This window comes from Styela clava, chromosome 10, assembly GCF_964204865.1.
Source record: "Styela clava chromosome 10, kaStyClav1.hap1.2, whole genome shotgun sequence".
Classification (NCBI taxonomy): domain Eukaryota; kingdom Metazoa; phylum Chordata; class Ascidiacea; order Stolidobranchia; family Styelidae; genus Styela; species Styela clava.
This window is the reverse complement of record NC_135259.1, coordinates 4998848-5070936: the sequence shown is the minus strand read 5'-3', so window position 1 is coordinate 5070936 and position 72089 is coordinate 4998848. Positions and strand designations below refer to the sequence as shown.

The window sequence follows — 72089 nt, the reverse complement described above, 5'->3', positions numbered from 1 at the left end:
CAAGATATGACGGCAAATGATAAAGATCAATGGTAAGTCAGAAATAATATACAATTACGAGAATATTAGAGATGGATGGGTTGAGTCTGTCTCTATTGTGCTGTACAGAATCTAGAAGAATGATATTGAGTCGTTTCAGGTTTGGCCATTTGAAGATGTTACAGTGTTTGTTTTTGAACTTTCTTGTTTTGTTTTTGTTGTTGCTTGTGTTTATTTTAGAATCTTTATCTTTGAGTTTCAGTCTTTTAAGCTCTCGACAAATATCGTCACGCTAATAACCGAATTGCGTAAGTCATTTTTAGCAGTTTTGAGAAAAACGTAAAAAACTTCCTAATGATTTTGTTATGCAATTGAAGGTCAATAATTTGCCATGGTTCAATTTTTTGATCGTAGCCGGATTTAGGTTAGTTTGTATGACGAAGTTGAGTGACGTCATAATGACGCACTGTGACTTAGGCAGAAATGTGTCTATGACTTGGGGACATACGCAATTTTGCAACTTCACTATATGCACCAGTCCTGAAAACTTAACATTCTAAAAACGAATGTAATTCTCAGTATCTACAATGTCTAATCCCCAAAATAGCTAATCAGTTTCAATTGCATTATTTTTTATGTTTAAAAATATATATTTCATTAATATAACACGTTCTGCAAACCCACCGAAATAAGACTAAGATTAAATATAAAGATAAAACAGCAATGTACCCAATATAAAAGCCAACCAAGGTAAATTGGACTCGGACGTTGAATATCACAAGTGAACGTCTTCCTATACTGTAGTAAAAATTCAAATTAATACGCGCTAAGCTAGAATCCGAGATGCAAAAACTCGAAAATACTTCGCCGAGGTTACTTTGCCTTTGTGACGTCACAATAGTCCTGCGGTAACAATGATAATTTATTATGACGAAACAGTTACACAAATGTGCATGTCATACTAAATCTTCATTTTTACGGGTTTCGGATTTCCTGAAATAAAATCTGAGTTAACAGACAGGTGCGCAGCATTACATAAATACCTATTTTATAAAAAACTCAAAATCGCCAAAAATGACTTACGCAATTCGATTATTAGCGTGACGATATATAACCAAAGATTACATTAAAAAGGGCAGCGACAACTAAATGATATCAACATCTACCAAGCTCTCGACAATGATATACCCAATTAAAAGACTGGAACTCAAAGATAAAGATTCTGAAACAAACACAAACAAAACAAACAAAAAGGTTTAAAACAAACACTGGAACATATACAAATGGTCAAACCTGGAACGACTCAATATCATTCTTCAATCTAGACCAGCGTTTCCCAGACTGTGTTCCGCGGAAAAAAAATGAAAAAAAATTGGGTTGCCATGGCGATTCGCCCCAACTGACCGCTCAATATCGCGTCACCATCGGTTAAAGCGGACCAACTAGGGTATGTAGCAATGTTGTACGATGACTTTTTATCATTTGAATTAGTAAGTAAAATATAATAGTTGTTAAGTCACTCAATACACATACCGCTAAAACATCACAGTCCAAATTTTGTCTCTAATAGTTATGTTTGATTATGAGGCGGCCAGATAGTGCCGTGTTTGATTTCATTTCCACGAGATATGCAAAATAGATAATTTCGAAAAAAAATTCAAGCAAGTGTCAGACTGGGTGCACCAAACTTTGGAATCTTATTTGGCTTTGCGTTGATTGTGATTTGACTCCGTGATTATCATCCGGGGGATATAACTTGACATTTGAATGTGTATGGAAAAAAGCGTTTACCAATTTGGTTAGTATTTAAACGACTCTACAAGTTACGTGCTTTTAGAGCAAGGTGGTTGAATACCAGGTTATTACTACACTTTTTGTACAAAACGTATCGTAACTATTTTAGACAACAACGTAATCATAATACCGGATCATTGAACACTGTAAACTCGTTTGTTTGAAATATCAGACACAACACAAATTGTTGTTTAAAATATTGAATAATCCTGCCCGTGGCCCGAAGCAACAATGGTTGTGACAAGACAAGATAACAGTATCTCTGACAAATACTTGGTTGTATGATGAAAATAAGTATACGAGGAATTATACATACACAACGAAAAGTCACAGACTGTCCAATGCGACAGATAAATGTCACTAACCACAAGTATGCATTCATGCAGTTATACAGTGTAATCAATTTTTGTACATTCATTAAAGAATGACATCCGTATGCAGCAGTATGTGCTTTTGGAAATGACTGCTTGATACATGATCTGCTAAATTTTTCGTTTTGTTTTTGACGAATTACAGCCCTACACGACATTTATAATCGAGGAAAATGACCTGTTGGTAGGTTTGTTTGTTTTTTCTTGAAAAATAGTGATTAAAAATTAATGTATTGTCAGATAGGTATTTGCATCAATAACTTTTAATTGATTTTTGTTTTGTATTGAAAAAACCTTGCATCGCCACGAGACACGGCAAAATGGTGCGTTTTCGAGTTGCACATGCTACCAGAATAAAATGTTCGAAATCTTAAGAAAATAATTTTTCTTTCTCATCGCATCGCTTCATCGCCAGGTTGATACTTACACCCAAGTTATATAAAAATTCAAACAGCTATGTTTATTAGAGATACTAGAGAAATATTATGCAAACACAGCAAGAAAACTGAAGAAACATACGCGTATATCTCGCGGGCCTGTTAAGAATACGCACTATTTAAGAAACTTAACAAATTCAGTCTACTTAGGCCGCTATTATTTAAACAAGGTTTCAAATTGTCAGCTTGATTTTATATATATATATTAAAATAGCATGAACATTCAATACGAATAACATATTCTCTTTCCACGAAATAGTAAGTTTATTTATGAGCTTTCGTTAGATCATAGTCTAACTTCTTCAGATGAAACAATATATGGCGGCAAATGATAAAGATCAATAGTAAGTTAGAAATAATATTGTCTCTATTGTGCTGTCTAGAAGAATGATATTGGGTCGTTCCAGGTTTGGCCATTTGTAGATGTTCCAGTGTTTGTTTTTGAACTTTCTTGTTTGTTTTGTTGGTGCTTGTGTTTGTTTTAGAATCTTTATCCTTGAGTTCCAGTCTTTTAAGCTCTCGACAAAGATATAACCAAAGATTACATTAAAAAGGGCTGCGACAACAAAATGATATCAACATCTACTAAGCTCTCGACAATGATATATATATATAAACAATTGAAAGACTGGAATTCAAAGATAAAGATTCTGAAACAAACACAAACAACAACAAAACACAACAACAAAACGAACACTGGAAAATCTACGAATGGTCAAACCTGAAACGACTCAATATCATTCTTCTAGACCAGCGTTTGCCAAACCGTGTTCCGCCGAAAATAAATGAAAAATACGTCAAAATGGGTCGCCATGGCGATTTGTCCCAACTGACCGTTCAATATCTCGTCACCGTCGGACTAAAGCGGACCAACTAAGGTATGCTAGTGGCATTTCTTTTAACCGTCGGATTGGCTCGTTGACTGTTAAGTTCATTATTAAGTTTGCAGCAATCCTTTCGGTTTTGCTATAGGGCATAGGCAAACAAGTAGGTCTAAGAATAAAGGCAAATGGTCAACTCTTCTTCCGCCAGCTCTGCCTGTTTTTACTTTGAAATGCCGAAAAAAATACTCATTTTCGCTAAACTTGATTCAGCGGATAAGTAAACTGCAGCTCGCGAAGTTGCAGCAAGTACTTCTATTCCCATTAGACTCAACATTAGAGGCAAACACTACGTAATGGAAAGTAAACGACATAGAAAGATAAAATGAATTTGTTGATTCATATACACAGCATTCAAATTAAGAAACAATAAAACATTTATAATAAATCAAATATGTAAAATATTCAATCACATTTTAGGTATGTTTAACAAAATTCTGTTAGTTTTCGAACCCATTCAGAACCGCTACATTACACCGTTCTTTTTTTTATCAATTTTACCCCTTCATTTCTTGATGTTCCGCGAGGCGAGATAAAAAGTGTAAGTGTTCCGTGGCCGAAAAAGTTTAGGAAACGCTGTTCTAGACAGCACAATAGAGACAGACTCAACTCATCCATCTCTTATATTCTCGTAATTTTTAGTATATTATTTCTAACTGACTATTGATCGTTATCATTTGCAGCCGTAGCTTGTTTTATCTGAAGAAGTTAGACTATGATCTAACGAAAGCTTATAAATATATATACTTACTACTTCGATCAAAGAAATTATGTTATTATTATTGGACACGTGAGTGAACTTATGGATCGTTTTGATATTATGTTGTTGTTCTTGTGCTTGTTGATATTCTTCTCCTTCGTCATGATAAAATCGCTTTTCTCTTCGAGTACTGGACCAATTGCTTTGCTTCAGTGGTTAAAGATTGGTTTTTAAACCAGAAGGCTATTACTTTTATTTATTCCTAAATTTTCTATGAATCCTATGAGATCTAATATTTCATCCAAAATTGCGCTGTATCACTTTTTTATTATGAGAACACGGTTTCTAATCCGCCAAGCGTGACGGCTGACCGTGAAAAATCTTGCGACTAAAGACTCGGAAGTTTTTTGAGGGTACGGTACTGGTAACGTCAAAGGTACGGACTGCTTCGCTCTGGTCCACGTGTCCATATATTTGAGCGTTGCTCTGACTTATTTATCTTCATAATACTAACCCGTTCAAGCATCCTTGTGGCAGTTGACACATACGGATCCGCAATAAAAAGTGTTTCAATACACAATACCCTGGCCTAGTACAACATTTAATACGATATGGTTTCAATGATTTGTTTTTTTTTATGTCAATCACGTGTCAACAAAATGAAAAACCATGCGTTTATAAACTATATTTAATATTAAAACTTTAATTTATTTTAGATTTTTCATTTCAAGGCGTAATAGATTTTTAACAACAGGTATCAAATTGATTTATGATTCTACAAATATGTTGTCTACCTTGACAGATTGCATACCCGTACTACTTCGTGTCCATATATTTGAACATCGCTCTCTTGTTTCTATTGACATATAGGATTGACAATTTTGCGCGACGGATGTAAGTCTGTGTCTAACGCTAAAAAGGTCATTTGGAACACATTCTAGACCAGAGCAGTGATTTCCAAACTTTTTTATAGTAGGCTAATGGCATCGTCGGTTGTGAATTATCGAAGTATCTAATCAGAGTCAACATACCGTCTAAAAAAAATTAATGGCGAAAATTGAAATTAGAATCCACATATTTATCTCGGGGAGACGAAAGCCTATAATACGGTTCAATTATATGGCGAACCACGACTTCTCGTCCGGTCACTAGTCCATGACCATGTCAGGTATGGAATTAGTTAGATAATTATTTTTTTCAGATGCATGGACTTCAGGAGGAAGCCGTAGCCGACCAGCGGTAACGTGAACCACCTTTCGTCGGCGAGGAGTCCAGCAATCTTCTTTCACATAATCATCACCAACAAGATTCGATCCTGCGAATCCACGAAAGGTATACAGTGGCGACCATTCTTAACGCTTGGGCACAATGCGTTAGATCGTCGAGAAACAAGTCTTTAATGATGTAAGACACATTACCAAATAGGATTCACATATTTATCCCGGGGAAGATGGAAGCCGATAAGACCAGTGGTCGTCAACCACCGGGCCGCGGCCCATCGCCTGTACGCGGAAAGGTTACCGCCGGTCCGCAGAGAGGTCACACAAAAACAGACAAGGCTGTAATAAAACCTCTACAATCTAACTACAAACCATACGAGACTAAAAACAGCACCCAGCAGCAAACACAACACTTTTGAGCATCATGTCTGACTTCACAAACAATTGCAACGTCAGTATGTCGCAATAATGGTGGATCAATTGTTTTCTCTACACCCGTATGAGAATGTCTCCCATCGGTCGAATAAGATCCTTCCAACAAAATGATTCTCGCTAAAAACGTGACTACTTCACTACTGGCTCGTAGCTAACCGGTCATACCTAGTCAGTTCTTATTCTATACTTCAGAATCAGGATAATCATAAAGTTCTTCGGGTGAAAAAAAAATAGTTTTGGAAAAACAAACATCAAGCAATGCCCAGATGCCCAGTCTAAGGTCGGAAGGTTTACATTGTTACCTTTCCCGAGATCTTATTATTGTGATGCTTGGTTTTCAATATTGACAACTACAAAAACGAAATATCGAAGTAGGCGAGATGCAAAAAACACGTTACGTGTGTTAACTGTTAATGTCTGCTACATCTCCAGCGTAGGAACAGTTAATGGCCAGCAAACACATACAGATATCGCATTAAATAGCATGGCCGTCGTTTTTAGTATATAGTCAACATATATTTCCGAATGCGTATAATTTATTGCATTAGCTTAGTTCGTTTGTATAAAGGTAGTCCGTCAAAAATTTGGTCAGGCATTACCGGTTCGTCACTTAAAAAAGGTTGCCGACCACTGGATAAGACGGCCTAATCATATGGCGAACCACGGCCCCTCGTCCGGTTACCAGTCCAAGTTGGGACTCCATGAGCAATTTCGCTTCAGCGAAAACTGTTCATTAAAACAGAAAATTTAACTTTATTTTTGCCACTCACTTTGATTTTCGTGTGCAAGATCTAGCTTATTTTGTTTTCGCTTATCGGTTCCGGTGTGGTGTCTGCGTATCCGAAATATACAGTTGAATATGTAAAAAATCATTCATCTACCGCAGTACTGGGGGTTGGACGACATTGTTTAGTAATAGTTCTACAGAATTGCTGTGTCAAGTCAGAGTTCTCAGCGATCGACACGTGTGCCTGTCTCTGTTTGTCTGTACATGTATTAGACTGTATTACAGCATTGATTCAGTAATTATTATTTGAAATTTAGAACCTTATCTTTTGGTCCAGTTATGGCGCAACAACTTGTCAGCATATTGGCAAATCAACGTTCTATTTTACAAACTCCAGGATTGTTGACTGTCACCTCCAAAAGATTTTGGCGCTATGATAAAAAGGGCAATTTAAAAAAGCGTAGAATTGCTCCAGACTGGAGAAAGGTACCGGTATCTTTCTTTTCAACCAGAATGCTAACTACAGCATTATAGTATTTTCTAATTATTAGAAGTACCGGTACCGGTATTAAGTTAAAAGTAACTTACAACAATAAATATGAACTTCTCAAAGTTTAGAAGTTTTAGCATTATACCAGTTATACAATTCTCCTTCTCCAAAAATGAATGAAAATAATTTGTTCAATCAAATGTGAAAAAAAAAAATTTGTCGTAGCATTCGAGAGTTCTTAGCAAAAAACACGATGCATGATGTGATTGATTTGAAATATTACGGTATCGATTTGAATTATTGCCATCACTCCAAATGCCCTCTTTTTCGCGACGAATTGAGTGTTTGTTTCATTGAACCAAATGTCTGGACATCTTGGAATCTGACAACCGTGCCCTACTGAATTACGTAAAACAGTATAATTAATGTCTTCAATAGTCTTGCTACAGCACCTTTGTGTTATATGCAAGCTGGCATAGAAGAAGGATAAGTAGTTGATTCGCAGAAAGTCATTCAATAGCATCATCATTTTTGATGGGTCATTTTTGTATTTTAACACTTTTTACGACAGAGCGACATAGTTTTCAAAATTAACTGAATTATTAAGCACATGGTCTCATTCATATTTTAGAACATTTTATCATTACCTCACTAAACTGTGATTAAAAAGAATACAACAGTAATATTGTTGTAGTTATTATCAGCATTTCTTACAATCTTGTTTGTGATTGCTATTACAGTATTAAGCAAACAGGGGACTACTATCCTTGATTTTCTAATTTTTTACACTTTTATTGTATTAGATTGATCACAATCCTGCAAAAATACCATGGGGATGGATACCCGACAGTTGGAAAAAAGAAAATAAAGTAGATTATGAACGGGAGAAACAACTTGTTAAATTTATTCCAGGGTAAGTAAATATTTTCAAAGAATTTACACAAAATTCCTGCTGTTATGTTATTAATGCACCTATACAATGGCCTCACCATCACCGGTATAGGCGTATAGCCAAATCTTTAATTAGACTTGGATGGTATGCCGATAAATGAAAAATCTAAAATCTAATTTGGCTCAAGATCTGAACTGCACAAGAATGCTATTTTCTGATTCTGTTTTTTTGTGATCATGTGCATGAAAAAAGATGGATATTGGTGCACTGACAAAAATTGTGGTTGTTTGAAAATATGTCCACACATACATGAATTATTGAGTTTGATAATGCATCAATATTTTTAAAGGTATAAACCACAGCTTCGAGTTTATGAAGAACCAAATTATCATGAAGAACCTATTTATCAGCTAACGTCAAGTACAAAATTATTGGAAGGTTTGAAGCAATCGCTCTACCTAACAAAATGTGTCTTGTTTGAAGATCTACCTGAACGAATCCAACAGATTTCTGAAAATGTCTCCATCTCGAATCAAGATGATAAGATCATTCAGGTGCATAAAAGTTTCGGGTTTCGTACCTCACATGCTTCTAGTGGGCGGTAACATACCAATTTTTGCACATGTCAATCCTAACCCTCACCTGATTACGTCATTCAAAAATTACATCGCTACGACGTCACAATCACATCATAGAGCTTGGCAAGGTGTACCTACGATTGCTCGAAATGGCATCTGCGTTGACGATAAAGAGCTCACTAATGGCAGAGATCTCTCTCATATCGGGATCGCTGCGACCAGGAAACAAAGAAATAGCTTGTGTTAAATGACAGTTTGTATAGTTTTAAGGGTCTTGTTATATCACTGTGACGTCATTTTTTGATGACGCATTCAGGTGGGGTTTAGGATTGACAAAATTGTTGTAGTTCGCCCACTAGAAGTACTTGAGGTACGAAACTACACTAGACCCAAAATTTTAATGTGGCATCAAGATTTGTTTCTTTGTTCAGAATGTATTATTATGAATCCATTTGTTCATAAACTTAATAAGATTTTATTTGAATAATGCGTTATATATGTATTTAATGTATCTGATACTATCTAACTTTAAGCAAGTTTTTTTCAACTAATGTTCAGCGGCTCCCTGCCCGTACAGTCCAGGAGTTTCCACAAGATTCCATTTAAATCTTGAAGTTTATATTGATACCTTGTTTAAATATAATCAAATAGGCCTACCTTGTTTAAATATAATCAAATAGGGCTATCTATTAAGTTTACCACTATTATTAAACTTACTAACTATAAGGATCATTCTGTTTTACCATTATTAATTTAATTTTATATAATCATAGTTTATATAATTTAGACAACAAAAGACAGCTATCGTAAGTTATTAGGCAGGGGTTTCTCGGGTGCTTCCGTAGCCCCGTAATATGCGAACCAAGATTGTTGACACCGGAATGTAGTGTGTGTACCAGGTTAAGGTTAGGCCATAATTTTATTCCAATTTTTCTATTTTAGTTCTATTACAACAAGTTCGGTGACTAGCTAAGTTACTTCTGTAGTATTTGTACCTGAAATTTTGGCCCAACCTTAATCTGGTACACATACTACATTCCGATGTTCGCCATCTTGGTTCGCATACTACAGAAGTACCGTTTCTCGTGCCTTTGGAATATTTTATTGGGGTTCTACTATACTAATAAGGGGTGAAATCCACTGCTTTATGCAATGAATTTTTCAGTAGTGAAACTATAAAATATTCAAAAATACCTATTATTTTGCTGAAAGACCCTGTCCATCTTCAGCAAGAATGCTCAATTTGACGTCAAATTAAAAATTATACGTAGGTAATTCAGTATTATTTAAACACTCAACTATTCATACTCAAAGGCATTTTCCAATAGAAAGATCTGGAAATTTTGGGAATTTTTACTAATTTGAAACATTTCATTTTCTACATATTTAGATATTGCGTCAATGCTTGTTGTTTGATATTGATCCGAAGTATTTGGATAAAACAGGAACAGTTTTCTATGCTAAGCAAGATTATCAGTCTGTTCATCCAAGTCTTGAAAGGTAAAATTCTTGCTATACTGAAAGTTTTTAGCCGTGCGTTTTTAGTCGTTATCAGAACTCAAGTACAATACATCTTATATGATAAAATCACTTTCATCATTTTATATGGCAGTTTCATTTTTTTCTAGATATTGTCCGAATATTTCAGAGAATTTGATTCGATTGTGTCAGTCACAATGTAATAAATATCCTGGCTTATCACGAAGAATACAAGCAAAAAATTTGGAAACGTCAGTTGTGTTTCGGAGAAGTAAGTACACGTTAGTCTATGATGTTTAACCAGTTATTTGTTGGGAATATACTACTGCTTGGAATCTTAATTTTGTCATTTTTGCCAAGTAGATCGTCTGTCTGGTTATATGGCCATTTTTTGGTTCTTATAAATAATTGTCATAATTCACCATCATAGCCAACACAGCTAATAATCCCCCAATTTTTTTGCATTTGAAGAAAAAAAAATGTCTATACTTCCGTCAACCAATCTATATCAAATGACAGTCATATGAAATATTTAATAAGGAGTGCTCATTATTACATCAATAAATTTTCAGATTTTGTAAAGTTGGGTTTTTGAATTGAACTGAAAAAAAAATAGTTAACGACAGCAAATTCTGTATTATTCTATGATTACTCTTCGTTGAGTGGAAGTTGCTTCACAGTCGTCCCATTAACTTTCCAAAATAGAGGAAAAATACAATCATAACAAATTTACCATCTATGAAACTTCTGTATTTTTTAGTTTGTGATATTAGTAGGGATTCGGCCAGTCATCTTGGAAGAAACTGGTTGATTATGGTAAAAGGTTCAAATGCTATGCAATTGTTGGCTCCGGTGAGTATTTTTGTAAAAAAATGAGTGAGTGTGATAGTGATATCTGGTTTCATTACATTTGAACCCACGACAATTGCACCTGCATGGTATTGCACCTATGGAAATTTATTTTTTTTATGGATATTTGAACCCATACTAACTAACCCTAACCCATAGATTTTAGCATCCTTTTTTCAAATGTCCGGTCACCGTGATATGCATAAGCTCTTGGTTTAGTAAAGGACCTCTTCTGCTGTAGGGCTGTTCTTAATAAGTGCAGGCACAGATAAATAAATAAAAGCACATATTGAATAAGATGTCTCAGGGAATTACCAGTAGTTGGCAAAATTACTATTTTCTAGCAAAACTTGTTTGTTACAAAACCGTGTCAAAACCCAAATTTGCCTCATACGAAGTTTTGACGAATTTTTGATGTATAGTTTTACATGTCATCGATTGAATTATATGATTATACGAAATAACATGATTGTATATAATTATATGGCTTGAGGAATATAGTTATGCTATTTCCTTGTGTAGTTTTATCATTATTTCAGGATCCATTGGAAAACTTTGCAAATGAAACTCAAGTAAAGGAAACTGAAAAAATGGATTTGCCTGATATTTTTCCGGTGTTCCCAATCGTGGATTTAGAAAAATCTCAAGTTTATGAACCGGTCAATTCAACAGGTATTACGAATTAAGAAAAATTAATGTAAACTTCATTCCAATCCGATCATATTTTTACAAGCGGTCATGACTTGTCAGTGGAATATCCAATTGAACATAAATTACGCTGAAGTTGCTAACTGTTATCCCAACTTTTGGCTTCTCATTAAGAGTTGAGTGTCTGAGTGAGTTTTTAGTCATTATTTTGCTTTGAGAGCATTAAATTCCTTGGAGGTTATAAGACTAGGAGTGATTCTCCACTGACTATGCCCTCCCTGGTAATTGTATTAACTATTCCTCTTTTGATTGTAAATATTATAAAGAGAACGAAAGTAATGTAAATACATCTTAAGAATAATGATTGCTCATCACTTTTTGTAAGTAAACTTTGGGTGAATTTCCCCAAAATTGTTTTGTTCTGTGTATATTGATAAAAGACCAGAATATTCAATTTGTGAAATCTAAACTAAAAACTAAAATCTTTGTTTCCGGACAGTGTTAACTTGAATTATTAGTTTATAGTGTTGTGTCAACTATCTCATATCTTTGTCTTATATAGAAATTTAACTGTATATTAATGTTCTAACAGTTACATAATCCTTACACTTGTAGTTGACGGCTCAAGATTTGCTTTGAGCAAGCTAGTATAGCATTGTACTGCTGCTCACCAGTAGTGTTTACTCGCTAATATTAACTTAATACCTGATCTTCGTACCTAGGTCTATTGCCAGACTTCAGTCATTCACACATCCACACAATTGTGATGCAGAACACCAAGGGGTGTGCGCCTGAAGACTTGTATGGTCAAATGACATCACAATTATTCTCTGCGTTGTTTTCCAGAGCCATTGAATTGTATGGGGTAGGTATAATGTAATATTTAAATGCACTGAGTAAAAGGTATGATATAGGTTGATGTCATTCCTGTGATGAATGATTTTTATTATATACTTTACATTGCCTTCCTTCAGTGACTCCCCCACCCCCCAATATATAGAAGTGAACACTCACCCTAATTTTGAGGTGTGACACCACACCACACTTTAATTTCTAACTTACCTAAAAATTGTATTTGAATATCCAGAAAGCGGTGTATATAGTATACCAATGCAGTTGAATACATACAGTAACACACTTTTATACCTTACAAATTAACCATCCCATCAATTAGAAACCTCGGCATCATACAGCTTTCCTTCTATATATGTGTTATGATGTAATGTCTAAAGAAGGAGTTTAGCAATAAGATATTCATATTTATCCCTGGGGAGAGAAAAGCCGATAAGACAGCTTAATCATAGGGCGCACTATGGTGCCAGTTACCACATGTCTGGTATGGGTTTAGTTGGTCAGTTATTTATTTCAGATGCATGAACTGATTGTAGTGATGGTGATCTTTTATATTGGGATATATTACAGATCTAATTTCATGATAAAGGTCTTAGTTGGTCAACAATTAATCATAGTGAGTGATGTGATGACCATTGACCAGCAAGTTCCTAGCGGTAGACACAGTAATGTCAGTTCCAGCCATTTCTCAACACAATTACATTTTGCTAGGCTAGCCGTCTTCTGGATTTGCATTTCAATATAGATACCTTACTTTCAAGGATGAACCGATGAATCTACCCAAACCAATATCAGGACAATGTATTGCATTAGATGGAAAATATTTTCAATTTATGTGCATGCAATTGAATACGACAAAGCTTAATTCAGATACAGGAATAAAAAACATGGTATGTTATAAGTTAGCGTTTATTCTGATAGGCCATGGTGCTTTGTCCTTTACCAGTTGTTGGGTTCGGAAAAGCTAGACATGTAATTGTTCTAGCTAGACTTCTATAATTAATGGAAACATAAATAAATGACAAGTTGTTATTTGAATCGCTCTGTTGTGTACAGATGTCCAGGTACTATAATGCCCCCTTATCTGTGAACCCGATAAAGCAGGGGTTCTCAACCCTTCTCTGAGATTTTAAATCTGATCATGTACTGGAATCGAAGAGTCGAACTATTTGTTAGGTAGGGAAAAGTGTGAATTCATTGCTTGCAAAATTTACCCTCATGGCCTCATCAATGTATCTCAGATTTTCACCAAGCAGTTGAGAACCTGGTACTAGAGGCAAACATGTTCTCAGCCCATGAGCCTTTCTCTTAGAACTGAACTATTTACTTTTGGCTCAGGTTTGGATTGACAACAGACTAAAAGAAGTGGAAATTGAAACCTATGGTGAAACATTGGAACCATATCGTTTCTCTTCCATTCCGATGTATCAAGAATGTTCACCAAGAACATGGCGTACACCAGATTTTTATACTGGATATGATCCATCTGTTTTTCAAACATTTTTATCACTCTGGTTAAATGGCGCAATGAAAACTTGAAATAAGTTTGGCTGGGCATGAGCCATGACCTAAATGGTATGATTTCACGTTAAAAGATTGATAACGGCAAGAATTCTTAGTAGGACTTCTACAACATTTCATTCTTGGAAGTGTCCAGGAATTGTATGAAAGAGGATTGTGCTATGTGACTGGCATGTAATATGTACTACCACTGGAAGATTGCATCTTCTTATTACAGTCTTTGTAAAGATTTTCAATAAAAAGATCTAAAAGTACTATTCCATGCGGAGTAATCGAGAATGCTGAAAAAAGTTCAAAAAAATAGTTTTGTGTGTGCTTTTGTGAAATCGTTTTGAGCGAATTTATTCGTTATGAGATGTGGTGTTGTGTGTCCATGTAATTGTTATAAGGAAATTTAATACAATGGCCGGGAAAAGTCACTCTGTTGTCCCAGAGACCAGCGAGATACCGTTGTAGTCATTATTATATAGCGATCGTATATCGGTGGGACCAACACGTTAGTACTGGTGAAAGTGCATTAAATTTCCAGCCTTGGGAAAATCGTCGGGCAGGACCATGTTTTTTCAAATTCGTTCATGATCTGGGGATTCACAGCAGACTCCCAATCTTGATTGCAAAAATGGTACCTTTCCCTTTTGCGATCTATGGCCTCGCGTGCGGTTAACAGGTTAGGCTCGAGCTTAGTTTTTAATAGTTAACTCACGGTATTCTGACATGAATGAAAACAAAAAGTAAATGGACAAAAATGCATAAGAGATACCTGGAAGACGAGCATTAGTACAAATACTCGCCTACCTGCCAACAAGCACAATGCACAAAAGAGTGAACGCGATTTACATTGGGCAATACTTTGATACAAGTGGAAATCGGAAAACACTTGCGAACACGGTGAAATAAATGTTTCCCGTCTTACCGCAATAAATATATCCCGAGGTCGAGGAATAAACGCCGATTGGCTTCCTAGCACCGATATACAAAACTACTAGTGAAACAATCATTCAACGTTTCTGTGTGAGTAAGCGTTCATAATTGAAATCACTGTAAAACACACAATTGTCAACAAATGTCTAAAATCCCATGAACAGATGAGTATAGTTTACTCGGCTATTTGTGAACAATGATTACCCATTGTGTGAAAAGAAAGTGTATATATATATACTGAATAACAAATACCAATTTCTCAATGACCGACGTAGTTCTCGATTGAGTTTGTGTGAAGTTATTTGTGTAGACACGAGGATTGTTGTAAGGTCGACGCCCTGGGTGATTTCTTATTGCCCGTAGACGGCGGTAAAAACAGTGGCTCAGTTGTTGCCGTCTCCTTGTAGTTGAGATCACTTTTGGGTGTTGATTCTTCAGGGGTTCAAAGTTTTGTGTCATTTGAGTGGTCTGATTGGTAGCCGTCAACGTTCCTCGCGTGTAATTACGTTTATGACGTATGTGGGAATGCCCTACTTCGAAATATGTATTAATTGTGCTCCTAGGACAGGGGTGTCAAACTCACGGGCCGCATGCGGCCCCAGAGAACTTCCAATGCGGCCCTCGAACGCTTAACAATAATTGTAATATTTTTGTAAGTTTTTTTTATATATATAAAAGTAATACATTTTTTAAATTGATTATTCACGCAGAAAACGACAACTTAGGTTACTGAAAGTAGTTTTGGAAAATCAAATTTTTGTTTCGTTTCGAAAGTGACCCAATAATGGATACACCTCAAGCTAGCGAAAGAGTACTTGAAAAAAATTTCAGGGATTAAATGAAACGCAACGTACATGAAGAAGGCAGTATTTTTGAAGAAAAATGGGAGTTGCAATATTTCTGCATTTCTCAAAATTCTGAAACGCATTGTTTAATTTGTTATATTTCCATCAGTACAATGAAAGAATACAATATAAGTAGACATTATCAGAATGAGCTCAGCAGTCAATATGACAAATTTAAAGATCAACTTCGAACAAAAAAATTTTATGTGTTTGTATATTATTATTATACAACTACCTAGTTACTAAAAATCAATATCAACAATCATAACTCAAGCGGTCCTATGTCACGTAATGGTAAAAAATGTCGGGAACTGTATGGTCCAAAAAGTCAGATATTTGTTTGTTTACAGATCTATACATGAAATGATAAACGTGATATTTTTGCATTACTGGAATTAATCAAACATTCTCAACGATCCAGATTTAACCGTTGATCATGTGACCTCGTTAATCAGAGTTGGTACTGTGGAATCATTTCAGCCTGATATTAGTAGCAGAGTTGGATCAATTGTAATTTTTATTTGATGTAATTAATTACAGTTTTTCATGTAATTGTAATGTAATTGAGGCAATTTCATTCTGTATAATGTAAATGTAATTTGCTGAAATTTTGGCTCAATTACACTTTCAATTAGAACAGGGGTCACTAAACTACAGCGTCCTTTCATCTGGCCCGCAATAACACGAAGAAGGGCGAAATATTTTCCCAAGGGGCGTTTTCCAAGAATCGCCTTCCTTTTTTATTTTGTAACATTAGCCTATCAGCAAGATGCAAAAAAGTGACGTAACAATATGCCTTTTCGCATCCGTTGAGACATTCAGACAGATTTTCAGTCGTGGTTGAAAACAATACCTCATTTTGCGATTTTTAGTGCTATTCGTTAGTTTGCATTTTGACAAAAACCCAATATTGTATTGGAAGAAGAAATATGAAAAATTTTCCGACTTGCTTCTTTAGCCAAGGATTATTTGGAACTAACAGAAAAGTTGCTTTTCTCTTCGATGACTGGACAAAATGCTCTGAAATTTTCAGTGGTTGAAGATGGAATTTTTTCTAGAAGGCTATTACTTTCTTTATTTCTTAATTTCGTATGAAATCTGATATTTCGTCCAAGATTTCGCTGTATTATTTTATCCATGGGAACACTATAGCTGTCTGGTTTGATTCTTGCTACGCGAAACTCGAATTTTCCTGAGGGTAGCGGCAGCGTCAAGGGTAAGTGACTGCTTGGCTCTGTGAAATGTGTCCATATATTTGAGCATTGCCTTGTTGTAATTTTAAATGTAATTGTAATTTGATATTTTTTGCACAGAGTAATTGTAATGTAATTGAAAAATTTAAGGGAGTAATTGTAATTGAATTGATGTAATTGGTCCAACTCTGATTAGTAGGCAGGTGGCACAAAAGAGATGCCAAACGTCAGGACATATGTAATAATGAAAAACATTGAGTTTATTCTGTGGTATTTTTGTTAATTTTAGGTCTATGTATTTAGTCATTTTTAGTGTATGTAATATTCATTCCTTATCAAAACTTTGTTCAAAAATGTTTTGAATAGTTGTACATAAAAAAGTTATGATTACAGTGAATTGCAATATATAATAGTGAAATGCAAAGATTAATATGTAAATGGCATTTGAAAATTAAGAAAATAACAAAACTTCATTCGGCTGTTTAATTGCATCACAATATATGTCACAAACTAAATCTATCTAAAATATGCTTCAAGTATACATTATCAAAATACATCAAAAACTGTTTGCGGCCTTTTGCACAATTTCCAAAATGCAATGCGGCCCTCGAGAACCCACGAGTTTGGCACCGCCATCCTAGGATATATTGGTATGTAACGCCTAATAAATTTTTTGTCCGTCAGCGTTTTTTGCCCGTCAGCGTGACTAAACATGTATTGATAGAACTGTCTCATAATAATGACAACCCAAGTCTTATCCCATTTGTTTGAATGTGTGCCAGTTTGGGTTTGGATTCGAACGTGATCTCCAATTTGCAAGGAATGTAGTTGTCGAAAGGGTTCGTTCCAGCTTTCCGCAGCCTTCATGTGGCAATTCCTTAGAACTTCCTCTGTGGCTGCTGTTCAGTCCGGATTTGGCCCGCGAGCCGCAGTTTGCCCAGATCAGCTCTAAACTCTAGAATAGATTCTAGCTAGAAAGGTGGATATGGCATCGCGGTATCGTTTGCATGGTCTTACATTGATGGCGTGGCATTGGTGTCTTGTGCAAAAAAAATATTCATCAGGGTTTTCAAGTTGATTCCTATCCCATCACTCAAATCGAGCAACTCAACAGCTTGGAAAAATGCATTTTCGAAGCTCCCCGACTATACAAATGTGTCGTCACTTCGTTCTGTTGGGAGGGAAAGTCTGAGACCATTTCGTCGAAGCGTCTGCTGTAGACATCACCAGATGAAACAAGTGCAGTTTTGAGTATTTTGTGCCGTCTGAAGCTGCCGCAAAACCATGGCGGGATTTTCAAAATATTTTGCCGTCACATTTTTAGGGCCCTCAAGAATATATATGCCTTTGCTATTGGCTGCAGTCATTTGCATGGGTAGCAGATGGGAAGCCTTTACGTCCAGATGGAGAAACCACATAAACAGCCTTGACATACCGCGTCCACTATTGATCATAGGTAAATTGTTCGCTTTGGAGTCATATTTAGCAAAATCCGATGGTTTAGATCTCCATAAATATATTGAAAAATGGCTGTATATCAGCCCTGCGATTCACCCATCTTTGGTACATATCGGCGATGGTCCAAAAAAGTCTCGTTGGACGAATGATTATCAACTAAAGACAATGAATTGAATGAATCAGGTTTTCCATGTACAGTCTATCCATCGCTATATAATGACAATACATCCCATTTAATTAAACAATTATTTTTTGCCTGTAATAAATAGTTCAGAGCGTTCCCCTTCACCCAATCATTGAAACATCTACTCGCGGTTTTATTTTTTGTTTTTCAGGTTACTTCATAGTGATTAAATGAAGTAAAACACATAAGAAAAAAATCAAAAAAAGACTCCGATATCCTGTGAAATAACAACCTCATTCCTATATCCTTGTCTGAAATCAATACCCAAGAATGAAAAACCTCACTTACACCCTTTGTAACCAATTTATTTCCACATCCTACTTTACTTAATTATAGTAATTTTAGTGTTACCGGTAACTTTAATTACTTACTACAATCTGGACTATAATTTGGCAATAATAGGCTCTAATTTGGGGAATGAAATGGTCTCGCCCACCTCTTCATGCACCCAATTCTGGCAACTTTGGTTGGGCAACTTGGCATTTGACTCCAACTATAATCAGCTTGGCAATATGTTTTCAATAGAATCTTCCTTTTATATCTTAATTAACGATTAGAAGATCGATCAATTTGGCAATGGCAATCATTACAAAAATATCAATATGGTGTGGCAGAAAATTTTTTTTTCTTTTCTAGTATTTATTTTTTTTTTTGTTTACTGTATAGTATACCCTAAATTTATCGCGTTTTATTCTTACTTAAATAAATTCTCAGTGGTTGTGTGTGTGTGTGTGTGGCTGGTGGGTGCATGTGAGCGTGTGTGAAATAACTTAATAATTTTAGGTGAGTAAACACGTACCACTTCCTCTTGGCAAAACCTTCCATCTTATATTTTGTACGTTATAAACCTTATCTAAGGTTTTGTTTGCTCCCCTGATTTCATAATCAGTTTTTATTTATTTGTTTTTATCTGTCAAATGTATTGTTATGCTGATTATGGAGTCGAAATAAACTTATACTTTCAGATGCCTTGTTTTTTACCACGACAAAATGGTGTTGTAACACCGAGCAGTAGTCTTATGAGAGGACAGAGTTGTTTCCCGATTTTCAGCAGAGAACTTCTTCAACGTCCCGTATCTCCACAGCACGCACAGGCGGCGTTTTATCGGGGGTTAGGTCGCTGAAGCAGACCTTCAACCTGTGCCTCATTTTTTTACCTACCACCCCAATATAGTTGATATAACTAGAATACGCTTTACAACTAGATATTTTACCGCATTGACATCTCACTATTTAAACTGTAGCTTCACCGTGGTACGATACCAGGGCCCAACAAGGAGCGCCTTAAACCCACACTGTCCGCTTCCCATAATCACAAGAAGTTCAGATGGCTGATTTCATTGTCGCAAAGCAATCGATAAAATACCAAATCATACAAATGGTGGCACGATGGAACATACTAACAGACAGAACACAATTAAAGTGATAGATAAAAGGAACAAGATAGTAAAACATTTCACCACTAACAGAGATCCGACTGTCCATGTCAAAACAAGGACTAAAATGATTAAGAGCAAGTTCCATCAAACATTTAGATGTCACCTCAGTTGAACTGAAAGAAAAGTAAATTAGCGATAATGGTACGAAAAAGCGACTAGCCAACTGTTTTTTTTATATTTTTTAGCATTTGGTGAGCACCATTTGGCTAATTAATTTAGCGAAATGAGCTCAAGCTGCTGCAAGCAAGCTTGACAGCATGTAGCAATGTTTTTAATATTGCTTGACTTCCTGGCGTTGAACTCCGCTCTGCATGTGATGTTTTGACAAATGATCTGTATATTCCTGATACGGAGTCTTTCCCAGAGGTTGATCTTTCCAAAGATCAGGGGTAAGATAGCTGTAGGTTTTTGAAATTGCGTTGAACGTGGCTTTCGCTGAAATAGAAACACACAAAGTTTATTCGACAGCTACATTTTTTTCAAATATAATTTCAAAATTTTGTTATGAAGTCCGTTCTCAATATATCTTGACCAGGTTATTCATATTTTAATTGGTGTTTATTCAAGTTTTTACCTCATTCAATACACTTTCTATATGTACATCAAGTTCTTTCACCTAACTTGATATGGCACTCCATGAACGTATGCTAATAATGTAAGTTGTATCACCAGGGCATAAAATTTTACTTCAACTAACCATGCAATATGTAAAAGTAAAGATAAAGCGACGTGCATTACAGAATAACATACCAAAATTTCCAAGTGTGGCAGTCTGTCCACGGGCAGATGTGTAACAGTCCTCTAGCCCTGCCATCTGCAGCAGTTTCTTTGGAACAGGTGCAGAGACAATGCCAGTACCACGAGGTGCAGGAATGAGTCTCACATGGACACTACCGCACTTACCATGAACCTGAAAAATTGTGCGATTTACAATTTTGAGTATGGGCGACAATTTACAAAAGTTAAAAACTAGAAACGTTGGTTACAATCTCATGTTTGCCTTTGTAGAGATAGATATACAGTCCCAATCTCTGATGATTTCTTTTGAGAACTATTGGACTGACATATAGACAGTAGGTTTAACATTTAAAGTAGCTACACAAGATGTGCACTGCCAAAGAGTACAATGTTTACTCAGACAAAAAAGTCAAGTACAGCTCGTATCATTAGGTGGAAAAAGTTGCTATCAACTACAGTGGATTTTCTCATTACAGGCAAATGCTTCAGATCAGCTTTTCTCATCAAATATTTTCAAGAGTAGCAAATATTTTTCTGAACATCATTAGCATTTGTCGCAGATTTCACTTGGCTTTAAGATTGACAAATATTTAGCAGAAGTATATTAAATTATCATCGCTGATATGTATAAATGATCTGACACAAAGATTTACATTTATATTGCAAGATTCAGCTTTTTATTATACAGACAATAATACTGCTGAAACCAAACAAATCATTACCACGAAATAGAAATTACAATACCTTGCATGGTACTGTATGGGGTTTTCCAATTTTGTTTCCCCAATAACCCCGCCTGATCGGGATGATAGACAATTTAGCTAAGATGATAGCACCACGAATCGCTGTAGCGACTTCTTTGGAACATTTCACTCCTAGACCGACATGACCTTGGAAGTCACCAACTGCCACAAATGCCTAAAAAATAGGTTGGAAATTAAATTTCAAATAAGTTTAGTAGACCTGATCAATAATAATACAAAATTATTATTTACAGAGCATACTTATGTAAGAATTTATTAAAACTCGAAGAAATCTCAGTTCTATTGTACCGAAACGTAGTTTAATCATATTACTGTTATTATTAAGCAAAAACAAAAGACTGCCATGAAAAAATAGGCTACTGTGTCAACTGTCAAGAGTCTTCTCGCTATCTGTATGCGACTAAAGTCAATATTTCTAAGTAAAACTAAGCAAGGTTATGCTTACTCATTTAAAAAATTAAAAATGATAATATACGAGTGAAGTTACAGGCGAAAACAAAAATACCAAAAACTATGCAAGACTATTAACTTATATTGACGAATTGATCGTTAGTAAATACATATTGATGAAAAACAAATAGCTCATGTCAATACAATTCCTGAATCTTGGAATCAAGAAATCAGGCATGAGAGAATGGATACACATTAATGAAAAGAAAAGTCTGGGCATAATATTTTTTTCATGCAGTAGTCACACTGACAGTTAATGCATAAGTGCTCACAGCCAAGTGAAAGCATTTTGGAAGGACAAGTTCCGAAAGCTACTGTGAATTGATGTCATCGAAGCTGTTAGGTCATTTTGAGCGCAACTTTGCAACTTTATAATATTTAGTCACTGTGTAAAGTCTAGGTATTTTCGAACAAAATATTTATTGGTTAGTATACCAAGACAAAAGGTCCAAAAAATCCTCAAAAAAGATAGCACTCTTTAAAAATAAAATCATGCGTTTCAATGTGATCAGAAAGAGAAGTATTTTCAAATTGAAAATAGATAATGTGACAATTGACTTTTGTTAGCTGTTTTAAATTACGCTGTTTTTTATGTGACTCCTTACAACTTTATGGTTTGAAATTTGTCTCCGACACTAAAAAAGGGTCAAGAACCAGTGTTAAATCTGATTGAAGCACCAAATATTTATTATTACCTTGAATCTTGTTCTCTGTCCAGCCCTGGTTTGTTTCTGAACAGGCATGATTTTTAGAACTTCATCCTTCAATGCGCTACCAAGGAAATAATCAATGATCTCAAACTCCTTGATTGGGAGTGAGAAAAGATAGATTTCCTCAAGAGATTTGATCTTTCCATCTTTGACCAAACGACCCAGCTTTGTGACCGGGGTCCAGGTCTTTTCGTCATCTTTCCCACGACCCCTGCCGCGTCCTCTACCTCTTCCGCGGCCTCGTCCTCTGCCGCCACGTCCACGGCCTCCAAAACCTCCACGGAATCCTCCTCCACTGGCTGGTGCTGCGTCCGCCATGCTAAAAATTGAAATACATAGTTTACCTGATACCAGCCACAAATAACATGAACCAAAAAAACATACGGTACCGGTACGTCCCAAAGTTACCTCAAAACTATCGTTCGCCATTGCTGGCCGAAAGTAAATCATTTTGTTGTACTAATTGCAACATTTATCCGAGGTTTTAAACAAATAAACGAAATATTTCACTCCAATCCTACAAAACACATTTTTTTTATGAGATCGGGCCAAAATAAGTCGAAAATATCAAGATTATAGCAGATTAAATTCAGAAGCAACCAAGACTTACTTGTGTGGTATCAAAAAGACTTTGGTCAAATTTTTGTTATGCCTCGTGCGGCCACGTGACGTAGTCAGCCATGCGTGGAATTATGTCTCCAAAAGTATCCCAGCGTGCATTTCAATTATAAATATCAGTTTATTTCGACTCCATAATCACCATAACAGGCGATAAAATAATTGATAAAAACAAATAAATGAAAACTAAATATGACGTCAAAAGAGCAAACAGAATATATAAGATGGGAGGTTAGAATCGAATATTGCCAAATTATACTCCATGGTAATAAATTGGTTATAAGGGTTTTATTATAGGTTTTTCCCCAATTATAGACAGCAAATTCAGACGAGGATATTGGAATAAAGTTTATTATTCCACAGGATCACTTTGGGATTACGTGGATGATTCATCAAAGTCTTTGTAAATGTTTTCTGTGTAGACTTTATTTGATCATTGCGAAGCAGCCTGAAAAATGAAAAATAAATCTCCGAGTACATGTTCAAATGAGTGCATATAAGGTAACATTGTGAACTATTGTTTTGGGACAAAGAAATTGTCCAATGAAATTAAGGAGGTATTGTTCATTAAATATCAGTCATTATGTAAAAAGGGTCGGAGGCTCCAGGAGGAATTACTGTTTGAGACGCAGAAGTAATTATTGCACCATGCAAAAACACTCAACTTTGATCATAGCACACTATATACACTTTGGTCACCAAGTCAACTTCACACCTTACCTTAACATAAAATGCATGTTTACATAAAAGATAGAAAACCACATCAAATTAAAATCACCATCAGCAAACTAAAATGTAAAGGGTAGAATCCAATATAGCTCGACTGCTGGCTTAGTTAATTAGTAATTCTGCAGGAACTAAATTATATTGTCTACAACCCTCATCATGAAATACCACCACTCAAACACAAGAAAATTCATGCATGCGTAATAGGAATGATCTCACATCACGGGAGAGGTTAGGAGCATGCACATGCAAGTGTCAGAATGTGAACAGCTATTCGAAGAAATTCCATCTAACCAAGTATGTCGATTACCACGCCATAAATCATACATAGCATTACATATCCCGCTACGAATATTTTGTAGGGGAAAGTGGGGAAGGTTGGGACACTTTTTTCTTTTGCGTATTTTAGCCGTTTATCTTGCACATTCACTTAACTGTGCGGGACTAATGGAGAGGAGGGTAAATGTAGTTTTTATTCAGCGACTAAGAAATTTCCTTGCGATGCAGTGGATGCACATCTTACTGCCAAAATGCTTTGAAAAACGTTTGTTAAGTGTCCCACTGTACCCCACTTGTGGGGCACATTCGGACAGACCATGGGTAGGGTTACCATATTTTTGTGGCTTCAAATCGGGACGCCCCGAAAGACAACGACCCCTTAGCTGTGATTTTATAACTTCACATTTTCCGATTTTACTACATAGGCCCACATTCCTACATTTAAAGCTGTCTCGGCTGTCTTTATTGACCATATTGTTATCGAAATTTCATGCGCATATTCTCTGTCAAAATATCGGGTTCAGTTCGAAAAATAGGAAGGACTTGACGTTAACGATACCGGTACAAATAATTCGAATTTAGACTAATTAGTATTGGTTTTACATGCGATACGTCTGCCATCAATGGGAATCAGTGGGAAACGAACGCATTCGCCTTCAGTAAGTAGGCTAGCGCTGCGCTACAAAGAAACAACAGTAACGAGAACATGTTTGTGTATTATGCTGGAAAAGCGGGACTTTGGGCTGACTTATCGGGACGGCGGGACAAAACGCTGAAAAGCGGGACTGTCCCGCCTAAAGCGGGATGTATGGTAAGCCTAACCATGGAGCACAATGGGTCATTCTGTCAAAATGCAACGATGTATTCCTTTAAAAATAAGCAATCAATCATCCTAATCGTCTAATAAAGAACAGGAAGACTTCAAATTTGAAGATTTAGGATTTTTAAAATCAATGTTCAACCGAAATATTTCAGCTATTGTATCAAAATATTTAGCAAACAAATTAAATTATTTTTTTTCTCAAATCTAAATCTGGAAATATTTTTGATTCTCGAATATATTCCATATTGGGCCATGGGTCGAAAGATACCATAATATTACACAACATATGACCCATCTGTAGGTCTCTAAGGACTTATTGTATCAAACACTGTCGAATTGTGCCATGTAGGGCATCCCATCTGAACCCCGGTCCATTGTTCCCCATAATAAACAAATACTTTCAGACCATCCCACGGGGAAATTCGGAAGGCATATCCACTCGCCAACGTTATGAATATTCTACAGTAGGCTGAAACTAAGAAATATCATACCATGGCCTGTCACGTTGGAAATGCTAAAGTAGAAAAAAGAAAAAACTAGAATAGTGAAATTTTGGTTTCAACCCCCCAAATCCAATTTCACGTCAAAGCTTGCGTCGCTCTACCCGGCCGTTGTCCGTTTGCGGGGACGTTGTAACTCACCGAAGGGCGGATTGAAACATCGAACTGAGGACCGGATATGGTATCGGTGTGAGAGTTGATTTTCCACTGTGCCCCATTCCCAACGTGCCCCACCTTCCCCTACCAGACTTTGATTAAAAACAAAACTAATTAAAATTTGAAAGCGGTTAAAAATAGCACAACAACACGCCTAATCACAGTACCCAGTAGTTGCAGGGACAATAACATTATTATTATAGCTGGTAGCTGCCCAACATTCTCATTAAAATAACAATGTGCAAGCGAGGAGGAAGAGGAGTGTCCCAACTTTTCGTCATTGCGCACCAAAAAGAAGCTCATTTTACTCGAGGTTTGATATTTGATTGCTTTAAACTATCAACACATCGTAATCAATTTCATAGAAAAATGATGTATATATGTGCCAATATCCATATATCTAGTTTAGAAACAGTAATTTTTAATATTTGGGACCTAGAAGCGACTTAACTTGTTTTTGAAAAGGTTTTTTGTACTTCAACGTCTCCAAATTCAAGATAAGTCAATTCTGAAGTTTGGGTCCAGGGAATGGAGTAAAACACTGGGAATGCTGGCTCACATATTCGCTCATGCAGGGTAGAAACAAATCGGGAGTTACTTCTTCGGCTGGGGGTTACTTCCTCTATTTGACAAGTATTTGAAGTAATGGTCAACATTTTCACATCTTCTTTTCCCGAAAGCAATTCTTAAAAAATTATTACAAATACTATGCAATTTCGAGACGAGTTTTTTGTTTTCATGGAGCCAGACTAAGCAACAGTGTCGGATGTGGCTGAGTAATGATGATTAAAACATTGCTAGTAAAGTTGATTAATTGACATACTCAAAAACCTTGGCAGCTACTGCCAAATTCATTTTTGTTCTAGCAATAACATGTGCAATTTGTTATTTCCAAAAGTGATTTTCATCAAGGATAACTCCTAAGTATTTTATTTCACTCACTATTTCAATATCTTTGCCGTTGAGCATCAGTAAAGGTTTTCAAATATGTGACCGAAAAACATGTCTGAGAGAAACAGAATAAAAATCTTTTTATTTTATATGCAATATTTTAATCCTTGCTTTTCTTCATCCTATAATGAATTAGATATCTATAGTCGGCCTGAGTTTACTTATGCAATCATTATATCCGAATCATATTATATATATAAAATTCTTCATATCACGACGGTAACCTGATTAACTCTCCAAAACCCCATTCAATATTTTTAATATATATGTATAGTATTAAACGCGTAGACTCCTTTAAATTTATATATAAATTTTCAGTCAGGGTGAAGTGGTGAACACAGGGGTTAAACCTGAGATCATCAACCTGTAACTCAAATATTATTTGTTTGTTGAATTTATGCTTGTTTATCTTTTCGTAATCTAATAAAAGTCTTCAATACTTTCATATAGTCACCCAATGAACTGTGAACCCTATATATGCATAACATAAGTTGACTGTATTGTCGTACTAGTATCGCCCCCTCCAATCTTTACCAGAAAACATCAGGTCTGTTTATTGTATTTTTCACTCCGTTTATTTGTTTTTGGAGGACAAATCAATAAATCTATCTATCATACATAACCCCAGAATCTATCTTTTCCCACCGTACTATTCTAAATAGGTAAGTATAACAGTATTTTGAATCCATAATCAGTATAACACATGATTACTTTTTCAGAATATTACATCCATTTGTTTTTATTGTTCGGAAAGTAATTAAACTAAATCAGTAAGAAACGTGCCACATGTTTTACTGAACTTAATTATTGTTAGAACTAGCTCCAACTTTTCCGTGCTATGAAAATTGTAAGGTTTCAGTCTAAAGTCGTCTTAAAATTTATCCGGCAAACAATATATGTCTGTTTTCTGTAATATTTGTGTAGGTTGCGTTTATGGATCAATCCGGAGTTGTTTCTGAAGTTTGAAACTTTGCTTATTTTCAAGCGTGTACATACATACATACTGCATCAATACTCATACACAGTAGGCCTACTACATGCGCACTATCTCTAATTGTAATTTTATGTCTTACTTCACCACGACAAAACCAAAATACGATGTAATTTTATCGCATTATTGGATCGTTTTTATTAGGTTGTTGTTCTTGTTGGTATTTTTCCACTGGTTGTTAGTTGTTACCGTATGGGAAAATTTCTTTTCTCATTAACTACTGGATCAATTGCTTTAAAATTCTCAGTGCAATATATTTTATCGCTAGAAGGCTATAACTTTATTAATTTCAAAATTTTCTGTGGGCTCTATGTGATTCGTTTTTTACTACAAAATTTTGTGTGATGAAATCTTTAAAATGAATACAAATTGTTTGTAGCGGTTCCTCAACCTCTCGCGTGCTACTCTCTTGCTCCGCGAAAGTCGGAAGCTTTTTGGATGTAGCTGTACTTTAGAAGGTAGGGTAGACTTCTTCTTCGCATTGCCCTTCTTGTTTCATACGATCATACATTTATCACGATGACAAATCCACCTTCTGTAATAGTGAAAAGTCAATACCTCAATCTTTGTCATTTTACAGAAAAATACAAGTTAAAATTATGAGATGTAACACATCATTATATAGACAGCAGATAGCGAAGTCACTGATCCACAGGTCCATATTTTTTTATTACCCCATAAGTCACGAATTATGGAAAAAGCATATGTTATATCTTTATAACAAGTAATGAACACAGACTCATTACAAAACTGCACGCGATTTATTTGGACGTCTGTTCCTCAACTCAGTTCAGAACAAAAGACCTCTAAAGTCTAAACAGAGAGAAAACAACTTACGACCAGGGTTGTCAGACCCCAGCGATCACAAAAAGCCGAATCAGGACATAAAAAAAGCCAGAAAAAGCCACATAAACCATATCAGGCATAATGAAAATTGAGTTATAGGCCTACAACTATTTTTTGGAAACAGAACGTAAACTGACAAATAACACGCAAAACTATAAAAACGAGGCGATGTTTCCAACCCTGCTTGAACATCTGTCTGAGCAGCTGCAGAAACTGCACTTATTTCTTATTGGGTATGGTTAAGAGTTAAAGTAACAAACAAGGAAATCGATGCTCCAGGAAATCCTAATGTTAAGTAGCTAAGTAGGCTACAGGTAATAGGCTATTGTTCAGTTGTTACACACTAAATATTGTATTTCATATGATTTTATTAATAGACACTAGAATAGACTTGAAAAAGCCAAAAAAACGCCAAAAAGCCAAACGGAAATTCTGACGCCAAACGCGTTTGAAAAAAGCCAAAAATGGCAAACCGGCTTCAATTTCAAAATCAATAGCTTTTGCTATCTTGCTTTCTATAGAAAGCATTGACAAACTGTTTAGTCTTTCTTGTGAGACCGCACACCTCAAGTATGTTTTAATTAGTTTCAGCTTTGAAAAGCTTTTTTCTCCTGATGTAACAGTTATTGGCATCGTTAAATAAATCCTCAACGCAATGAAAACATTAGGAAATGTTGTAAATCTATTGTTTTCTACCAGGTGTTCAAACTTGACATAAGCCTTAATTACTGGCCTTTTCAAGGTGCGATGGCCCAATTTGATAAAATCGGCCCTATACTATAGTTACTAGTATACCAGTATGCAGATACTGGCAGCAATGCTGTTACAACGCTTATGAAAAAACAATTGAACTGTTAATATCTCTCAAGATGTCTTCTTAGAGCCGTTCCCTTTTAGAGGTGCACGAGCCAAAGTGGACGCAAAAGGTTTTATTTCATATATAGAGAACTACTACTTTGCCATATATTCTTTTCCCGCATATATTGGCGTTTGAAAAACAACGAATACGTTTTTTCGCGCGTTTGTTTCATAAACTCGAGTACCAATGTTTATCTCATGTGTAAATTTAACCCTGGTTAAGAAATGTTGGACTAGAAGAGGCATTGAAATCATATGATAGAACAAGCTTCCGACTCCGAACACCGGACTATCAGTACACATTTGTGTGGTCTAGAATCAAAATCAAAATGTCTATAAGACAGCCCCTAAGCGAGTCCCTCACCACACAGACGTTCAATTGGCGGAGTGGACTGTATAACCATACCTCTGTTTATTTAGAAATACTTTCATAGCATTACTACAACACGACGAATTAATACACTACTGATTACATTGCTTAGTAAACTAGAAAAAGAACGAACGCCATTTCAATAATTGAACACCACCATCATGTAAATTGGAAAATAAAGAAAAATTCTGAAAACACGTGTAATATATTCCCATGGCTATTACCAACACATTGATCGAATATTACCTTTCTGCTCAATTGATGAATATAAATTAATATTTTGTTGCCAGTAAACTTGTAAATATATTTGAGCATTGTGCAGTCGGGGATGAAGAGTATTGGGATTCGATATATTGAGCTCGCCATCGCTGAAAGAGTTGAAGAAGAAGCAAATGACACCCACCAACTTCGTATGGACATAGAAGATTAATTCACAATCTACTTGGGCCTGTCTGTTTTACTGCAGTACGCACTGTGCTAGTCAACAATATTTTTGAGGTGACGGGTGACAGACACTACTACGAATGCATCGATCTTGAGTCATCAGAAAAAGTTGTTGCTTCGATTGCAACTGCGAAAATACACTACTTTATGTTTTTATGAACTGTTATCAACATACCGACCTCAATAATTCGATGGACTCAGCAGTAATATTGGTACTTTCCTAGTATGTCTTAAATTTAAACAATGCAGCTTAAAATGTAATAAAATAGACTGACACTCCTGAACTTTCTATATATATATAAGCCATGATTTCTCAATCGAAAGTTGATACTTTTCTAGCTGGAATTTACTCGAATATTATCCAAGTTTCTGTGACCCACATGCCCAGTCATTCATGCTCAAAAATATGAACATGAGGATGAGGATCTAATGACTAACCACAGTGCCGGTAGTCTTTGCGACTGACTTGCAGTGGAATCTGTTATCTAACCATGGAAAAGATTTAGAAGCCTTTCTGGCAGCTCCAACCATGTTTAAGTAATGGAAATTTGAAATCGATCTGTCCAATAGTAGCGGAAAGAAGCGATGTTTCCCAAAAATAACAATCCTTAATTTCAAAACCATCCAAAGATCCTATTTCGTGAGCCAACACCTGAATGTGTACGACATCCGATTTGTTCCATATCACTATTTCATGACCTTTGGCCACTGATTTTCTGATATGCACTTGGCAATTCATGTTATTACAATGATAGGAAACGTGATATATGAAATGCAAAATTTTATTTCAATATTTTTTTAAATTAGGGCAACCTCAAATCAGCAAATAATTATTATTCCAAAATATCAAAATTGAAAAAATATTTAGAAAACAATGGATAATAATAAGTAAACTGAACGTCGAAGCGAGAATACAACTACCGTGAAATAGAGTTTGTTCAGTTGATTTTAATTAAAGAACATAGAAACACATGAATCAAGTTTCAGTACACAGTCCAGGGATATCCAGTAGATAGGCACATATTTGAAGCGGTTATGCGAACTTGGTGTAACTTTGATACACAATTTTTTCATGCTATTGATTGGTAGCAGTAAATTCACAAACAATATATATTTGTGTATTAATCTATTAAATTCTACTAAAGCGGTTTTTTCCCACACTTAAGAATAAAAATTTGTCAATATGGGTGAAATAATCCACGAACGAAATTTTTGTCAAAATGATGATGCGTGATTGATTACGTCATAAATGACGTCACAAAACAATGACTACGAGAGAGGGGTTTATCACTTGATGTCAAACAACTCTATTACCCATGCCGATATTTTCGTTTGGATAAAAAAAAAACGGAATTAATAAGAAAACTAAAACATTACAGACTGATGGAACAACCTGGATAAAACATGCGACACTTTTATTAGGGCCATAAAGTATCCAGAAAATAATTTTCGCAGAAAACAGTTAGTTTCCGTGAACAGAGTTACACGGAATTATGGTTTCTGGCCTGGAACGGGAGTTGATTAATATAAGCCAATATGGGTTTCAAAGGTACTTGAAAATATGCACGTGGAACATTCGAATGAGCAGTATAAAATTATAATGAAATACCAATAATAATAACGAGATTAAAATAAATAAAATGTTGCAAAATTGAGAGAAAGTAATAATTTATAAATTCGTAAAAATATTTGTTTGAGACTATATCAATTGTTTTGTTGTCAAATATTATGGAACTTTTTTATAAGTTCATCATTGCTAATTTTTTGCGAAAAAAAATAGACTTTTTTCTTTGTAAAATGACTTTTGATAATGATTTTTACTAAAATGTCATGTGTTTTGAAATCAATAATGAAAAAGTTAGCTTTAGCCTTATATATGTTATAATATACATGCAAAATCCTCACTTGAAAAACTACGAAAGTAATTTTGTACAGTAATTGCGCTTAATTTTCGAAGTTATGTAGCATTGTTATCTAGGCATTTCGTGTCATGATAAAACATGGTATATATATGACTGCAGTTTAGTCATGAAATATGCTTTATGTGCTTCTAAGCACATGATTTGAAATAAAATAAAAAAAAATACAAAAACAAATTTGCTCTTTACAAAAGCAATTAATTAAATATAACAAAATTTTGACTATTAGGTGCAATTTTTTTTTATTTGATTGCAGTGGGCGGGCAGAATGTTTTTTTTTTCGTTACAGAAGGAGTATCATGTAATGTTCTCTTGCGAGGCACAAAGGTTTTGGGCCAGTAAGGCCTGTTGTAGTCTTAATTTTGGTACCAGAAACGTCTCCACTTTCGATTTTATATATTTATTCTCTGTTGATAATCGTATTGAACTTTACCATTTATGCATGGGATGTAACGTCATCTTTGACGTCATGGGCTGGCACTTCAACACGTGGCACAGTGATGGCGTCCGAGAGAAAGGCGGGCGAAACTGCGATCTTTTCTCCTTCGCTTTCAACTCTCTCGTTTTCGCTTCCAGAACTACAGAAAGATCTCTCGCTTGATTTGCTGTGTCGTCTTCCGAGGTTCATGTCTCCATCTTCTCTCGAAATCTTCTTGTTTTTGTTCTGTGGCTGATGCAACCCCCGTAGAAGATGTACGTTGAAATAGTACTTTTCATGACATTCTTGTCCACAAATGGTGCATTTAAATGGGTCTGATCTGTCGTGACAGCTCATATGCAATGCATGCATGGTGTCGTCTCCGAAAGTGACGTCACAGTGTTGACATGTGCGTCTGTCGTCATCACTGGTGTCCGTTTGGGTACCGAAAGTGTTTCGAAGTTCTGACGACGCCAAACTGGCGATTTTTGAATCTGTCGTATTTGGCGAATTCTATGGAAAAAAAACATTTTTAATTTAAATTTATATCTCTAAAATTTAATCTACTTGCATAACAATTATACAGGTACAATAGAACATAGTAAACATCATTTCTAGTATAGTTAATCAAGGGCATAACAATTTTCCTAAAAACGGGCTTAAATTACTTCGATCTAGGTTTGCGTGAAAGAAAATGACAATAATCCTCCCAATTTTGCAAAGTATATCCTAAACTCTTCTTAAAAACAAATTATGTATAAATAAATAAAGGAAACAAAGATTGTCAAATTAAGCGAGGCATGTTTTTTCTGAACATAACCTTTTCAGTGAGTCACCTGTTACGATATTTAGCCATTTAATCATTTTCGCTTGAACAATCCAGACCGCGCAGATCGACGGATCGCGTGAGAGACGAAAGTTAAATATAAACAAATTGTGGCCGACTATTTATCTTAACCGTCCGCTTTTGTTTCAAAACGAGACCGCATCGCGTGATAGACCTTGGCGTAACTATGACAACGCCCAAAACGTATAGACAATGACTGTTTTGAGATTAATTGATTGGTGTTTCCATTTCTTGTTATCATAAATTATAAAATGTTCTCAAATCAAAAATAAAGAATTATCTAATTCTCAAAATAAAATGTTATACTCAAATCGAATACTGAACGCAATCCTTTTATTTTTACAGTACTTCCATATTTGGTAATTATTATCCCGTCAACGCCTTATTCATCCAAGCCCCCATTCCCATTGCGTGCATTCGAGTAACATTTAATCCGCACCGCACAACAATACTGATGTCACGTTTTTCACCACCGTGTCCAACTCACTCGACTCAATTACAATTGGAATATAGTCGTGAAATCATTGTTTATGGTGGACCAAACATGAACATGGGTTGTTTTTGCACCAACCATTTTTGCCCCGTATTTTTCAACGTAAATTTTTTACCCAAACACTTAACATTTGTTTATATTTCTACGAAACGATAAACATTACACGCTGTGGGAAACAAGGTGGAATTGACAATGTACAAAATCATCCAAAATAAACGACAAATTTTATGTGTTCGTATTTATTAATAAGTTTGTTTCACTTTGATACGATTCGCATATTATTTCGGCTGAACTGCTTTATAAACAAAAGTTATTTTCAAAAACTTCCACACTCTATGAAGCATTAAAATACTTGTGATTATTGTCAATATTTACCTCAATTTCTTCGTTTTCTTTGCCTGGACGTGGAGATTTTGCATTTTCATTTTCCACAGAATTTCTGAAATATAAATATATCACATAAAAATTGGGAAAATTATCAATAGTTTGATTAATTGAAAAAAATTAAAAAAAAAAAATTAGGCGGTAATGGAAGTATAAGTGAAGGATGTGAATATCATTATGTATCATAAATGGCAAACAATTATATGTGTATTTATTTTTAAATAAAATTCGAAAAGAACTAAAACTAAGTTCAAAATAGCTTGAAAGCGATATTTGCATGTGTGTCGTTCCTGTCGCGTGAGAGAACCTTACATTATCGTGACAGCGTGTGTTTTTTTACCGAGAATGTTACATGATTTTCTTACATTGTTTGTTGATGCCCGACTCTCGTTTGGCGACCACGATGGGACGGAAATTTTTGACGTAAGTATAAATCGCACGCCATGTCGATCAAATATGTTAATTTTAATGCATATAAGGCCGACTGTGGATCATGATTATCGCTTACTTCCAGTTAGAGATAAAAATAAATGATTAAATTACGAGAGAATCCGTTTTGATTTGTTCTGTCAAAAATTAAAAATAGCTTATCTATGAAGAAGTAAATTCCACGAATCACTATATGATGTACCGCATATACATTGTCATAAAAATTCCATGCCTTTCTATCGTGTACCATATTCATGTGGTCCATTTTAACTATAATTCCTATATATTATATATTTAGGACAATTTAATTTTAGAATACAAAGAAAAACACTTTTCAAACCCAATTGAAATAATATCTTATACACGAGTTTTTACCATGATATAATTTCTATAATGCTCTAAATTTTCTGCAAGTGTTAAATAAGGACTTTGGGTACAACAAAAAATGTCTAAATAATTTATTTTATTTTTGTTTTTCAAATTCGCCAAATAATTACTAACTCTTTAAATTGCGTTTTTTTGCACTTTTTATAATTCATAAATTGATTGTTATGTAAAACTTAAAAAACTTCGCCGTTTTAAAAAAAAATATGAAGACTTTAGCAATTGGGGGTAAAAATTGTCAATAATGGCCAACTCTAAAATTCTGTGTTGATTTCATCTATATCCTTCTCTCTAAAGATCGCGTGAGACATCTGACCTCAGATTTATCCCTGAGGCCTTACGGTTATCTGTATTTAGTTCCTTCACAATAGACGTGTAAACATCGTTGTCATTGAATAGCAGCTTATCTTGTCTTGTTTATGTAATCAAATCAAGTTTAAAACCATCTATTTTTCGTATAATAAACATGGATTACCAAAAACAGACTACCTCTTCGCACGGAATCTAAAATTTGTCATGAAGTGGGCGGGTATATCCGTATACAATTAAAAATTTAAGCAAACGTGATATACCTTTACAACCATATTTCCGGATGTAAATTCGACAAAACCTCACTATTTATTAATAAAATGGATACAAAAAAGTTGAAAAATATTTTTTTTTAATGAATAAATTTTAGTCTGTACGGGGTACGAACTCACATGATCGCCCCCGTATGACGCAATTCGGGGTAATATGGGTTTCATTCCACTGGGGGCAACTTATTATGACATGTTATTCCTAAAACATCGTATTATTCCTACTAAAGTCTCGAAGATAGACACTAAGTGTTTGTACGTTCTTTTCTTTGCACGAATAATTTATAATTACACGCAGTATTACAATCTTTAGGTGTTTTTAAATAATCTAAATTTATATTTTCAATTTTCCCGATTAAACAGAAATCTCAAAAATTTCCCAAAAATAAAATATGAAAAGTGCTTTTAAAAATAAATTTATATGACGAAAACATCGCGTGTCGTAAGGCGTGACTGTGCATAATAGCATTGTGTATATATACATATACATCGTGAATCAGACACCGCTAATCTTTTCGCTTATCTAACTATCGAAAACAATACGCATTGCAGATACCGCAACCTTGAATTTCGGCACGCAATGTTTTTTTGAGTTTCAAAGATTCACGCACGCTATTATGCCGATGTTTGTTTACGGCAGTTCAAAATGTTACCCGATTTTGGTACTATCATCTAACTAAGTATGATCGTGGTAAAATTGATGCTTAATTTTTCAATGAATTTTTTTCCTTGTTTTTCAGCTAAAATACCATATATAGGAAGAAGATTTACTCCCTCGCATTTTTTATCTACTTCCAGTATAATATAAAAGTGAATAAAATAAATTTCAATACATTCAAGCAAAATGATCATTATTTCTATTTTTCGTTGTTGACTTAACTTCCCAATCATAATTGAAGTATGCATAGTTTTCTATTTAGTACAGATTGTGACTAAATGACAATGTGATTGTGAATGATTGGCATAGCATTTATTGTAAACGTTCTAACATTTCGTGTTTTTGTCAAAATAGTTTGAATTTCGAAAAAAGGGGAATACGTTCATTCAACATCGCGTGCAAAACTCCTAAAACGATTATTTTCCGCGTCATGGATTTCCGATGTTTATGGGTCTATTTACGTTAAAGTCACTCGCCTAATCATCTGTACCTGTCATCTTTAAATCAGAGATGTATTGTATTGTAAAATCTAAGATAAAGCCGGCGTGTAGTTTCAAAAAAGTCCGTAAAATCAAACGTGATTTTCGTGTTTATTTTATTTGCATTTCAGTTCGCCGTAACGAGACTGTATATAAGTTGTTTTTTTGTTTACATTTTTTCAAAATATAACATTGAAATCTTTTTGAAATTGCAGGTTTATTTAAAAGTGTGATTTCATCTTGAAGGATAAGCGGTATGTTGCGTGCAACATCGTCGCGTGCATAGATGTGATGCATCTTGAAGATCGCGTGTGTTTATGTTTATCAGTTGAGCCCTAATGCGAGTCTCGTAAATGTCAAAGCCATGTTAACCCCTTGAGAACAAACAGAGTGTTTGTTTATGAAAAATCAAACTTTTTGTGGCGTGGACAGACAGGAAATTCGTGAAATAATGCGGCATTGGTATTATTGCTATGAATGAAAATGGTGTTATCTATATTAGAATCAATTTTCAACTAGATGGTCGCGTGTAAGACAGGGAGATAACGGAATTGCGCATTCAACATAATTGGGACTTTAAACCGCAAATTGGCTTTATTACAGGAATGGGCGGACCGGTGTGAAAACCCGGTCTGTTGGGACACGCAAACTCAAAACTACTGAAGCGAGATTATGGTTGTACGGATGGGTGATCGGGTTTACTACGCTAGAGCCCCGCTGGATCTAATTATTTTCTGCCTGGTATGTCACCTACGTGAGACGCATTTCATTTCATAAAAAGTCATCATAGCTCACATTAATTCTATAAATTAGTCATCTAAAGGGTGTGTGACATTTTTCGAAAAGCAGGTTCTTTATCTGTATATAACCAAAACGTAAACGAGTTAAAATATACAAAGACTCATTTCATTCAAGTTTCGATTTTTAATAAAAAACAAACAATATTGTATATACGACATATTCGTGATAAGCATAATGTCTATATTAAGACAATATTGCTAAGCAATAGTTTTGGTTTCCGTGACTGGTGGGTACGGTAACACATATCTTGTTTTAATTTATTTACTTATTGATGCGCTCATAAATAAACTTTACATGAAAGAGTATTACAAACAAAAATAAGATGGCGTGCGGGCGGTGAGAATCATCTAAAAACACAGACGGTATCGCTCTCCATCTAAACAATTATTGTCGTGGGCCCGTAATCCGCGATCACGACTCTGGTTTAAGAAGGTGATTACTATATAGCGTGTGAAGACTGTTTTTAAAACTTTGCACTTTTTTTTCTAGCTTTCAGCAAGCGTGGGCAATAGTGTAATTGTCAACAAAAAGCGCGAATTAACGTTAAATTAAGGTTGAAGGAAGCGTCGAAATTTTTGGGCAAAATATTCTCTCGTTTTCGTTAAAATCGTTCAGATTTGTGAGTAATGAAATACCACCCGATAGATGTCTCCCTTCCGCCAACCGCAATATAATTTCGCCCGGGGCAAATCGATTAACGGTGCTGATGCGGCGGAGTTTTGTTTTGGTTGGGAAAAGGCGTTTTGTTTATTCGTTCATTTTTACATGCGATCGCTTCTCACGCGAACTAAAAATTCCTGGTATTTATAAAAAATAAATAACCATAAATCGCGTGCGATTTAACTCCAAAATATGTAATTGAAATTTATAATTGACAGGAGACAGAAGTTCGTCGACATTTTAATCCGATAAAACTTATTTTAAAAATTCTTGTTTATTGTAACAGAGTGTATAATGAAACATCTCATTTTGAAATATTTTTTTTTAACAACAAATTATGATATGTCAGTCATTTTCACCCAAAATACCCCGAGATGACCAAATTTGGTATTGTAAGCGATCACCGTAATCAGATTCATATTACTCAAGTATTTTGGTAAAATTTGGCAGGTACAAAAGTATTGTTTTCTGTTTTTATGTTCATTCATCTTTTCGTTTTGAAAACCGTAAATATCAGTTTTATCTTTGTTTACACACTCATGCATTCACTATTTTGTAAACAAAGAAAGATTGTAAAATTCGCACGCAACCTGAATTTCTTTTCTCTATACTATCATACTTTGGTCAGAATGAAGTTATTTTCGAAAATGGACCGAGTAAAGGTTTTGATTGTTTTATAATCACCAAGGGAGGAAAAGGGAGTAGTTTTTCAATAAATAAATTATGTGAGCTTAAATATTCTACCGTTAACACTTCATTACTTGAAACGCCGAATGAGCCAATGTTTTAGTGGATTAAAAAACGATTGTTTATATTTGGAGTCGCCCATTATATGACTCAATCATTAACAGACACGAAAAATTAATCCTAACAAGGTAGCTAACTATATGGTGCGTCGGGCGTTTGTTGAACTGCCAGGTCATACTTGTACATTCTAAAAAAATTATATTTCTGACATGGTTTAATAAAAAAGTTAATTCTATTTTCACAAAGCCTGTTTTTTCCGTTTCTAATTTGAAAAATGAATACAAATTATTTTTCTTGACGGCGACTTTCCTCTCACGCGAGAGAATAGTTCAAGAGCGCGCCTTCACAAACAAGTGTTCCCAAGGTAGTTTATAATCTTTTGAATTATTCATTCTTAGCAAAAGGAACGGATATTTGTCAAAAACACAATATAAAAACACTTCCTGTGTGTTAATTTGTCTTCCTGGACTAATCACAGAAAGTATAGTTTGATTTATAGCTGAGTGATGTCGAATATATTACTGCTATACGTTTAAAGTTAATTTGTTAATTTAATATTCCCCGAGAAAATAGGTATCTTTTCCTATTTTTTGTACTGAATTACATTAGGAAATTAGACGAGAAAAAAACAAATCGGGATCCCCGTACCACTCGTTGCGTGCGAAGCTTTCGGGTTCACGTAGTTTGTTTATTTTTGTCGAGCTAAATATGTTTACGTAGAAAAATGTCGACTGGTGATTTCATTCACGACTGGCGTTCTCCTTCAACGCGCGTGGATGCTTTCTCTCGCATAAACGCGCATCGAAACTCGTACCGGTACTGTACAGGTTAAGATCGAGTGTTGAGCATGTCACATTTACATTGTATACATTACACCATTATTGTTTCCATGATACGATGTCGCCGCGAATGACATGTGGCTAGAATGGAAGCTAGTCTCACGCGATGCACTTATCAACAAAACCACACACATGCACCTACCTGGTTTTTAATTAACGTTAGTTGATGTTTTGGTCTTGCTACAACAAGATGTATATACCGCGAAATTTTGATACATTTTCTGTGGGCATCGTAAAGTACTTCCGTTGGTAGAATGTGTCAGTCGCGACCATTAACACCATATTTATTAGAATATTGTGTAGTCACGAAGTTTATACAAATTTTTTATATATAGTTAATTCATAAATAAGTGAGTCTAGTAGCAAATTGGACATGGTGACCCTAGGTAATGTTTCATTGGTCGCAGTTTCGAAAGTGAGTGGAACAATTGGTTTTGAACCCAAATTGGACTTGTTTTTGTACAAAATAGAAAATCATGGTCATCACACTTTCTTGTTCTGCCAATTCACAAAAACAGTTACATGACGAAGTTGGAATCTCCTGCCCGGTAGATGACGCTAAAGCGCCCCGCAAACCTCACATTTCGACTCTCGATATTGTATGAAATTTCAAACTAGGTTCTAGCCAAACAAATTATTTTCGTACGAATAACAATTAATTAACCTATTGTAGCGCCATTCATAACTCCCAGTGACGTCATAAAGAGCAGTTGTTTGGCATTTTCGTATTCAAATCATAATGATCTTTATCAGAAAATATAAATATGTTTGTGGAATAAATACGTAAAACGTCAAAGATAATTTGGTTAACGTGTGCACTAATTTGTGAATCATATCATAAGGAAGCCGTGTAAATATCAAATACGGGTAGGCATGTATTACCCTAAGATTAAGCACGATAAAAGATAAACCAATAATTTATAGGGAAATCCAAGAGAGTCAAAACATTTAAATGTGACGTCACGTTAAAAAAATTTTGGAGTTCGTCTGACATTCCAGTTTCGAAGTTGTAAACAAGTACAGCGCTCTTCGAAGTATTTTTCAAAATAACCAAATTCTAATCATAGGAATATCATATGTTCAAATCGAAAGCAAAACAAAAATAATGATATGGAAATAAACATGATATTTATTAATATTATCTAGTGTGAACTTTTATTAATTGGAATATCTATAAAAATAGTTATGACAAGAGCTGGAAGAATCGAGACAAAACAAACCTCTATGTTTTCTCTTGCGATTTGATCTTAATAAAAAAATACGCTGATTTATATAACTATTTCTAACTTTTTTTAATAGGTTACATAATGCTCTTGTTAATGATTTTAATTGGGTTTGGCTTCATTATGTTTCTTATATAATATTTTTAAAAACTTTTCATTAGTTGATATTTTGTTGTTTTTGAGTCGTGGGAGTATTTTATAAATTTGTCTTATACCAATTACCACTTGATGGATAACCGAAGATAACAATCTTTATTAGATAATGACTGGACAGGTCATTTTCCGGAGCGGTCAACTGCAAATATAAAAATCTGCAATTCCCAACAGTCTGGAGAGGATCTCTTTCAGACAAGGAAAACCCCCGGCTTTATAACCCCAAAATGACCAGCCAAGTTATAATAGATTCACGACCAGCGTATTTGTACGCCTAATATTCCGAAGGCAGTATAACTGTCAAAGCTAAAATATGTTTCAACTCCCCTAATGTTATGCACTTTTACCTACTTTAAAACAACAAATTGTTAAGAATTTTGCAACTTTCGTTTGCAGAAAATAAACCAAAAACTGTTTTTATTGAGTGTTCATGATATGGAGTATATGGAATTATATTTGAATCACGTTCCGTCGCGGAAGTGCAGCGACGCTCCTATTGTTTTACCACATTTCAGCGTATGCTAAACATCCTGTTATCTTTGCCTTTTCGAAAATAACAATGGCCTCATATAAACGTTTAATGGATAAACGTGCTGGACGTGGGTACTTGCTCACAATGGAAAGACAAAATGACTTTTCCCATATTTTTTTAATAGAGTTAATAGATTTAGTGTAGATTTTGGAATTAAATGCCGGTATCGGATATGTAAAATTTGGTATTCAAAAGTCACTCGGAAAATATAGCACAAACATGTCGAAATTTAAAATCGCCATTGGGCTAACCTATAGTCAATGCTAATGTTTAGAAAATTTTGTTTTCACGTTTTGTACTGCCGGATATTGAAATACAATGATATTATAACAGCAAATTTCGAACATTGTTTATATTTCTATTCATATCTTCAAAAAGAAAAAAAACACTTTATATTCACCGTCACAATAGGCATAGCGGTTCCTAAACAATATGATAATATGTTTTATGTTTTGTTGCTTTGTTGGGCATTCGTACCCAAGCGACGCAGGCCCTTTGTTGGGGTAACATATATCAACATAACATAACACTATAATAATAAACTGTGGTGTTCCCTTCCGTAGACAGATTCAATTAACTAAACGCAATTTTTGTTATTATTAAAACTCTTCAAAATTGGCTTATCACATAAAAATATCCTTTTCAGTTTGAATTCATTATTGGTTTTTAACTCAGTATTGTGTTGAATTTTTTGTCACAGAGTTGAGAAATCTTACGGTATCACACCATAAACACAAGCCACATAACAGTATCGTTATTGTATATATTTATTATTCTTAACAGCTTTTGTGTTATCTTTAAATCCCTGAAGACAATGTCTTAAACTCTGTATTCAAAAGTGTTTTTGTATCACTTTAAATGGCCGCTTTGACGACGGACGCTTTAAGCATTCTTAAAATTTGTTTACCCCTCGTTGAAAATTGTTTAGAACAAATTCTATGATCGAGTTTGATAGGTACATATTCATCCATGTCCGACGCATGACCGGTGAAATATCATTAGAGGAATAAATGAATTGTTCGTTCGACGTTGTTTGGAAAAGCGACGCCAAACAATTCCGTTCTAAGCCCTTATCACAATTCCCATTATTATTTCTATTTGGTTGCTAATTTTAAAGTTGACAATCGTTACGAACAAGTGTCTTTGTTATGGCTGAAATGTCATGACGCACAAGCTGAAGGCTTTTCTATTCGGCGTTAGCTTGAAATACACTCCTCTAGAAAACTTGGCAGATATATTTATGAAATTATACCAAAAAACTAACATTATAATAAAAAGGGTTCTTACGAACAATTCTTATATTCAAATGAATAAACAGTAAGGTGACATTTTTTTAAATAATTTGATATGAATGTAACAGCCTCTATAACAAAAATTTTTTTTATTTTATAAAATATTATTTATATCCTTACCAAATAGATATGATCCATTATTTAGGTTGTCGTGTGTCATTGCATTAAATGCTTTTTCGTGATTTCTTTTTCAATGCGTGTATTGTGATGACAAAACACGTGATTTATCACGTCGTTGTGCTATTTGTCACAAAAGATTTTGCAGCAAATCGTTTAAATAAATACACTACATTTTTGTTTCATTTCAACTAAGCTAGAACGGGACCGACAAGTTTATTTCATTATACCACATCGTGCAGGACACAACATGGACGTATGTACTGCGTTATCAGTGATTCAAATTTTATACAAGGCCTTGACTGCAAAAACAAGCGACGCTTAGTGGTATATTGGTGGTGAATAAGCAAAGCCGTGTAATATTTATGTTGTCCAAACTGGACACGAATTGGACGCTAGCCATTACGTTTGTGGTGATTGCATTATATTACAAATCGTTTCCTACGTGTTGTCCATAACACGAGCACAGAAAGTCGTGATAAAATTTGGCATGATTTCATCATTGCTCATTATAACGTAAGAATGCTTTCAGAGTACATGAAAAATAAGTGAATTTAAAAAGAAAATATATACATATCAGTATGAATTTTAATTTATTAAATAGCTGAATACATTAATTAAGTTATGTCATTACTTAATAGGTAGGATAAATAATTATGTAAAATTATGCAATTTGTATTTATTATGTTATGACAAATATAGGAACGATTTTTTATTTTTCGAGCTGTTAGAAAGTTGCGTGTTGCATGTCAGGTCACTGATGTGCAACACGTGTAATCTGTACATTTTGTGTGAATTTCTCACATTTACATCAATTAATAAATCTTACACCACCGAATCAAAAATTACTACATTACGTGTAAAGATACCGCAAGGTTCATTAAAATCTGTGAAAATCACCAAATTTGAACATAAAAACTAATAGAAAGTCGACTCGATTTGTGGAAACGCAAAACCACCGTTAAAATACCAAACCCATAAGCGAAATGCGACCTCAGAAAACCAAAAACAATGTAGTAGCGCAAATAAATAGCTATTTGGTTATATTTACCACCTGTTGCGTGTTAAGTAAAGGGTAAATCATTTATAACGTTCATTCTATATTGATATTACTATTAATCATATACAATATCTGGCAACCTTGTTTAAAAACAAATTTTCATTTGTCATTATCACCATAAACAAATATAAGTAGTTTAAATTGAGAATTTCTCCTTACTGAATTTGGTGTAAAGCAAAACGACCAACCGGAAACATTTCAGTTCGTACACTTCCTGAATATCAATATTATGTACTGCCAAGTGTAAAGTATATAATATTCGTACATAAAATGTGTTATATATGGACATCCCATCTTTGGTAAGATATAAAATAAATTTATGATTTTGAACGGGGAATGCATCACGTAAACACCTTGTTTACGACTTATCCTAAATCGATTATTTATTATTTTTATTATGTCCAAACTTGAACAGTATATAATATACACGCCATATCCCAGGGTCAAATTAAATTTGGTATAAATTAACAATTGTCAATATGTTTTTTTTGTTTTGTTTCATAAGTTTTATTATTATGATAAGTTATATTACAATAAGGAAAAGAAAGTTGTTTTTCAAAATTTCGAGAAATTTGTCGATTCACAAGTGGAAATTTGTGACAAATAAGTTATTTGAAAATGCCGAAAACAACTAGGATTTGAATTGAAATATACGAAAAGACACTTGTGTGTAATAAGATAACAAAACCCACAAAATAGTTCTTCAAGTAGTTTTTTACAAATGAGATTAAAAAATTACAAAAAAAATGCAGTCGTGACTTATTTTTCACGTTATTCACCAAGAGCGAACCTAAATAAACTCAAGTTATTATAAGAACGTATAAGACACGACTAAATGACCATTGGTCATTTATTATTTGATCATATGCCAGGCACGGTGAACGCTCAGGGGAAAATAACATTACTAATTACCGAACTTTAAATTAAACAAAAAACCGTAGGTGTTTTCTTCTAACTTACATATTTAATCCGATGAAAATTATTGGCAATACGTAGAAATTTGTATATATTAGTCGGTCATACGGGGGTTTTAGTTTTTCGAAAAACTTGTCTAAATATATTGAATTTTTAAATAAGATTTACTTCGTTCGAACGATTTTTGAAAATTGTTATTTTGAAAACGTTACAGGTCAGTACCTATTTCAAAATTTTAAAATTTAAAAAATAACTAACAGGTCGACGATGATTACATAGAAGCACGGTTGGTTACTAGTGCTCACGTAACAAAAAAGTACCAAAAACAATGTCATCATCATTACGAAATAATAATGAAATCATATTGTATTTGTAATAATAAATCGTTGTGAAATAACAAACAATATTAATCTTAAATTTAGGATGGGCCAAACTTGAGCGCTAATAACGTATCAAATTTATCCTTGTGTCACTTTTGATTTTATAATATTAAATAGTTATAACATTTGTGGTTTGAGTCAATTTCTCCTTCTCTTATCAAAACTTGAATTTTTTGTGATTTCACCGAAAAAATCCGATTTCGAAAGCAAATATCATGATTATTGTCTTAAAAATGTTGAATTATAAAGGATTACGTGATTTGAGACAAAAGTCGTGCCTTTGAGTGCTTTACTTCGGATTATTAAAAAGAAAGAAAAATGAAACAATTTTGTAAACATTGATTTCAGTTATCAAATCCAAAAATTGTTAACTTTTATTACCGGTTTTCGACGGCAGAGTCAACGTTAGAAGATTTTGGGCCGAGCATATTGCAGCATTCAAACAGAGACATAAATAATCAGATACCAATCGGGTAACATCGAAATTGGGAAAAACCTAGTCGACGATGTTGTTTTTGTTTTTAGTCTTAAATAATAGATGAGTAATATTTTCGGCCGATGTGGGTAAGGTCATAGTTTTTCTTTCCGACCATGTCCGGCCAAGATCAAAACGTGAATAAATATGAAACTCAACTTTAGTTCACACTTGGTCCATATAAAAGAAAAAGGAGTCCAAATTATTGTATAAATAGTAAAAAATATGTTTTTCGTCAACAAGTTATTTACAGAGTGTGGATGAAAGCTAGGTCCAGACAATTGATCAAGCTTAATTCATGGATGATTACAAGGAGAAAAAAGCGTGGCCCATACATATGTTACATTTGAACGAGAATACGCAAACCCACATAGAACTCGAGTTGGTAATTTGATAAACAATTGATGATTTTGAGACCAATAATTTACCTCCCTCGTCCTACGCGTCAAAACAATTTTCTATTAGACACAGGCCAGGGAAGTCAAAAGACATTGACGTAATTGTTGTCATAGCAACGGCACGTATTTGATCCAACAGTTTGCTACTATCGCCTACTGTATTTTATTATAAAAACAATTTTGTATATGAAAAAGTTCAGACTTCAAAACTTCTACAGTTTTTGAATGAAAATGAGCTATGTAGCATAAGAAAAACGAATATTTATAAGATAATTGATGCCCCATATTACTATTGAATCATATTAATTTTGTCTGAAAAGTCTTCGATAAGTGAAAACAATTTTGACACAACTGCAAGGTGAAAGCGGTTAGACTCTCTTATCAACTCAACTTCTGGTATCTTCAACATCTTTAACATGTGTTCAACCACCAACTTGGTGGCGTTTCAAGGTCATAATATCAGATTTTAGCAAAGTATAGCCAATAAAACATTAAATAAAATCGAATAAAGTCACAAAGCAAAGTTTGTCTTTAAAAGTATGCGGGTGGATCTTTTAACGATCAGAATACTTCATAGGCCAGATAGAAGGAGGAGATATTAAACTCAGAGCAAATCGTTTTAATACGTATTATAACTTATAAGAAACGATGTTACTTGATAATGTGAGGCGGTACATGTATATGTAATGGTAAACACGCAGCCTGTGTTATATATCTGTCATTACTGTGTGTGTGTTTTGGTGGTGTCTATAAATACAAATTGCTTCTTAGCAATAAACAATGTGGTCGCCTTGCTGATAGACAAACGATGAGCAGACAGACCAACAGGCCGACTGGAACTTTCATTTATGAAGATGAGTGTTCATCCAATTAAAATAGAAATTGTTCATACCATTTTTGTTCTATTTAAGCTAGAAATATGACCGAATTAAACATTGGCATAATCCAAAAATGAATTGCCGGATTCGAAAAAAAAATTGTTTCCAACCACCTCCCGTAAAAATATAGCAGGAAACACAAGGTGGTCTTAGAACGAAAGATTAAAAAAAAATTCGAGGTATATTTTTCAAGATCCGAATGCCGAGAAACTGATATAATTAACAGTTACATAATCAAAATAAAAAATTTAATTGTGTCGGTATCGAATACGCTGTTATACACAACATAATGTTATAACAAGCTTATGATTTATTTTAAGTTCATAAATGCGATCGCACGCAAATATTTTGTTATTTTGAACTATATAATCGGGCTGTTCAATTTATTCTTAGATACACAAAATACTCCATTGCTCATTTATCCTGACGTTATATAAGATAAAAAAAAATTGGGAGTTATTTCAATTTAGATTCTAATTTAAAAAATCTTTAGTTTTATTATTGAAATAAACGACTATATTTGTGTGTGCAGATGTAAACCAAATTTTGGAACAAACCCAAGTAAAGCAACCGCCATTTCCTTTCCTTCCCGGAATACACCATAATAAATATCCTAATTGGGTTGCGTAATACCCCAATTAAACTAAATTAAATTAATTTTTTGAAATGTGACTGTTGTATAACAAACAGCATATGACGCTATCGTATAAAAACCCATCCCACCCACAGACACATACATATACAATTTTTCGAAAAACAAAAAAAAATATGAATATAAAATCACATTTGAAAATATTTTGCTCGCGTATGCCACCAAAAGAAACGTAAACATTTTGTTCTTTTTTTACAGTATGCAGAAAAACACAAGTCGACACAAATGTCATTTCAATTATACAGTATTGCATTCCAACTTGTATTCGTCAGTTTATTTTATTATTATAAAACGTTACTAAACTAATATTAACTGTGCAATGCTCAATTCCCTCATGACTATACCACTGGTAAGCCCATATGTCGAGTATGTTAGCGCAAGTACATAAACATGTAAACGACAGGGCAACACGGCCGATTTGGCGGGATGTCGCATTCGCAAACGTAATAATAAATTGGACCGGATGGCTTGACCAAAGTTACCCTTTTACTTTTATTTAAATTTCATTTTTGAGCTACTATTTTGAGTTATGATATTTATGTAAACATGTATGAAATTGTCGATTATCTTTTTAAAATACAATGGGGATATCATCCCTCAAGCTTACACTTGAATTTGCATTAACGTAACATTGTATATAGTCACTGGGGACTGAAATCTAAATTCCGTTCTATAGTAAGAGATTCAATCTGAAGACGTGTTGAATTTACATACCACAATGAAAATATGATCATGGCCTTGCGTATTGTGCAAATAATCTTTTAATGACTAACCTAGCGTTGTGTTTCTGTAGATTTCATTTTAACTGCACAGCCTTTTCTAACACGTTTTGCGTGAACGTGCGTCATTACGCGATTTCGTTGACGCATTTAGGTCCCCCAATATGGTATTTGAACAGGTGTCGTAAACAAATTAATCCTAAGAATCAAATGCAAGAATAAACTGAAAATGAAATCTTACCGTCTGTCGCTACCGTGAGCTTTTCTGTTGTGCAACTCAAGCCCGTGAGCTCCTTTAGCAGTGAAATTGCAATCTTGGCATTGTTTCTAAAACAAAATTGAAAAATAAGGAATGGTGAATAGCACTGATTAAATATTTGTACTTTTACATATACATTCAGTATTTCATTCAGCATATATTCGACCACACATAATTTTCTTACCCATCCATGAATATCATTCTGTTTTTCTGCATCTTCGGTTTCATTCGCAAGCGGTTGATTACTTCCAACCGAAGATGACGATCCCTTGCGACTTCTCACAGGTGACTGTCTGTTTGAATCTAAAAAATACATTCCGTCTTACTATTAACATATATATATATATCTGTTTTAAGCAGGCACGCTTATTTATTTACTTTACATTTTAGCCTTTGTTGATATAAATACAAAAGAAAATAAACAAAACTTACTGTGGCTCGAAGGTCGTTTAGGGCTAACAACGTCTTTCGAATCCATGCTTGATGTTTTATCGTGGCTAGCGTTTTGCGATGCCATTTCCAAAGCTTTTTGTTGATATTGTATAAATTGAGCCAATGGAGACATATCGTTTCTAGCACTTGGCATCTATAAAAATTTAAAAAAAAATAGTTTTCATAAAAAAAAATTACATAATCTTCAAATTCATAAAATAAGCAATCGTACCGGTCTTTGCATGGATGCGGCGAGACTAGGGTTGCCAGAAATGAATGGATTTTGCATCAAAAGCTGTTGATAAATAAGTTGTCGAAGTTGTTCTTGTGATTGACCTAAAAATTATTAAAAAAATTCAAAAATTTTATTTCGCGTAATTCAAAAAATTGCAGCAATGTAAGATATATTTAACGGTATAAAAGAATATTATGAATAATGTACCTGCTGCATTAGACATGGCTGCTTGCTGGATCGCAGCGAGTTGTTGCTGTCTGTGGGTCGCATCGACGGAGTTTGCCTGGGATACATCTGGTATCTCTTTAACACTAGATGAGTTTCCACTCATTTGCAAAGCCAAGGACCGCATAAGTGGATCGGTGAAATACGACGATGTGCTGGTGACTGGGTTAGACATTGTTAAGCTGGGGTATGCCGCAGATCCGGGTAAATTAATTCCCGCGGCTTGTGCGGCCGCCAAGATGTTTTGAGCGTTGGTATAACCTGCTGCAGCCGCGAGCATCGAAGGTGAAAATCCCGGCAGCAAATTCATCATACCGGCTTCTGTGTAGATAAAAATATCAAAAAAAATCGTAAATCCATACGTATATATCACTATCTCCATACAAGTTATTAATTTCAAGTAATATTAATTAATACCTTGGCCATTGGGAGACTTCGACAAAGCTTCACGCTCCTTATGTCCGGCTACGGCAGCAGCGGCAACGGCTTTTGCTTTTGCGTTCGTAATTTCGAATTGATGCAAAGCTTGGCAATGATTTTCCAGCATTGCTGATGTGTCGTCTATGTATTTATAATCACAAAACCGACAACAGAAAGACGAAGTTGGGACGGATGTAACGCCATCAAAAAGCGAAACTTGAGATCCAATCTGAAAGAAAAATATCATTATTTATGATCACAAAAAGAAAAGAAATAATAAATAGTTGCTGAATATACCACCCAATACTTACCTCAATATCGTCCAACATAATTGGTGAACTCTTGCTCGCCAAAGACCTCATGGCTGCTGCCTTTGCTTGCGCATCCAAAGCTGAAGCGGACTTTAATGAAAATGCATCTTGCTGCGAAATCAATGATGGAGGTGACGAAGTTAGATTTGGAATAAGGCCGTGGGGGAGAAATCCGTTTTGAGCGGCGGCCATCATCCAAGCTTGATGGTTGACTGGAGTGGTCCCCGTTTCGTGGTGATTTGGGGAATTTTTACGTCGGGGGCTATGTCGTGCGTCACCGGTAGTGTTGTCTGAAGCATTGATGAGGGTTTTACTGAATGAGTTGAGATTGCCTTGCATTTCTTCTACAGATGAAAGGGAATTTGGTCGTTGAGGGTGATCACTTCGTCCCAATCCTTCTGGAACAAAATAGCACTTTTTATTCAAGAATACAAGTTCCATCACATTTTGTATACGGCGTTTTCGAATATGGAATTTGACATAAACCGCTAGGGATGGTTTTAAGTATACAAAGTCTAATAAACTTATTGACACTATATAGTATTCGGTAGACACTGTAAACAATATGATGAAACACATGTATTTTAGGAGTTCGCGTACAGCTGCTTAGTTAGTCAACACATTCGCGGAATATTTATGACGTAACCAGTACGTAGAAATCAGAAACAAACACTCGAGTTTCTAAATCAGAAAAACGGATGTTCGGTAGCAACCTCATCATAGGAAATAATATAAAACGGATGTAGTGTCAATGTTCTTCACGCAAAGAAAGACAACTTGTTTTGTATTTAAGTTCATGGGAATCTGAGACGAGATTTGACTCAACCAAGTGAGCAAACTTGTTTCGACTTTCAGTTAGTTCATAGTAAAATTGCACGTACTCAAATATTTCGGGCTTTGAGTTTGACATATTTCTTTATGAATACATCTGTAATACACAACCCTTGCAATAAGGAGAGTCCCTAATTAAACACCGTACTGTCGGATAGTGTTTTAATAAATGTAAATTTCCTAAGCTTACCTAGCGTTGGTCCCTCTCCTTGTTTTAAAACGACCATACGAGGATGCTTCCCTCCCATGTTAGCACTTTTTGAAGGCGGACTAGCTGATCTCTTCAGTACTTTTGTTGATTCATGGCTCATTGTATAGCCGATACTGGGTTCTGGTGTTCGTGATCTCGCGGGACCCCATCCTGTGTAAGTTCTACCGGTATTTGTTGCATGCACGCCATTACGAGACGGGCTGTTTCCTCCAGGTCCACTTCTCGGCTTCGCGGTCCTGTTAGAGGCTGTTAATATGAAAATACAAGAACATATCACCGTATATTCTACTAAGATAAATTAGATGGATCGAATTTATGATAAAATACTCACCGTCGTTGTTACCGTTATATTTTTTATTTTTATATGCTGAGATAGGGGCAAGCGCGGCTCCTCGTCTTCGTCTTCTTTTGAAACTGTTTTCGTTTCCAAACTCTTCAAATCCTTCTCTTGTCATGGTCCAGTAATTCGATTTAGCGGCATTTTCGTATCTTGGAACTGTAATCGAAAAATATGATCGATTACAATTGTCCACCTAAGGACCATCGATGCCTGAGAGCGACACACAAAAAAGGGAACATGTCAACATTTAAAAATAATATACGTTGGCAATTTTATGAGTTTATTAATATTTATATTGTACAACGATGAGACTCTATTTCTCCATTTGTTAATGTTGCTTCGTAGCCAAATAATATACATTAAAGAGTGAAAATTTCAGAGAAAATCGATCTTATTTCAGTTTGACGTACAAACATAAACACACTAAGATTACTGTTTTGCATAAATATTATATTCTCGTTGACTTCATACGACAGAATTAACATTTTCTAAAGATCCTTTCTATTTTGTCTTTTGGCAGAAGAAGATTTTGAAATTTTGGGGAAAAACACATTTTTGTTATATGTATATACATTGACAAAAATTATCAATCAAATAACAAATTTTTATATATTTTTTTTAAATTTCTAAACATAGTCTTTGTACCGATCATGATAATTACGCTACACTAAAAAACTAAATGATAATAACAGCGTACTCGTTTCACCTATGACTACCGTATGGTATTTGTTACGTACAATAACAGTGGTATTTTAGTTTTTGTTTTAATTAATAATTAGTTAGGTATTATTCGGCACATACTTATTCAACTATTTTCTATTCGTTCTGAAAAATGATTGAACATTCAACATAAAAGACATTGTTACAAATAGAATATATAATAAAATGTAAATACCTTTTACAAAACACTGGTTGAGACTCAAATTGTGTCGGATTGAATTCTGCCATGCAGATTTGTCATGCCCAAATTTGTAATACAAAAAGTTGTTCATGATATAATCGTATATGCCACGAAGTGTGATCAAGTTTCCTGGACTGTCCAAGATGGCGGATGCGATCAAAGCCGGATAAGTGTGTGGTGGTCTTTTATAAGGGCACTTTTCGTCCACGTTGTTAGCACCACGTCGTCCTGGCCTGCTCTCGTTGGCCGCTTTCTGACCGACAATACCTCGGGGCGGATTTGGTCCCGTTGGCGCGTTTGGAGACACTTTGATCCCGCCAGATTCGTTTTCATTTCGCCTCGTTTGAGAGAATGCATCATTCTGTTCGTTAAATTGTCCGCGAGGCATACCGTCGTGTTCGACCAAATGGAACATTGGAGGGGGTCCGTTTTGTGGGATGGCAGAAATAGCGGGGACCAACGTAGGCAGTCCTATTCCCGAGGCCGCCATAGCTGCTGCTGTAACCCCCGAGTTTCTCATTTCGTCTGGGTAATGTAATCGGGGTGAATGTTGCCCAGGCGAGTGATGTGAATATGCCAACGATGAAGAGTGAGGAGGCACCATAGTTGAAAGAAATGAATTAACGCTCCCACCTGCCATCAACATTGCCGAACTCGAAGTCAAATGTGAAATTGCCGGATTTAAGATAAGCTCCGGTGGTGATGGGAGCGCAGGTTGATTCCTACTCCCCGGTGAACTGGGACTGGGTGATCTTTGTTCGGTCGGTGAATGGCTGCCATACGACGACGGCGGCGAGTGCGTTTCCATTGGTCCATTTCTGTGATACATCGCCATTCTATTATTTATCGCCGAAACCGGCTCTTGTTTGATAATATGTGACATTTTGTCTTCGTTGTCTTTCTCCGCTAACAAAGTACTGTCCTCTGATTTCTTAGTCGTTTGTACAAAAGGCTTAAGACACGATCCTTCGCTATCAGATCCTGGGTTAGTCGATGGAGAAAATTCCGGACTGCTACACGAGTCGTTGAGTAAAGACGACCCACGATGATTCTGCTCTGTTGTACTTCTGGAGTTCGATCTGACTAATCTTTCAGTATTTGAAAGATGATTTTCTGTTACCAATTGAACATCAATCATACCTTTATCTTGTACGTTGTTTTGATTCTCTTGCTTATGCTTCCCAACCGTAACCTCTCTATAGTTTCCTTCCGATTGGGCTAAGTTAATATTGGCAGTTTTCTTATCGACGGCAGTATTTATACCGGCAGTGGTTGATTTTATCTCGTTCGCTTTGCACGAGATGCCTGCCGACTGCTCTCCGCTCTCTTTTTTCGCTTTCAGCATGCGCCGCACAACCAAATCAAGGTTGCGACTCTTTTTGTCTTCTGACGATTTTTTTAAATTAGTTTGTAGATCTTGAATATTGTCTTTATTTCTATCGATATCATTTGTGGTTAAATTTAAAGCACAGTCATCTGCATTCCTCGCCCCTTCCGCGAGGTTTGATAAAGAAATTTTCTCGAATATTTTCTCTTTGCTACTTTTACGTCGTGATTTTGACAGAGAATGTGAATGCTTTTTTACTTTTGAATGTTGTGTAGTTATATAACTGGTTTCTGTAAAAAGTAAAAGACAAAAACAAAATGATTAACTCGTGATTTTGGCTATAGCCGCATTACTTATAAATAACAAAAATCAGAATGGTATCGAAACATTGCATTTGGATAATTAGACAACGCGAGGTGCGTTAATATACCTTCCGTCATATTAAACATTATTCACAATTTTACACACACAAGCATAATTTTTCAGATGTCTATTTATTTATTCGGGAGCTTCTAAATAATATGCTTTACTTCGTTCTTAAAATGTATTGGTTTGATAATTATCAACTGTCACAGGGAAACACATTTGTGAAATGCCCCGTGAAAAAGTCTGTCGTTCGCATTTTGTTTCCCGAAATATTCTAAAAATAGATTACAATATCACGCGACGGAAAAAATGTAACACATTTGATCGTTTAACGCTCCTTTTCCTCACAATAGATTTGTTTTGGTCGAATTATCCTATAATATTTGAAGTGTACTCACAATTTAAACTCGATTAAGCATCATTTTTTCGTAATTGCAGTCAGAATTTTAAAAATTCATTATAAATTATACACTTAATGATTATCGTTTCAGATGGAAATAACATAAAATTGAAATACAAAAAAAAAACATAACAAATCAGTACAATACACAATAATACAACCCTTACAATAAGCTAAGGAAGTAGTAACTCAACACCGCGTGCCAAGGGAAACAATTTACAGCCTAACATAATATGTGATATATGTTAAGTTACAAGAAATGTTTGTGGCAAACTACGGTGCGCGTTATCAAATTAATTATTGCCGTTAGTATGGGATTACTTTGTCCAAAGAAAAGATATTGGTAAATCATGTCTTTAGGACGTGGCCACAGATTGTAATGTGGAATTTAGAATGAAAAGCAAATAAATCCATATGCTGAACGCATTGGTGTTCTATTATATAAGCTGCATTTTGTTTGTGAGTTTTGGTTGCATCCTTGCGTACAAACAAGCAAACAATATAAATATACAATGGCGCTTCTTGCCATTTGAACGTACAATTAAAAGAACGAGATTCCCGTATCAGGAAAGGCATCGAATTGCAAATGATAATTGCACAATGTGCGTGTTATAAATTGATTGTTTTCCGGTTCCGACTGCAATATGAGAACGGCGATAATTCCTTCAACGCTAATTTAACGAGAACTTAAACAGGGACAGGAATGTCCCTTTGTACAATCCAAGAAATTTTCACAAAAAAATACAAAATCAAATTGTACTAAACGTTCATTTAGACATGTTAAGCGTACGACAAGGTTGTCCGCTGTAATCTATAGTCTTTATCATATACACATCAAAATATCGAATTGTACTCACTGCAATAATTCAATATATATATATGGAACATGTACAAGTTTTGAAACATTTTGGTTGTCTTCTACTCGTGTCAGCAGTTCCAGTCGGATCGCGAACAACCGTGTAAAAAAAACCGGGGCGAAAATTTTAGAAATTCCATAATTTCCTATTTTACGCAGAAAATATCACCGCTGTAACACAAACATTATAGTTTTGTTATGGATGCAAAATGCGAAACCGGATGGAAATAGACTAATCCAAACTCTTCCGTTGAATGGAACAACAAAGGAGATTGTCATAACATTTATTATCCTGTCTTTAAACTAGACACAAGACAACGAACTGCCAGCCGTGTTCTTTCAATGATAAAATTTTGACAAAGAACCACGTTGGTAGTGGCAGCGATTTCGTCCTGATTTACACTAAAATCGGGTCATCGGCCCAAAAATAATGTCGTTTATTTCGTGATGTATTTACATTGATTCATATACCGACGCGCATATATACACATTCTATATTTTTATTTTTAAATGTTACATAAATCATAATCTTTTGCTTCTGACAGCAACGCAATATGCGTCAGAAACGATTTGTTAGCACACATACAGCGAGTAATAACAATATTTTCCTCTTTAACATAACTGCTTACTAACACTCACCAAACTAAACCAAATATATAGTCATACTTGCGTTGTCATAAATGGTCTGCATTAGTCATACACCACAGTTGACCACTGGCTACAAAACTGACCAATATCATGAAGTGTACGTATGTGAATTTGTAACGAAAAAATCGCGATGAATGATATTAAATTTATCGTTGATGTAATGCTTTCTTGGATTCATTAGGAGATGGTAATGAACTGACGGTCCAATAACACGGAGGAATAAAACGTCATTTTGCTGCACCTTACGTCAGTCTAAAATTTAATGCAGTGTATGCAACATCATGGTGATCGCGTGAATTTTCGTCCTATTCCCCTTATACGGCCACATCTTCACGTTGTTGTCATAATTCACCACTATTTATTAACTCTGTAACTCATAATAAAGGTGTACGCCAGCAGTAAAATGTATATAGATTGATATCGAATAGATAGACTGCGTACATGCACTAAACTTTCCTTTTGCATTCGTGAACTTTCCTTTCATAAAATAGTTACCACTATAGATGGGATATAACTATTGGGTTTTACATTGTCTAAGTGAGGTTTGACGCAATATCATGATTATGACGTAATACTGAACAAAGACCAAGAAACTTTGAACTATTCGGCTATTGTAGATAACTAAATATAGCTCTAATCGCTTTTTCGGTTGCTTTATCTTGGTGCAGTAATACCAAAAACTCTAGTCTACATCCACTGATTTCTCTTTTTTTCGAATCTGATTGAATGACGGAACTATGTAAATTTGAAAATTCCATTAAAATACTATTTTCCATTTAGTGTCATTTGAAAAATGTCTACAAAATCCTCACCTTCGAAAATGATCTTACATTGTAAGTTAGCCTTTTACGCTACTATTTTGTTTAGATCGATACTACCGATAACAGTCTAAAGGCGACGGCGTTACTTCTAGTCAGATTTATCCCCAAACGATTCCATGTTTACTCGCGGTATCTCAACATTACATTTTTTCTTTCATTCGTTTCTCTCGTATAGTCCGGAATGCGAATGTGGCAAAAACCTTGGCACGCTATTACTAATAGCTGAAAAGCATCAGTTAAGTATAATAAAAAAATAAATTAAATTTTATTATCAGACATAAATTTCGGGCACGACACATGCGAGTCTAAGCATAACAGAACGTTTAACGAGGCCATGTTGAGAGCTGACAATTTTGTAACTGTATTCTCTCGCTACTTAAACCTTTTTCTTTCTCTACAGAAATCGTGAATGCAGATTCTCTCGTATACATTTTCTGTTGTCGGTGCGTGTTCTCATTTGTATCACAAACCATGTCTTAGTAGAGACACCTCTCTTGTATGACCTAAACAGGTCTCAACTGTATGACGAGCCACTAATGTCTTTTGGGCATACAATCACGTCTGTACAAACATAAATTCGAATTTGCTTGCTTATTTTTCAACTTACTAGGATGACTCTCTGCTGTCATCAAGCGGTTGAACCCACTTGTCCACTCGTGAGTAAAGAAACGTAGCACTGACGCAGATGTGCCTTAGAACGTTTGCACGTTTAACTGTTGCATTTGCGTATTCTAACTCGAGTTTGGTGACATAGTTTTGGTTTCGCGTTTTTCACTTTTGTTTCGAAGAAAATTTGACTACACAACGGCGATCTATTTATTCACAAGTACGACGAAACAGCTAACATTCAAAAAAAAACTATTGTTAAATCTATTTATGGCGTATTGTTTCAAAATATGCTTGCAATATTTACGATGTAAAATGATTACCATAATGGGAGAGAAATTTTGGACTTTGAATTGTGACCATCGCACACACAATTGTAACGCGAGAAGGCATTATTACTTGAAGATATGCTATTGCTTTATAAAATATCAATAAAATACACAAAATAATGTCATAATATGCGGATATTAAAATTGAAACAAAACAAACAAACGTTAAAATAAAGGCAAAAATGCCCCCAAAGTACCATCACTAAGACCAGTATATACAATATCTACTACAAATAATTACCACATCAGTTCAAGCTGCCAATTAATCTTACGAATTTAGCTGAAGCCTGTTTCATAGTATACATATGGGACATCTCATAATAAAGTTCTCGCTACCATACTCTAACTCTAACTAAATATATACTTACAATGTTGTAATATTTATTGTTCACTCACTATTTCTCTATAGTCTCATAGGCTATAAGGTTAAAATGTGAGAAAACATCAGAATACAGATAATTATGCCTATACGCTTAAATAAAATCTCACAAGAATATATATATTCAATCTAATGATACGCCTTAGCTGGAAACAGTCTTCACTTGACACTCTCGAGATCAGACAATTAGCTCACAATGAGCTGGATAAAATACTCTTCCACTCGTCAAGACGAAACGCGACTGAAACTTCGAAACTATCTATAATCATATTTAAAATAGACAATAAAAGTTATTCATTATACTACACATAGATTGAGTAAAGCTGTCCGACAAAAACTAACGTTTCTCCTATATTTCATGCGCTGACGTTTTACCGCGTAGACGTCACAATACACGGTCACGTTTTCACGTTCTGGGTTCATGTACTTTGATCACCTGTGAAACACGTATAAATCGAGTCTCCAAAATTTGAATTATATATGGCCATGCTTAAACTTGTGAGTCATGTTTTTTTCGTAATTCCGAATATTATTTTGTTGTCATTGTGAAAATAGAAATTCCAAATCATAATCGTTATACCAATTTTACAAAAAGTTTATCAACAGAAAATAATCCTCTGATTTACGAAAATAAATGACGCTATCAAAAATCCCAAAAATGTGACATCATCTTAATGTCATGACAGTGATAATTAATCAGCCTAGATGAAAAATTATCGCCAAATTGAAGAAAACAAAGACTCACATTCAGGTCTTTTGGTAACCAAGATTATTATCTAATTTAAGCTAAAACAAATTAGCGGACAACTTGTTCACAAAACGGAAATTGATTAGAATATTCACCAAAAATAGTTTATGTACATTTCGGGGAATATTCAAAACGTGAAAAACAGCGTATGTCGGATATTGAGGATGTGGGGTGTATCTAAATACAACGAATTTCGATGTCAAACGTAAAATTGCATGGTGTGTTACAATTAGACTTGACTTTCTAGGCAGAGTTAAGTTCCGCTGTCTCTTGTTACATTATTTGGGTGCTTCTAGTTTTCATTTTTCTAGTTACAACTAATATAATCTGTGATATAAAATAACAATGCCGTTTACTTACGCGAGCGACAAACTCATTTCCTGGCTGAAACATTGTTTATTAGGCTATACTAGCTCCTGTGCTGATAAAATGGAAATATATATGAGAAGTCAGCTAATTGTTTATAGCTATAAGAGAATTTTCCCGCTTTATTTAAAACATGCACATATTCGTTTCAACTGAAGTACGGCAAAATTTCATTTAATCTCGTATATATTTACAGTGTGCGCCACCAAAAATTATTTTATGTCGAATGAAAATATAGATATGATATGTTCACATGTAAATTTCCCGATTTTGCATGAAAAACTTGAAAATGGATTGTTTATATATATTGTGCATCAGTCATAACTTAACACTCACTGCCGTATCATTTGGCGATGGCAGGAAACGAAATAATGTTCAGTCATCAATCTAAACCAGTTTGATGATGAAACGTCAAAAAGTATTCGTTCTTTTGTTCTGAAGAAAAATAGAGATTAAGTTGGTGAAGTGTAATCACGACAACTCCAAGACAAATTCATATTTTTATATTTGTATAAGTCCCAGTTTCATTCGCATCTTTCGTTCTCGGCGACTCGACTATTATAAGGAAAGGCAGTATTACAAGTTTCAAACCGAGAATCGAAACTTTCGAAAATTGTTTTCAGACACTTTTTATTACTCAATCATATGAACTAAGATTGATATTTTCCTAAATTTAACTCGAAGTCCGAAACTAAACAACGGAATATTTTCAAATTACTATTTTCGTTTTTACTGAAGCAAAATAAAATTTCATACTTTCATTTTCTGAAGATCTTGTGGTGATTTTTCTTACGAAACTTACTTTTAGCTTTATTTTTAAATGAAAGAAGATATAATATGAAAAATGTCACAAATGTATATTTTTTGACGTGGGATTCAATTTTTTTTTTTAAATTCGAATATCGATACCTGAAGGAATATAATACAAGATATACACAACAAATACCGCCTAATTTTTACCCAGTATTAAAGTTACCAACCAGCAATAATTTGGTTCAAAACCGGACTGATTTCCATTCTCCCGGTACTCTTTAGATTTGTGAGTGTAAAACTCCTCGAAAAAAAAATAAATTGATACAATATTGGCCAATAATTTGAAATTTTCTTCAAAAGCGTTTACCAGTATATTGGAAGACGGGCGAGTGGATTCCTAAAACTGTATCGTGTATTTGGGGATTCCGAGACAAACAATGAACCTATGTATGTTACGTTGAAATTCGCATCATATAGGCGACAAAGTCCAATTTTGAAAGAATTTTTGCTAGATTTCTATCTACGTCCTTGTATGCACGTGCTATTCTTACTTCCTTGATCTGAAAACTTTCAATGTACAATATGGCACACTAGATGAGGTTCGTGCGTCTAATATCGGGGGAATTTATATTTTGACTAATAAAAGTTATTACTCGTACGCATTTATTGGTGTTCTGTTCTAAGAATTAATGATTGTGAGGCCTTAATAATACTTTGTATTATATTGATCAGGGAAACTATTTACGTCATGATATACCGGCTATTTCCTATTAGTTTCTCGCTCATTTCAACAAAATGGCGTGAGATCAGTCAGGGTTGTATCGCGTATAGTGATGTCATAACTGTGGTAAATCGACCAATCAAATCCTAAAATGGACTGGCAACAAATTTCGTATAAGACATCTTGAGTGCAACTAATCGTTGTCCACTTATATACAATATTCGAACCTTATTTGTTTAGCATCATTTCAAAATTTGAATTTCTGAATGTCACACTGAGGTACCAAGGGGGAATCCAAAAACAGACAAAATTCATAGAATTTTTAATTGCTTCATTAAAATTGAAAAATATTAATTTAACAACTCCTGTTTGCGTACATGATTGTACCCAAATCATCTGTAATCTAGGACGCTTGGAACAAAAGTTATGCTTTCTCTAGTATATGTTACAAATGACCTGTTTTTTAAACCCTGGACATATATTCGAGGTCCTTGCCTCCAGTTTCGTTTATACCGATCCAAAAAATGAAAATAAAATTATCTATTACTTGGATCTTGGTACATGTTGTTATACAATACAAAAACTTGTATAATGCAAGAATTTTCATTAAAAGTATAAATGTCAATAAAACACTTCATTATCGAAAAATCTCGAAATAATTTCTATAAACAAATACGACAGGCGTAATGTATTTACACAACACAGTCGCGTGCAAATGGAAAAAATCAGGAAATTGTTTTTCTTCTGAATTCTATTAATATTTATTATACATCGATCATTGTTGTCTGAGATATTTTTGATGATGACATCTGCAACCTATTTTATTTAAATATCCAGTACTCGATTCGTACTAAAAAGTATGGTAATTCGGGAAATTTTAAAATGCGTAACGTATTTGGAACTAGGCCGTAAATAAGATCGTGAAATAAACACACATACCATTATGAGATAATAATGCATTGAATGTGTGTGCAATCGTGTGTGCATTTGGCCTATTATGACGTCATATTTGGGTAATATGGCTCCTTTTCTCAACTTGACTGCTAACGGTTCTCTTAAATGAGATGTGTTCTGTATACAAGAGTGCACTTTTTCCATTGCCATGAAGCCCAAACATTATTATTGCGCCATATTTGATGTAATCTACAATGTATATATATAATAACTCTTTCTTAAATCGACCCCTGCCGGTGTGCTAAGCGTTAGGAATACGCTCGCCACCGCATCACTGATTACACTGCGTGGGTTCGCAGGTTCGAATCCCATGTGGGGATGATCATGTGCGAGAGGATTGCTGGACTCCTCGCCGCCGTAGGGTGGTTCACGTAACCGCTGGTCGGTTACGGCTTCCCCTACCATCAAGCCCATGCTTCCGAAAACAACGACGTGGACTGGTAACCGGACGAGAGGCCGTGGTTTGCCATATGATTAAGCCGGCTTATCGGCTTTCCTCTCCACCGGGATAAATATGTAAACCCTATCTTATATGTGTATTTTAATTCACATGCATCTGAATTCTGAAGCTAATGCATACAAAAATATGCAACATTTTGTTCCCCAAACTATTGGCAGGGATAAGTGCAATTAGGCTCATTTATCATAGGTATAAATAGTATAAGATGGTTTTTGTTATGGATTCATACCTATACGAATAATTATTAATTAGTGACAACAAGCATACATTGTGGAACTTATAGTCAAAGCCGATTCGTCAGCAACCACACCATCAATTTGCATAATTCACGGACGTAAAATAAACAACATTTATTTTTCATCGTATATCTCAATTAAGAGTAAAGCCGAAATCTATATCACAAATCGCGTGCAAGTGTACTGTAAATCACCAATCAACCACAACATAATTTTTGAACAATCAGTAAGATTGTTGTATACAGGATGATGAAGATCGCTTCAAAATTTAACGTCTATCTGCGTCATAGCAAACCCATTGTTTATTTGAATTTTTCGCGTGATAGAAATATCGGCGATTGTTTTCACTACTAACGTTACAAAATATTCAAACTTTAAACAAGGAAAAAGTTATCGAAATAGATAGAGCGCGAACGCGATTTTGAAACAATTTTACAAAGCTGAGTATATCGTTATTATAAAATATCGCAATATCGCTGGATCTATTTGGAACTGACAAACTGTTATTTTCAAAATCCTCGAGACGACAAAGATATATATAACATTATTTTTAATTAGGTTCAATAACAAAATTTTTGTATTTCATTTTAATTAAAGTGGAACACATTTTTATTCCGTATTACGTACTGCGTACTGCTTGTCCACCAATTTTTCCATCGACCTCTGTACTCTCAGGCCGTTTCCATATATTTGATATTGCATTGATATCCTGTTAAAATTGCGCCCATATTCTGAATGCGAACGCGCTAAAAATATTATCACGCAATTCACCAATTTGCATTTTATCCGCTCAGATTTAGATTTGACAAATAAATCCGCGTATCTCGGATTGATCTTCATGATATAAATCAACAAAAACTTTGTTTAGAAATTAGGATATGGCGGCATTGTTGCTTGCACGCAACCGTTTTTTAATGCAAAGCTTTCGAATTTAATCGGAAAACCGAAGTTAAAAGATGACGTTTTTAGGGATCGCTAAATGAATTGAGGCAAAACTAACATTTGATGAATATGATACACGGTAATGCAAGAATAAATTTATAACTATTGAAAAGTTAATAGTCAATTGCAACTCTAACCCGAATGTCTTTTCTGTGTTATTATGGACGAACTTAGTAAAATCATTAATATTTCGATTTTTACTTCGAATAGATTATTGAATTTCAATTTCTTGTTTTGTGATTGAAATTTTCAAGGAGGCTTTATGAAGTCAAATTGAAAAAAAAATGACTTGGAAATTTAAAAAGTATAGATTTATTGACTCATTTTTTACGAGCAAAGTTCATAAAACCAAAGTTAACAATTTTTATATTTCAATTTTATATTAACGCTACAGATAATGGTCTTCTCAAATAAATATAGTATAAAAACAATTATTATTGCAAAATAACCTATTCCATCATTTGTCTACAGGTACTCAGAACATGTAACGGTTCCGGTTAAAAAAGTTTCATCCGGGTAGACTAGAACGCACGATTGTAATTAAATTCATTATTTCTTAGTCACACGGGTCATATCAGTATGATAGATATTTGTAAAAAGTAAACAATAAATACATCTTTGTTAAAAAATCATTATATCAGTATTTTTCTAAGAATTTCTTTTAAATAGTAGTACATTTCTTGATGAGAGCACGTGATCAACGTCACAATCTAACAACAATAGAGGTATCGACAATTTGGGTTTTCATTGTGACATCATAATTACCTTTCCCAACAGTGTGTTTATTGTCATATTCATGATAGATTTGTTGTATTGTAGTTCAATAGATAGTTGATGACAGCAAATAAAAAACACCTTTTTTGAGAGTGATGAGCTGTCTATCGTATATTTATTTCTGCTACAGCGACGTCTAATCATGCCATATAGCTGTCCGGCGTGAAATGAATTTGATGGGGAATTTTGATTAATTTGATAAAAAAATTAGACGACTTTTTTAGATTTCCACAAACTTCGTTGAATCAAGATAATAAGTTGAAAAGTTCAGAAGTCAAGTGAATATACGCATCCATGCAAACATTAGCGGAAACAGACATTTCATTAAAAAAAATTGATATCTTTTCTTTTTAACGTATACATTTTATGCATCATCTGGATGGTAGATATATCTCTTAGGTTTACCAGAAGCGTTGAGGGAGAGATAATTATTTTACTTGGTAAGAAAAAACTCAAAAAACTTGGTAAAAATTCAAACAAACGCTTTCTCACAGAAGCTATCTCAATACGTCTGAAATACTAGAACAAGTTAAACGTCAACGGATCGTGCTTCCAATGTTGTTGTGTTAAACTTACAGATATGATAACGGACTTTCTGAACTTTTCTTTTCAATAAAAAATTTCAGTTTTTGTACAACAGTTCACTATCCGTGTCAAGTCTATAGGCAGAAAAAAATTATGCCGAAAGTTATTCCCGAATAAACATCAGTTATGTGGACTTCACTACTGCGTGACTGATTTCCTGGTCGTATTGATTTGAATGGCTTCAAGTCTTGCATCAGTAGCGATTTATTGAGTCGTAATAAACTACCGTATTACTATATTGTGTAAATATTTTTTGTCATTGTATTTGTTGTCCGTGACATTGCTCTGCGACGAGTGTCCTTGACTTCTAAGTAAGAGTGCGTGGCTTTGCTTGTAAATTCTTAGAAAATGTTGAGTGCAATCAGTCCGTAAGTGAACGAGTAAGAACCATTGGCTCCATTTCAAATCGTCACCGAACAGGTAATTAAACGACTTTTGCGTCACAGCATACAACTAGGCATAGATCGAACGTAAAATCTGCTATGAATGCGATGTTATCAGTAAAAATGTATACATTGCAATGAGAGGTGCAAATGATGGGAGGAAAGTGGATGAAGTACCAATAACTACCATCAATGCTCCTAATGCCACCAACACTAGATGGAAACACGTGATATATGGAAAATATTCCATAACTCGTTATAGTGTTGAGTATATCCTTGGGTAGATCATGTAGCTGAAATACATTTAACATACAACATATACACAAAACCCGTGACTTGAGTTTAGTGTTTAAATTGAACATCCTGATAATGACATGGATTAGTTACCTTATGAATCTAAATGGAGAAAATTAATGGTGCCCTGATACCTTGGAAATTTCTGATGATTTTAGGCCCTTTCAGGTCGAGTAAAGCCCTCTAAGTCTAAACCATTCATTTTACATTATTTTTAGCTTTGTTCAACTCTATTTTTGCAAATGTCCACTTCCCTTCGTTACCGGAGAACAATCATATTCACTTCCACACACGACATATGACGTCATAGGGAATGTAAACACGAAAGTAAACTCATTTGCTCTTTCCTGCGAATGCATATTGCTTGCTTTTTCAGCGTATTACCAATACCATAGAAATATGTAAAATATTGTCAGAATTTATGCCTGTTATTATATTGTTCCTGTACGGATGTTTTTGGCTCATCTCCTAATCGGGAAGGGAAGAAGAGTTTCAAGAAATTTTCATTGATTATCGTTCAATTTAAGCAATGGATTTTTCGATACTATATTTGGTTTAAATTTAATAGCAAACAGACAGAACTGTGGAAAACATATTGTGGAAACGCTTTCAATACACTTTCCGACACACAAGAGAAACATCGAATGAGTAAAGTGAAATTTGCTTGAAATTGAGTAATTAAATTTTTTTTCGTAATACAGCTCAACTTAACCATTGGAATATTTTGTAACATAAGCAAAGGAAGTCATCCGAAGATTTTCTTTTTCTTTGCATTAGAAAGAAAAATAATAGTAATGTATCCAAAATAATCGTTATACTTTTGAACGGGGGAAACTTCAAATAGTATTTTAATGTCGCACGTTTTTTACATTTCCTATCTAGAAAAACATTTAAATTTTCACAAAATGCGAGCGCTTAATGAAAAAACTACAAAATTGTCCTTGTTAGACCCCAAATTCAAATTTCTGACACGAAATATGAGAATATTGTCTGTAGAATCGTTAAGATACGACTGCACGTAGGCACGCAGTTATAAAATGCATAAAATTTAACAGTAAATCACAGTTAATAAATGATAAAATTTCGTATTCTATATACCCTCTCTTGCTACTCGTGTTGTTTGCGTATCTTGGTTAGATTACTTTTGAGCACGCGGTTAAGATAGTATCAGTAAAATCTGCAATGTTTATAAATAACAAAGTTTTCACAATTGCAACTAAACAACATTGAAATTTTAGTTTGTTTTTACCATGTACCGAAAGGCCCAAAACCCAAAAGGTTTTGAAACAGAAAGGACGCCTGATTTGCATATTCTTATCTTGTCTGGGCGCTTCTGATGATATAATTCAAGGGAGACTAGCCAACGAAAATAATTTTGAAAAAAACACGATAAAATACCAATATACGCTAGCACGCAAAACTAGGGCTACGTCACAAACCAAAATACCGGAGATATAAAATAGGTAATGATATATGATGTCATATTTTCTACATAGATCAATGCATTCGTGTCGGTTTTATTCTTTATACATCGATTGAAAATACAAACCTAATTGACCCGCTTTGGATATGTGTTACATTAATGATTATTATTATATTTGTTAAACTATACCTAATTGATCATCATTAAAACACGATAAAAATAATGAAGTGTTATTTTATGCGTGTACACAATCTAAGGCATGCTTAACTTTATTTAATATGATAATTATGAGTCCTGATTCTTTGATAGGAATACAAATGATCGCATTTTCTCCATACTTTCTAACTATTTATACTCTCTTGTAATGACCTTGTTTCTTCAATCTATTTATACTTAAATTTGCAGCCAAAAAAAAAGACTCAAAGAAAGTACTAGACCGGGGATTATCGACTATTTTGCCCCCATTCACCACTTGGCAAAATTCAGAAGTATAATTTATTATCGCAATTGTGTAGACTATCTATTCCAGTGTGCTGTAGTGAACTATGAAATTATGACACTAGGCTAGACGGTCTCTCCACATTGGGAGCATTATAAGCATCAATTGCACAAGAAAATACTTGTCAATCATCTGTGGGGTCACATTTGTCTATGAAGTTTCTTTCTGAAGGCAAATTTCACTCGCAATACAACTTGAGTCAGGAAGTGAAATTTACATCGGTTGAGAACCACTGTTTTATATGGATAGTTTTCATTATTTGATGCACTATTATTCTGCTATAAATATATTGTCTTCGTGAACATAGTGAGTGCAATCAATGAAACCCAAATGCCGTAAAATAATTTCAAAGTTTAAGAATGCTTGTTTTATTGAATGTAAACTGTTTCAGAAATAGTATAATCATAGAAATAGTTAAAACGCTTTATGGGTTTTAGTTTTATATTTCATTGCAGGTAAATTTGATAGCAATCCATTATTGTTTTTAAATTAAGTGCGAGAAATAAACTTATCATTTGAAACGTGTCATTTGAAATACTAATCAAAAAGGTAGTTGCCAAAAAATTGAATAAACAAACTAGCATAGAGCAAGCAAAATATTGGCATCAATTTGAGCCAATTTATTTGATAAATTTACATTTGTCAATAGCAGACCTGTCTTACACGCTTTATAGTCACGGAATATAGAAAACAAAGAAATATTTAAATTCAAAACACGATCTCTACTTAATCATTTTATCAACAGAAATAGTATTGTTTTTCAAATAAATCTTTCAAATTAGCTCATGATAATCTCTGTATATTATCACCTAATTCAGATGTATATGTACCTCAAACCAAGGACAGACCTGGTTTGATAGCTACTAGTTTTAATAGCGCAAAAAATAAAATGAAAAAAAAAGATTCTTTTCCAAGTGGTAAACGGTATATCGATACAGAAAACGCATTGCTACTAAATAAGAATAACTCTAAACCCCTTTAAAATGTATAAAAATTTTACATTTTTGTGTACACAAAATATTTGATAAAATAATGAAATTCGTTTCAATATGAATTGAGACATAAATATCAATAAATAATTAGAGCAAACCCCCAGACATGACCGAAGAATTAAATACAGAAGTCGACAGCGGCCCGACAATCATTTCTCATTGTTGACACATCCGCCTGTTCGGCAAGTAATGTTTCTTTTGCCTCTATATTTAGTTCCAAATAATGATTTTGAATCCAAAAAGTCTGATATTTATGCAGATTAGGAGTTAGAAACAAATTACATAAAGTGAACTTATTTTATTGCAAACATTATGTTATGAACCGAAATAGAACAACGACGACGAGAAATTATCATTTCGCAACAAATAAAAAACAGTACCATTTCAACCGAATGTTATCTTTTTTACTTTTCTTACTATATACCCTTTTAGTACCGTACAAAGGTGTATACATATTAACTGTTAGCGTGTTACCAAATCATAGCTTTCTACACATATGTTCGGCTGATATGCTATATTTTTTAGAGTGCATCAGCCGAGACCAGAGAATACAACCCCTAGCCATGCCAAAGAGTTTTGTAACCGGAAAAGACCTAGAATTTGAATATTCAATTTTCGGATTTTCAATGAAGTGCTCAAAAAATATCCCCGAAAAATCGATATAGCGAATAATACACAATGGCTTGTTCATAAACCACAATAGACCGGTGTACGTGTGACTAAAAAAGATATTTAACGCTGATCGTTTGCAAATATTAGAATAGAAGTTTCTTCGATTTTGGCAATTACAAGGGGATCGATGATAAATATTGTTTAAGTACAGCGTGGTGCAAAAGTCGCGGTTTATTTTAAGCAAAATATCAGCCTAACAGCATGTATATTATGATAGAGTCAAGAAGGAGAAGAGAAATGTCACAGGAGCAATCCAAAGAAACCCCAAAATATAATAAATTTCTAAGGAAGTAGTCCGAGCGACAATAAACAGTAAATTAATCACGGAATGGAATATATAATATTTTTCTATTTATAACTATAAAATTATGCAAAATCTGACAAATGCCATGATATTTGTAATTAGTCATTGCATTCACTTGTCATATAACAATTAATTATACCATGTGACGAAAAATATCACAGAAACAAAAACCAAATGTCAGAATGGACATTGAAATTCAGTATACAAATTAATGTTTTTGAATTGATTTGAACAAAATCTAAATATGGATACTAATTCTATTTATATCGTAATATAATATTCCATCCTATTTTAAGTCTATTGACCATCGGGAATGAGAACTCAACAAAGTTCAAAATTTGTATTTTTCATACTGTTCTCAAGCATGCTCGCTATCGATCGAAGAAAAAAAAATCTTTTTCGATCCAACTGTCATAGATAGAACAAATTATCATACGAAATTTGATTGGCTGAGTGTGGCTGTTGTATTTAAGACTAATTGTGAGCTAATGAGAGATAGTTACTTCCTGTAAAATTTGATCTCTCATTCAGAACTTGCTGCCAAAACTTACAATAGCTTGTAAACATCATTAACAAAGTTAGAAATAAGACGATGCCAATCCATTGACGTCACTTTCATCAGTACATGAATACAGAAAAATGCAACTACGTGTTTATCGTAAGTAAAATTTATGTAAAAAATAGATTAAAAATCATTATGAAAAATATAGTTATCGTAATGCAGCGTGAAAAAAAAGAAAAACTTACTTGTTTCAGATGAGTGCGCAGTATCCGAATTTGCTATTTCATCATCGCTTGGGACTTTCGACAAACTAGTCCGTGTTTTCATGCTGAGTTGACTGTTACAGTTAGTGACGACAACGCAAGATTCTAGTTACGAACTAATGTTAATTTTCAATATGAATGTTTATCTGAGAAAACATACAATAATAATACAATAATTTTAACAATTATATATATTTATACTACAAACATGAAATATGTGTTTTTATAAAGTTCACCCAGTCTAGACTAGACAACACTATGATTTATTTGCCGTTATATACACATCTTATTTTTACTTTGTATTTGTAGTATTTGAAGATTACCATTTACGCAAAAGTCATCTAATTGTCAGGAATTTTCAGACTGATTTGTCCATTAAAATATGCAAGGATATCATTTTCCATAAAGCTGGGATTCAATGATTTATTCATATGGCGCACATAGCCCATGACCGTGTTGTTGAGTGAGTGTTGACTGTTGAGTGGCCAAACGGTTTCACAATTACAGAAGTATGTAAGAAGTTTTGAATTTAAGATAGAGTCATTATTCATGTACTGTAATAACCGCTCTAGCATGTTAAATTGAGAGCAAACTTATTTTTGACAATTCCTTTTTTGTTGCTGTTGTTGATAGCCTTCAACTACGAATCCATAACGCTAAGCCACAGTTGTGGAAACACTTGCTGGGCAGTCTGATAAACCCTGGAATTTCGTAGCAGGATGACTCGCGAAATTTTTATGGGGCGAGACACAACGTGGTTAAGTCAACTAAAAATCAGCCTAGGATCTCGGTCGGACGTTGCGCTCGTCCGAAAAAGACCGAACGCAGACGTATGGAGGTCCCACTTTACTGAAATTCGTCCACCTTGGCTGTGGGATTTCCTTTATGACGCTTGCGTCTTAATCAATCACCATATCTAACTATCAAACGTTACTTGTTTATACCACCAATCCCAAATCAAAGCACATATTCTAGCGAATCGCACAGATCTATCGACAATGATATAATATTAAGCGAAACGCCGTACAACATAAAACACACAAAATCATTTTCGTAATGTTAAAATAAACTTTCCGCGCCGTTGCGACAATACCGATAAGACACAAACTATATAACTAATAAAAGCTGATACATAGCAGTGATATAATATAGGAACGGGACATGTTTTGTTTACTTTGAAACATTTTGTTTACACTGCATTTTGTAAGCGGTGGGTAGCGCAAATATGAGCTAGTGGTCCCAGACAAAGATACAGTTTTGTCATCTCAACTAAAATATAAAAATGAAGGACACCCAAAAACAAAAATCTCAATATTCCTAAGTCAGCAAAATAATTTTTCAGTCGTGTACATATAGTATATCCAGAGTCTGTATATGTTAAAGATAAGGTGTGAGGGGAACACATTTCAGTGTTGTGTATTTTGCATTGTCTCTGAATAAAGGAAGTAATACATCCACTCTCAGTAACAAAATGATCAGGCATGCAGGCCATATATGCATCGTAAACAGATTTGTATTATGTAAGCTATTGTGTGGAAAATTTGGAGAATTGTCAGAAAATTTCGAACTATCCTGCAATCACGTGTCATCTCGAAAGATCTATCACTGATCCATCAGCCCATGACCAGAAGCCCCCCCCCCCCCCCCCCTAACGGGGGATTGTTCCTTCACGTATAATATTAGAGGATTAGAATTAATCAAATGCAGAGTAAATTTAATTTCAAGATATATTTTCGAAATATCTAACTATTCAGCCATAGAATTCCTCAAGAGC

The 72089-nt window shown here is 34.6% G+C and overlaps 3 protein-coding genes across 4 annotated transcripts; 1 reads left to right on the top strand and 2 right to left on the bottom strand.

Moving 5' to 3' along the window:
- Positions 1-6605: 6605 nt before the first annotated feature.
- LOC120338256 (large ribosomal subunit protein mL37-like) lies at positions 6606-14156 on the top strand. The gene is made up of 10 exons (XM_039406215.2): positions 6606-7030; positions 7838-7947; positions 8276-8480; positions 9895-10004; positions 10133-10254; positions 10744-10835; positions 11372-11504; positions 12203-12345; positions 13094-13222; positions 13671-14156. Exons 1-10 carry the CDS (start codon positions 6884-6886, stop codon positions 13869-13871), a joined length of 1392 nt encoding a protein of 463 aa, XP_039262149.2. The 5' UTR covers positions 6606-6883; the 3' UTR covers positions 13872-14156.
- Positions 14157-19776: 5620 nt separating this feature from the next.
- LOC120337859 (small ribosomal subunit protein uS5) lies at positions 19777-23183 on the bottom strand. Its single transcript, XM_039405760.2, has 5 exons — positions 23166-23183; positions 22541-22874; positions 21376-21549; positions 20644-20803; positions 19777-20328 (listed from the first exon to the last, which is right to left on the bottom strand). The coding sequence occupies exons 2-5, from the start codon at positions 22871-22873 to the stop codon at positions 20165-20167; spliced, it is 831 nt and encodes a 276-aa protein (XP_039261694.1). The 5' UTR covers position 22874; positions 23166-23183; the 3' UTR covers positions 19777-20164.
- Positions 23184-30883: 7700 nt separating this feature from the next.
- On the bottom strand, positions 30884-70457 carry LOC120337500 (uncharacterized). 2 transcript variants are annotated; one of them, XM_039405293.2, is made up of 13 exons: positions 70298-70457; positions 52707-54329; positions 51803-51967; positions 51451-51717; positions 50430-50827; positions 50116-50347; positions 49681-50019; positions 49471-49574; positions 49239-49392; positions 48991-49109; positions 48789-48874; positions 34170-34233; positions 30884-32967 (listed from the first exon to the last, which is right to left on the bottom strand). In XM_039405293.2, exons 1-13 carry the CDS (start codon positions 70377-70379, stop codon positions 32473-32475), a joined length of 4128 nt encoding a protein of 1375 aa, XP_039261227.2. In that variant the 5' UTR covers positions 70380-70457; the 3' UTR covers positions 30884-32472. The 2 variants fall into 2 exon arrangements, with proteins under 2 accessions (XP_039261227.2, XP_039261228.2); XM_039405294.2 differs by having other exon boundaries at positions 50430-50824; positions 70298-70456.
- Between the last annotated feature and the right edge of the window lie 1632 nt (positions 70458-72089).

Coding starts and splice junctions, on each gene's coding strand:
- LOC120337859 (XM_039405760.2), bottom strand. CDS start 22,873: ATGGCGGACGCAGCACCAGCCAGTGGAGGAGGATTCCGTGGAGGTTTT. Junction 21,550..22,540: donor GACAGAGAACAAGATTCAAG/GTAATAATAAAT, acceptor CCTATTTTTTAG/GCATTTGTGGCAGTTGGTGA. Junction 20,804..21,375: donor CCCATACAGTACCATGCAAG/GTATTGTAATTT, acceptor ACAATTTTTCAG/GTTCATGGTAAGTGCGGTAG.
- LOC120338256 (XM_039406215.2), top strand. CDS start 6,884: ATGGCGCAACAACTTGTCAGCATATTGGCAAATCAACGTTCTATTTTA. Junction 7,948..8,275: donor CTTGTTAAATTTATTCCAGG/GTAAGTAAATAT, acceptor ATATTTTTAAAG/GTATAAACCACAGCTTCGAG. Junction 10,836..11,371: donor CTATGCAATTGTTGGCTCCG/GTGAGTATTTTT, acceptor TCATTATTTCAG/GATCCATTGGAAAACTTTGC.
- LOC120337500 (XM_039405293.2), bottom strand. CDS start 70,379: ATGAAAACACGGACTAGTTTGTCGAAAGTCCCAAGCGATGATGAAATA. Junction 51,968..52,706: donor CAACCAGTGTTTTGTAAAAG/GTATTTACATTT, acceptor TTTCGATTACAG/TTCCAAGATACGAAAATGCC. Junction 50,348..50,429: donor TTATGTTGGACGATATTGAG/GTAAGTATTGGG, acceptor TTTTTCTTTCAG/ATTGGATCTCAAGTTTCGCT.